The sequence below is a fragment of the Corella eumyota genome, chromosome 3 (genome assembly GCF_963082875.1).
Source record: "Corella eumyota chromosome 3, kaCorEumy4.1, whole genome shotgun sequence".
Lineage (NCBI taxonomy): Eukaryota > Metazoa > Chordata > Ascidiacea > Phlebobranchia > Corellidae > Corella > Corella eumyota.
In genome coordinates this window covers 9,376,859-9,448,947 of record NC_137492.1, presented here as the reverse complement: position 1 = coordinate 9,448,947, position 72,089 = coordinate 9,376,859, and the positions used below count along the sequence as shown (strand labels likewise).

The 72,089-nt window shown below is 28.7% G+C and overlaps 5 protein-coding genes across 7 annotated transcripts in view; 3 read left to right on the top strand and 2 right to left on the bottom strand.

Moving 5' to 3' along the window:
* Positions 1 to 7,146, bottom strand: part of LOC145745941 (carboxypeptidase B-like) — an 8,811-nt gene extending 1,665 nt beyond the window's left edge. The window contains exons 1-7 of the mRNA XM_082564122.1: positions 7,073 to 7,146; positions 6,905 to 6,980; positions 6,732 to 6,832; positions 6,293 to 6,413; positions 5,999 to 6,100; positions 4,803 to 4,914; positions 4,559 to 4,647 (exon numbers count right to left, since the gene is read on the bottom strand). Coding sequence (XP_082420248.1) covers positions 4,559 to 4,647; positions 4,803 to 4,914; positions 5,999 to 6,100; positions 6,293 to 6,413; positions 6,732 to 6,832; positions 6,905 to 6,980; positions 7,073 to 7,146 — 675 coding nt within the window. The remainder of the gene's footprint in view (positions 1 to 4,558; positions 4,648 to 4,802; positions 4,915 to 5,998; positions 6,101 to 6,292; positions 6,414 to 6,731; positions 6,833 to 6,904; positions 6,981 to 7,072) is intronic.
* Positions 7,147 to 45,085: 37,939 nt separating this feature from the next.
* Positions 45,086 to 45,430, top strand: LOC145745940 (protein FAM200C-like). The gene is made up of 2 exons (XM_082564121.1): positions 45,086 to 45,231; positions 45,295 to 45,430. The coding sequence occupies exons 1-2, from the start codon at positions 45,086 to 45,088 to the stop codon at positions 45,428 to 45,430; spliced, it is 282 nt and encodes a 93-aa protein (XP_082420247.1).
* A 386-nt stretch (positions 45,431 to 45,816) lies between these two features.
* Positions 45,817 to 46,302, top strand: LOC145745939 (protein FAM200C-like). The gene has a single exon (XM_082564119.1). It carries the CDS (start codon positions 45,817 to 45,819, stop codon positions 46,300 to 46,302), a length of 486 nt encoding a protein of 161 aa, XP_082420245.1.
* A 5,389-nt stretch (positions 46,303 to 51,691) lies between these two features.
* Positions 51,692 to 62,420, bottom strand: LOC145746298 (sodium- and chloride-dependent GABA transporter 3-like). Of its 3 annotated transcripts, XM_082564553.1 has the most exons (16): positions 62,138 to 62,420; positions 61,897 to 62,001; positions 60,510 to 60,633; positions 60,257 to 60,363; positions 57,968 to 58,098; positions 56,559 to 56,685; positions 55,036 to 55,201; positions 54,827 to 54,962; positions 54,593 to 54,727; positions 54,381 to 54,484; positions 53,891 to 54,015; positions 53,605 to 53,717; positions 53,154 to 53,291; positions 52,881 to 53,084; positions 52,334 to 52,501; positions 51,692 to 52,169 (listed from the first exon to the last, which is right to left on the bottom strand). In XM_082564553.1, exons 3-16 carry the CDS (start codon positions 60,605 to 60,607, stop codon positions 52,074 to 52,076), a joined length of 1,848 nt encoding a protein of 615 aa, XP_082420679.1. In that variant the 5' UTR covers positions 60,608 to 60,633; positions 61,897 to 62,001; positions 62,138 to 62,420; the 3' UTR covers positions 51,692 to 52,073. The 3 variants fall into 3 exon arrangements, with proteins under 3 accessions (XP_082420679.1, XP_082420677.1, XP_082420680.1); XM_082564551.1 differs by lacking the exons at positions 61,897 to 62,001; positions 62,138 to 62,420 and having other exon boundaries at positions 60,510 to 61,696; XM_082564554.1 differs by lacking the exons at positions 57,968 to 58,098; positions 60,257 to 60,363; positions 60,510 to 60,633; positions 61,897 to 62,001; positions 62,138 to 62,420 and adding an exon at positions 56,922 to 57,960 and having other exon boundaries at positions 51,694 to 52,169.
* Positions 62,421 to 64,407: 1,987 nt separating this feature from the next.
* On the top strand, positions 64,408 to 71,793 carry LOC145745793 (serine/threonine-protein phosphatase 2A 55 kDa regulatory subunit B delta isoform-like). The gene is made up of 10 exons (XM_082563954.1): positions 64,408 to 64,637; positions 65,632 to 65,721; positions 66,066 to 66,163; positions 66,627 to 66,792; positions 67,006 to 67,296; positions 68,534 to 68,698; positions 69,146 to 69,315; positions 69,414 to 69,505; positions 69,587 to 69,710; positions 70,562 to 71,793. The coding sequence occupies exons 1-10, from the start codon at positions 64,514 to 64,516 to the stop codon at positions 70,724 to 70,726; spliced, it is 1,485 nt and encodes a 494-aa protein (XP_082420080.1). The 5' UTR covers positions 64,408 to 64,513; the 3' UTR covers positions 70,727 to 71,793.
* Positions 71,794 to 72,089: the final 296 nt, after the last annotated feature.

Below are 72,089 nucleotides of genomic sequence, written 5' to 3'. Positions count from 1 at the left end.
AGTTTTTTTTTTCCAAATAAGGGCCAAAGCACATTTTTGTAAAATAATGAAAAACCTAATTTTTTAAAGTTTTTAATAATTTAATATGTAGTTTTTTAAAATAAATTTACTTATGCTGTAAATTTATCGAAATAAAAAGTTATGAAATTTTTTTTTGTGTGTAAGTAAACTACAAAACCACAATGGAGTTAGTGTACATTGTTGGTTTAAATAAAATTATGACGGGTTAACTTGTTATAATAAATAAAAATATACTTAAAATTTGTTTACTCTTAATTTTAGTATATTAATGTAACTTTTAATTGTTGTGTTTTTAGCAAATTATTAAAGAATCATTTTGATTAATGTTTTTAAAACTACATTGTTTTTCGACTACTTACTTTTTTCGAGCAGTGAACGTGCGCTTTTAACTTTTACTCAATTTTAACTTTTCTATATTTGATTTTTTCAGCTAGTAACGTAATGTGTTTTAGTTGACTTTGAAATATTTAGTTGACGTTAACCAAAACTTTTAAAATAAATATTTAATTTATTAAGATTTCAGTTTTAAACTAGATTTATTTGAAAAATAAAATGTGGTTCGAAATCGTTTGATTCTTTTTAATAAATATAATTTATTTAGTAGGTTCATTAATTAAATTATAAGTTTAAATATAAAACTTTTTTATAATTAAACTTAATTTTAACAAACGAGCACGCACTCATTGATATTGTAAGAGAAGAGTAAACTAAATTTGAAAACAAAATAACGATCTTAATTTTTTAGTAATCAAACGAGTATTAAAGTCAAATTAACAAAAAAAATGTAAATTTTTTACTCATTTTTAGGGTTTTTATGTAATGATATGCAAATGATAAGGTTTTTATGTAAATGATAAGGTTTTTATGTAATGATATGAAAGCGTTAAACTCCCACTGATCGAGTATTTTATAAACAAACAAAAAATAATTAACAATAATTAAAAAGAGTTAAATAATTTATTTTTTTTAATATTAATATCATATTACATCACTGACCAAAATTCTTTGGATTTTAATGAACAAACTCTTATTATTAATAATAAGTGATAAAAATAGGAGGTTTGGGACATAATATTATTATAAGCAACATACTAAAATTTCAAAACTTTTAATGTTATTTTGAACAAAAAAATGAATTAGTAAGAATAAAAATAACTATATTTATTTGATAAATAAAAAATGGTTCAAAATTATTTGATTATTTTTAAAATTAATTTTGATTGTGAATAAATTTATGTATAAATATTACTTAATTAAAAATATTACCTGAACTAATTAAAAAAGTATTTCGTATACCTTTTTGTAATTATTGGACTAAAAAATAAAATTTTTTTCATTATTTTGCGCTTTAATAACAATCCCTAATTTTTATTAAACAAACAAGCATTTAAATATAATAAACATACAAAAATTAATTTTTTAACTCGTTTTTATGTAACTCATATCACTTGACCAAGATTTAAAAAATTAACAACAACCTTTAAATTTTAATAAACAAACACCTATTAATTAGTAATTAGTAAGAAAAATTAAATTTTTAATTGATTTTTGAGTTAGTAATATCATGATATACAATTGACCAAGATTTAAAAAATTAATAACATTCTTTAAATTTTAATAAACAAACACCTATTAATTGGTAATTAGTGACAAATATTAAAATTTTAATTTATTTTTTGTTTGCTAATATCATGATATACAATTGACCAAGATTTGAAAAATTAAGAACAACCTTTAAATTTTAATAAACAAACAGCTATTAATTAGTAATTAGTGATAATTAAATATTGTAAATAGGAGGCCTGAAACGCATTATGATATTACACAACTACTAAAATTTTAGACTTTCAAACTTTAAGGAACAAAGGTTATCTTTTTTCAAAATAGGGACTAGTAAGAATAAAAAAAATAACTAGATTTATTTGATAAATAAAATATGGTTCGAAATCATTTAATTATTTTTAAAATTAATCTCTATTAATAAATAAATTTATGCATAAACATTACTTAATTAAAAATCCTAACTAAATTAATAAATCAAATGTTACGTATGTAATTGTTGGACTAAGGAAATTTCAGAACAAAACTAGATTTATTTGATAAATAAAATATGGTTCGAAATTATTTGATTATTTTTAACATTAAATTTTATAAATAAAAAATATATGCATAAACATTAACTAAGAATATTACATAACTTTGATTTTTAATTACCAAACCAGCATTTAATATAACAAACAAACAAGAGTTATTTTTTAATTATCTTCAAATTATAAATATAATAAGATATAACCGACCAAAATTTAAAAACTTAATATCAATCTTTAAATTTGAATAAACAAACACCCATTAATTAGTAATTAGTGATGAAAATTTTAATTTTAATTCATTTTTGAGTTAGTAATATCATAATATACACTTGACCAAGATTTAAAAAATTAACAACAACCTTTAAATTTTAATAAACAAACACCTATTAATTAGTAATTAGTAAGAAAAATTAAAATTTTAATTGATTTTTGAGTTAGTAATATCATGATATACAATTGACCAAGATTTAAAAAATTAATAACATTCTTTAAATTTTAATAAACAAACACCTATTAATCGGTAATTAGTGACAAATATTAAAATTTTAATTTATTTTTTGTTTGCTAATATCATGATATACAATTGACCAAGATTTGAAAAATTAAGAACAACCTTTAAATTTTAATAAACAAACAGCTATTAATTAGTAATTAGTGATAATTAAATATTGTAAATAGGAGGCCTGAAACGCATTATGATATTACACAACATACTAAAATTTTAGACTTTCAAACTTTAAGGAACAAAAGTTATCTTTTTTCAAAATTGGGACTAGTAAGAATAAAAAAAATAACTAGATTTATTTGATAAATAAAATATGGTTCGAAATCATTTAATTATTTTTAAAATTAATCTCTATTAATAAATAAATTTATGCATAAACATTACTTAATTAAGAATCCTAACTAAATTAATAAATCAAATGTTACGTATGTAATTGTTGGACTAAGGAAATTTCAGAACAAAACTAGATTTATTTGATAAATAAAATATGGTTCGAAATTATTTGATTATTTTTAACATAAAATTTTATAAATAAAAAATATATGCATAAACATTAACTAAGAATATTACATAACTTTGATTTTTAATTACCAAACCAGCATTTAATATAACAAACAAACAAGAGTTATTTTTTAATTATCTTCAAATTATAAATATAATAAGATATAACCGACCAAAATTTAAAAACTTAATATCAATCTTTAAATTTGAATAAACAAACACCCATTAATTAGTAATTAGTGATGAAAATTTTAATTTTAATTCATTTTTGAGTTAGTAATATCATGATATACAATTGACCAAGATTTAAAAAGTTAATAACAACCCTTAAATTTTAATAAACAAACACCCATTAATTAGTAATTAGTGATAAAATTTAAAAATTTTAATTCGTTTTTGAGTTACTAATATCATGATATACAATTGACCAAGATTTAAAAAGTTAATAACAACCTTTAAATTATAATAAATAAACACCTATTAATTAGTAATTAGTGATAAAAATTAAAATTTTAATTCATTTTTGAGTTACCAATATCATGATATACAATTGACCAAGATTTAAAAAATTAATAACAACCTTTAAATTTTAATAAATAAACACTTATTAATTAGTAATTAGTGATAATTAAATGTTGTAAATAGGAGAATGAAAACATAATCTAATAATAAACAACATACTAAAATTTCAGATTTTTAAATTCTAAGGAACTAAAGATATCTTATTTTTTTTTTATTAATTTTAATGTTTTTTTATTTTTTACTTTTTATATTCTGTATTTTATTATAACAAAAATGTTTTGCTATTAACCTTTAGATATATGTTAATAAACCACAACAGCAAAAAAAATACAAAAAATTATGTAATTTTTATTTCGATAAATTTACAGCATAAGTAAATTTATTTAAAAAAACTACATATTTAATTTTTAAAAACTTTAAAAAATTAGTTTTTTTAATATTTTACAAACAAACTAAATAAATACTAGTTATTTAAAAAAATAAATACCCATTAATAATGCAACCCAGCTCCCTTCCTTGCCGAAGGAAAGTTGACTTTTAGGAAAAAAAATTTGAAGCGTTGCGCTTCGTTTTTAGAAAAAAAAAAAGTTGAGTTTAAAAAAATATAAGTTTTTTTTAGTTGAGTTTAAAAAAATATAAGTTTTTAAAGAAAATATTTTTTTTTGTTTTTTTTTTCTTTTCTTAAAAAAAATTTTTTGAGGTTTTTGCATTTTGAGGAAAAAAAATAGAGTTTTACGTTTTCTTTATTTAAAAAAAAATTTGGGCTAGAGTTTTGCTAAAAATGTGCTTTGGCCTGATTTGCAGTAGGAAAAAATTACGGTTAGTTTTCTGAGAAAAGCCGCCAAATTGTTTTCAATCGGTACATGCCTTACTACTAATGATTTTAAAAAGGCTTTAAAATAGCACAAAATTATAGTACCTTAGACCATGTATATATGTAACCGTCTGGATTTGCAGACGGTATGATGTAAAAGTCAACAGCATTGACTATCGACGAGTACTTTTCGTCTTGCCTCATCAAATTTTGTACTATCTGTGTACAAATTTAAATGGTTTAAAAAATGACCATTTATTTTTTCTTATATTAAACAAGGCAATTTTTTTTCATTTTTATTTAATAATAAAAATTGTTATATGATTTGAAAAATATTTTTTTTGAAAACTTACATATTTTATCACATGGATGCATGTTGCAGGTCCTATCCACTCATCTGCGTGAATACCACAATCAATTGCAAAAGCTGGTTTCGTGGTTTTGCTTTGCCCCGAGCTTAGCTATCAATTACATAAAATAAAACGAATAATTATTTTTTTTAATATTTATCTATCCTCAATGTTGGAAAGTCGACTTCGCGACCTAAATGTAGAGTAACATCAATTACCCCGATCCAATCTTAAGATCCTTTTGACAGTTCGGGATATTAAAGAAAAAAAGAGACATAAAATCTAACCCAAGACCTAATATTAAAAATTATTGTATTTTGTTAGTAAAATTTTTTTCCAAAATTTTTCACTATTAGTGTGGTTTCTACAACGTGCAAGAAAATATATTTCCCTTTAGTACAAAGCATTGGGTTTGCTTTTTTGTAAGCACATAGTTAAACGTAAATATAGTTTTGTTAATGTTGATTATGTAAATTAAACGAAACGTTACGAAAGTTATCAATACCCGTTAAGGTTAAGATTTAATTAAAACAAACAAAAAAATGCTCCTTCAAAAAAAAATGTTAATTTTTTGGTTAATATTTCGACTATATGAACGTGAGTTAAAAAAAGTTATCAAACTGGCATAATGCCCAAATATCGGCGGCCAGATGGTAGTTATAATTTGGAAAATTGCCACGTTTAAACCCTATAAACATAATTTGGAAATTGCAACGTTTAAACCCGATAAACGGCCTTATAGAACATATATACCTATATTATTATAGTTTACTTGTAATAATATGCATTTACAAGGTTTTTAGGTTATTTACGGTTACATATATATATTTTTCGGATTTTGCTATTATCTAAATGCAATGAGTAAATAGTGTATAAAGGTAGCATTTGATGGGTGTAATGTGTACGTCTAAATAAATTTTGTAAATGATACATGTTTGCTTTTTATTGGTGTAGCAATAACAATGTGACCGTATTTTTTGTGGCACTAATATTTTTTGATTTTAAGCTTAGTAATCCACTCACGTTTGCAGCTTTAGTAAAATAGATGCTGTGTTTTTATACTGTATTACTAGTGCAGTGTACAGTTGGTATTTAACAATTATTGCGTTATATTTTTTATTCGTAATAGTAGAATGTCTTTGTAGAAATGATGCGACTTTTTTATTATTGGCAATGCTACAAAGAATTCAAATACCTTCACTCCGTAAAACGTTCTGTTTTCATAAGTCTTTCCCACTTCCTTTACCGTTGCTAAATGTGTATGATTTTTTGCAAATTCATGCAGCCATGTTGTTATCTATAACAGGGTCACAAGATAAGGTAATAATTAACTTGTTTAAATAGCCAGTGGGTAGATTTTTACAATACAGTTTGAATTTGTTTTGTTTTATTAGTAAAGGTTTTCAAGGCTGATAAGGAGTGGTCTTAATAATTAACTATAGTGCAATATTTCAGTATTTCTATTACATATTCTAAAAGCAAACACTACCTCATCAAATGTGTGGTATTTATTGTAGTTAAATGCTGCCGATGTATTTTGCGCTAATCTTGGAGAGCGTTCTGCGTCAATTGCCTTTTGCACATCGTCTATAAATATACTGTAGCGTATCCTGCACACCAATTTAAAATTAACATTCATTTTTTTGATAAACAAAATATTTAAAAAAGTCTTTTGAACTTAAATTTTAAACTGAATTTAAGTAAAAAAATAGTGATTACAATTATGTTATGTTAATGAACAATATGTTTTTCCATTTCGTTTTATATTACCTTAAAGTTAAAAGTTTTTTTTTACTTATTAAAAGAGAGTTTAAATAAGTCATATTCAAGTTATTTGTTATTGCCTGGCTCATGGTACAAAATAGTGCGGTGTTGCTCAATACTCAAATTTACTACTGTAACTCTATAAATAAATAACTTTAACTTACTTTGTCGTGGTTAACAGGCGTTTTACTGCCACCAACTTGTCTTTTGGTACTTGAACATCAATTATTTCATCTCTGCTAAAAGGACCTGACCAGAATTTCAGCTAAACAATCGTTTATTGTTTTGTTAAATTAATAATATGCGCGGAAAAGCAAATTGGTCAGTATATACTAACCTTAAAAAAATCACCAATTTCTTGAAGAATTTGGTTGACATTTTCATTCTTAGGTTTAATTCTTAACACTTGGTAACTGAAAAAAATTGTTGGTAAATAAAGCTTCAGAGAAACCACGAAATTTACTTACAAATAAATAAAAAAAATATGTGTAAAAAAGCTATTCACCCAGAATAGTCGACCTTAGTTGATGTAGAAAACACAACGAAAGTAAATAAACCCAGTATTCCTAACCACTTCATGTTTTTTTCGCGAAACAAAATAATTCCACTTATGATTAAAAAATATAACGTCTGCGCTTTTAATGCATGTCACGAGATGCTTATCAAACAATCATACTTACTTACAGGTTTAATTATTTACAGAACTTGTGATGAAGCTGATAAATTGTTATGTAACTGCAACAGGTTTAAAATTTAAATTAAACCAAGAGTTGCACAACCTTTTGCAAGGTAATGGGCATATATTAGGTTCATAAGCCAAAGTAATTAGACATTCATTTTGTTTATACTTATTTTTATTCACAACACAACATGTAGTAAAAAGTTAAACCAACTTTGATTGCAAATATTTGGTAATAAATAGGTAAACTGCATGTGAATCAATTATTTATTATAGGCATAATTGTAAACTAAATAAACGATTTCGGGCAAATAAAAACTGGTTATATGCATGTATTGTTATTCAATAAAAGTCTTGGCTATTTAATATTCAAAATAAACTTCACATCAGAGAGTATTTTAAACACATCAGATTTTTTATTTTTTTAGTTTAGGCCCTTTTTAAACGTAACAATTAACATGGACTTTTATATAAACACAACAAAACACCACGGCTTACCAAATACCCCCCCTCCCGCCAAAAAGATGTAAAAAAAATTGAATAAATATGTCCAAGTTTTTAAGTTTAGGTGCGTAAGATATATATCCAGTAGTTACGTTCAGTTTTTAACAATTTCAAACACCTTATTTAAATAAAACAGAAGATTAAAGTCATGACAAAACATTAACATTCACTAAAACTCGGTTCCTAAAGATACAAATGTTGTCAGTTGGCATTAAACTGACTAAACATAAACTAAAGATGTTTATAAAATATAGCTTTGGCCAGCACAAAAAGGAAACACGTGTATATGCCTACGTACAAAGGTGGAGACCAAACCGCTAACCCGTTAATCGTTAATTAAAGAAATTAACTTTTGCGTAAAAATTTAACTTTTAAGTTAACTTTAAAAATAATTATCGGACCTGTTAACTTTTGTTAAATTGTGCTTCCGTTAATATAGGTTTGTTATTTTAATTTTATAAATCTAAGTTAATAAATGTTTTATATCAGTGCTATTTCACAACATATAATAGGTTATAGTATTTAAAAAATATTTTCGCCTTTTATCAAATATAATATGCCACGTTCTTTTTAAATTTAAGTCGTAAGACATTGTTTTAAAATGTTATGGAGGACCAAAAACCGTTTATGGCAAGGTCTTACTGACTAAAAATACTAAATTCTATATATGCTTTCTTTTTTAATGTTTAAGTAACTGCTATTAAAATTTTCTGAATAAAATCCTATTATTTAATTTTAATTATTTTTTAAAACCTTTTATTTACATGACCCCTCCCACCCGAGTAGATAGCCATTAATTGCTTTGAAGCAAAAAAGGGTGGAGCCAGCGGGTTGGAAGATGTGCAACTGTCTGCTGGAGTTGTTTTGGGTGGTTGTTTTTGAACCAGCAGCGTGGTGTAGTGGTCAAAACACTTGCTTACACTACTTACGTCTCGTGTTCGATCCCGTTAACAGCACTTAATCAGCAACTAAATTGTCGGGCAGTTAGAACCTGTAATACCCAAAACTGCAACGAAACACTTTATTCTCTATGTCTAGAGCTAGGCCGTGTAGTTGCCCTTTTAGATCGAGGATAAACTTATATACAAAAAAAATTGTATCACCTATTTTTTTAAAGTATTATTGATTAAATAAAGATTTGGGTTAGGGTAGTATTTTAAAATATTAAAAATTTTACATTTTTTCCATTAAAGCTATAAGCGTCAATGCAATACCCCAGCAGAAGTAGTGCATCTTCCATACGCTTCAAAGTGGTTAATGAACCCACCTTTTTCCGCTTCGAAGCGATTAATGGCTAACTAATGGCCTGCTCCTTCAAGTATAGGCTTGATATTTTTATCGGGTAAGGGTTTGCGGTTGGGACGTGTTTAAGCTAGCGAACGTCGGGCTTAAAAGCAAATAGTGTGGCAATGGTGCAGCTCGAATCCAAAACTCTTTTGCTCGTAGTCCGACGCCATGACCGGTTCGCTACACTACCGGACATTTTTTTTATAACTTGTTGATTGTAAAAAAATGTCACGTACACACGTTTAACGTTACAATTTAGTTTCCCTTTAGGCGCGCTTTTTTATCGATTTTAAAACGTGATCTGGCCAATTTGCTTTTCCTTAAGCCCAGTTTGCAAATTTTTCTGTGCCAGTTTATATTAACAAAGTGGCTGACTGATTGTTGAGATGACCTCTTTAAAGTAGCGCCTTAATATTGTTTTTATTAATAAAGCATTTGCGTTTTAAAGGTAAAACTGACAGATGTTCGTTAATGATTCTTTTTAAATAACGTTATTTAAAACTGATTAAAAAAAACTCGTGTGTATTGTAGCTTATTTTGGATAAATTCACATAAGCTAACTTTTAATTTTATAAACGAACAGTTTTGATGTTGATTTGAAATGGAATTGTTATTTATTTGCTGACAAGCTTTGGCATATTTTTCCTCCCTATTTTAATAATAAGTTCCAATGCTTTTAACTATAAACTATAACTTGTTTATCAAATTCCATTTCCTCTTTTTATTAAGTGCTAATATTCGTTTTAAAAAACGGTTAGGCAATTTCGTTCTGCTGAACGGACGCCACCCAATAAACATGGATTTAGACATTACTTAAATTCAGAGTTTATTTCCGTAGGATTTAGCCAGAATTTTATATTCTCGTATACAACCAACAACTAAAGACAGTTCTAAAAATAAAAAATTAATAATTTGCTACAAATGTGGAGGTCTTAGGTGGGGGTCGTTCAGGGTCCTTGCGAATTCGTGGCAGCTTGCGGCAGACGGTGCGGAATCCGGAATCCGGGTATGTGTTCTGATCTAACGTACAAGCTCTAAAGAAATAATTAATTGTTTTCCATACAGTTTTATATATTGGCAGGTAAATCCTATAATAGTCTGAAGTCTATTTGTGGTCTTATATGCTTTTCCTTGACATTTTTGATCACGTCAAAAACAGCAAACGGGACCCTTATCCCCGTTTATGGCAAACAGGATTTTACTCTTTAATTGGAATGACTTTAAACTTTACAGCCGAGTTTCTTTATACTTTTATTGAAACTCACATCATCGGTAGTTCCTTTTTGTCAGAACACGCTTTAGCGATTGATTTCTCAAGAATCTTGCGAACTCCTTGACTCTCCACTTTCCAAACCGGTGGAAAAAGCTTTTGCTGGTTTGTGTCGAGCTAAGGTAACGCCAAACCCAGTTACAACGGTGCATTTTCTACGGGACAAAGATGGAAGATGGACCGACCACAGAAGAAAGCCCGTCTGAGAATTGTGTCACTATTGATTTATCTGAGGAACGAGAGGAGCTAGTGGATGAGACGTCATATTCTTCTCATATCTCAAATTCTTCTGATGCAATGGTTGCGCAAATTTCGTCAGAGGGCCCACGGGTAAATTCTTCGAACCCAAGTACCATACTTTCCGAATTAATGCAGACCAACGTTGCCGCAGTTTCACAGGGTGATATAATTTACCGAGCCCATTGTGAAGATGTAGAAGGTACGCTACTACATTCACTGAAATACAGGAACCTTTTTGCAACAAGACCGCTTATAGCTTATCGCAGATTTGCCAACGATACAACAAAATTTGGACAACTTCATGAAGAAAACCTCATTTTTGAGTGGGTTACATTACTTGAGAATTTTAAATATGGCCGTTCGTTTACTTTTAAAGTACTCGATAGTTTTGTAGTTTTTGAGAAATATTCGTTAATATCCTCTAAGGCCCACATCACAAAGTTGAGGCCGACACTTAACCATGTTTCTATTAAGAATTTCAGGATACACGACTACGTCACTGCTTCAACGATGTACCAAAATGACCAGCAATTCTCGTTCGGAGACATAAACAGTTTGGCCGGACAAGTTGCGAGATCATCCATAACGAACGAGAAGTTTGAACGACTTATGCGCGGGACCAGTAAATTCAACCAAAACATAGACATATGGACTATTTGTCTGAAAAGTTTAATAAGTTCTGGCTTTCTTGGAGCCATGTCTAAAATTACTAACCCGATATTTAACGTATTTTTCTTTATTAGTTATTGTTTATCCCAATTCTGGGGTTTATTTTTTACCTGGTACCTTTCAAGGTACCTCATTCATTATTGCAGAAACAGGTTGAACAAACCCAATCAAGGTCCGACAAACCAGAACGCGAAACCTGATCAACCACTTAATGGCACAGCTTAAAGACAAGAAACATAACAAGGGGAGGTTTTGAAATTATATTCTTATAAAAAAAATATATTAACATCGTTTTTAATCTTTTCCAAAATTACCAACATTTGTTAATATTGTATTTCGCCTATAAACAGATTAATCGTAATGTATCCTTATAGTGTAATACTGTTTCCATTTTTATTAGAAATACGTTATATTTAGCTACTCGTGTAACCTATATCAATGTGATGACGACAAACTTATAATTTATTTTGCTGATCCTTGAATTATTTTACAGTAAACATAATTCTCTTCTAAACGGATGGTAGTGTGGGAAAAGCACTTAGCATCGCAATCAATTACGCTGCAATGGCTTCCCTAGCCTCAAAACAGCTGTGGTGCTGGTTACCAAAGAACGGCAAGAAATGGCCAAAATCACCTGCATTGACAGCCGTGATGTAATTTCCGCCGCGAAACTGGGGGTATCAAAAGCAAAAAGATTTACAAACTTTATTAACACTATCAACTAGAACCAACCAAATATAAAGTACAAAAAAGAATACGTAAGAACCCCTTCTTAGGCAAAATGATAACTTTCGTTCTGTGAACCCAAATAACTGTGCAAACTCGCTGCCATCCTATGCGGTTAAAAGCCGTACAAATTTATTAGCAATAAGAGAATTACAGAGAAACAATATTTATATGTATTAGTTCCTTAAAGAGGTATGAAAACTAAGAAATACCTTTTTATTCAAGGACAGATCTAATTACCCATAAGGTAATTAGAATTACCAAATTTATTGCGTCAATATATTGAAATAGTTAAACATTGTATAGACCCTATGTATGTACATATCATCGCCCCAATTTTGAATTTAGGTTATATCTCAATAACATTTCCTGTTGTTGTTCAGTTTTTACTATATAGTAAAAACCTAAAAAAAACATTATCAATAGTGACATAGTTTTTCCATGTATGCGATTTTTGCTGAATATATTTTTTTTCTGAATCTTGTGATTATTAATTAATTTGATTTAGAATTACCATCCATTTTAAATTACAGTGAAACGTACAGCCATGTAATGTAGTTTTGTATTATTTAACCCAGTATATTATTTATTTTTGCATCGCAGAATAATTTAGTTTGTGTCTATTATGTACCATTTGATTAATATGTCGCTTTACGTGAAAGGAGTTGTGAGTGTGTTGTATTTTTGATAATTGTAATTGTGGAGAAAGGAGTTAGTGTATTTTATATGATAATGATGTTAGTTTAAAAATGATTTAGCGTAATGTTATATTGTAATATTATCGCCCCCATTTTTGTATATATATTGTTATTAATAAAGTATGTTAGCCAGAATTCTATTTGAATAAAGTTTTACCTAGGAATTTAGTTAAGTATTTTAATACATTGCTGGACCTTTCTGTCACCCTTCTGACCCAATTCCCTACAGATATTTTTGTAATGATATCTAGAACTTTTGTGCTTAAAAACTATTAAATTGATGTAAAATTAGGTAAACATAAGTAAACAAATTGATAATCAGAAATTAAACAATTGATGACCAGAAACAAAATAATATTTATATAAAAATAAGAGCACTTTTATTAAAATCTTTAAAATTAGTGAAATAAGATTTTTTATTTAAAAAATAATAAATAAACTACAATTGGGGGTAAAGAATAAAAAAAAACTTCTAACTGGGTCAGGTTTATCTTACGGGTAAATGGGGTACTTGAGTTTCCACAGTAAAAATTGTTTGGAGGAAATCTGAGCTGGGTAGTTTGACTGCGTTAAAATTCCTTAGTGTTTCTGTTAGTTTATTCTAAAACAAAATACTTCTAATAATGTGTCAAACAACGTTTTTCTTTATTTTATGTTAATCAAATTTTTTTACAATGTGTATTTTTTAAATAAACCAATAGACATTAATTTTATTTCCTTAAAATAATTTTACATTATGAACTCAAACTACCTCCACTGTTAATACAATTCCGTCACAATCGCTTAAAACTTTGTTTACTGTTTTAAGTTTTCCTTTCTTCCCCTGGTATTAGTGGTGTCAGTGTAGCCCCCAGTTGTGACAGGAAATAATGTTGTGGGTGGGGTCTTCGAGGCATGTTAAGAGTGGTGTTATATGTTTTTGGAAAGGAGGAATGGTGGTTCCAAGGTGGGTGTACAACAATTTTATTGGTAATTTATATAAAGTTGTCATATGAAATTTAATTATAACTCTTAGGGTGGCATTCACCAAACCGGATTAAACCTGGATTTAGCTTATTTAAGATTAAACTCGAATTGCGATTAAAATTGGTATTCACCAACCCCGATTAACTTAATCTAGATTAGGTTTAATTTGTTTTCGCTCAAATAGTTAATCCTGGTATTAGGTAGTTTAAGCTGTCAAAAATAGCTTCTTCCCAACAAATTGCTGTTTGCAAAAAAATTGCACCACCCATAAACCGTGTGGATCTTAATGGTGGACTACCGCATTACAGCTTTTCTATCTGTTGGCTTCATAGGCTGTAGGTACGAGTTAAATATAGCTCTCAAAAAATTATTAAGTTACACAGAAATAAAATAAACTATAGAAACACATGAGTTTATATAAGATATTTGAGACAAATTTAATATAATTCTTTAGATATATATACGTAAGTAACCAAAAATGAACTTAAGTTTACTAACCATCAGAATTAAATGGGAGCGTTAGAGAGTTAAAGATTCTTGGTCAAGAATCTTTGTGTAATCTTTAATTTTTTTGGCTGTTAAATGTTTAAACAATGAAAACAATGTTTTATTAAAAAAAAAAATTAGAATATATGTACCAGTTCCAATGGAAGAAGTTTTTTTTTAAATATTTAAATTATTTTCACCTTGCTCTTTCGTCAGATCCAATATGTTGTCATCCTCGTATTGGTTTGGAAGTGGGTCAATTTGAGAAGCTATTAAATCTACAAAAACAATAGTGAAAATTTTTAGAACCAAAATGTAAGTTAAGACTAAAATTTTGTTGTTAAAAATAATGAATAATTTACCTTTGAATTTTTATAGTGTTAAATCAGCATTTAAAATTGGTGATGGAAACCAACCGCAGTTTTAAATAGTTCACCCCGCTGCCTCGCGTGTGCTTTTTTCGCTTTCGCCTTATAATTTTTTTAAAACATTTTAAGTTGCTGGATAGACCTTGGTTCAGCAGTGGAGTAGCTGTTATTTCCCCGTTAAACTTCTTCTCATCTAGTGTATTTTGAGCTGCTGAACTCACATCTGTTTTTTTAAGGAATTTAAAAAGTGTTCTAAAAACAAATAAACAATGTTCGTACATACTTAAAATTTTCAGTGTTAAGTTTTTAACATAAAAAATAATTAATTCTACACAACTGGAGTGCTTATACTGTTTTATTTTTTATTTATTTATATTTAATCTATCTTCCGCATCGTCACCCTAAAACAAAAAAGTATGCATTTTGATCAAAATCAGGAAATAATATTAGCACCGTGCACTCTACCTTTAGCACTAAAATGTGAAAAAGAATAACCAAAATATAATTGTTTTGTGAGAACACAGTTAGATTTAGCAAAGACAAAAACGATTTTGTTATTGGTAAATATCCTGCTACTTTGACAAAAATGTTGACCCTTGGTGAAGACCGTTAATTAAAGAATTTAATAACAACTTTTAAAATAAAAAAATTACAGAGATGGGAAATTCAATTTAAAACATTTTACAACTTGTGTAAGCGTAGTTTATTGTTTTATTCAAAGCCTAATTTTGTTTATTGAAAGCCTAATTTAAATTTTTTTTTTAACTTAAGTTAACTTTTTTTGAAACATAATAACCATATCAAGTACGTCCAAAAGTATACTTGTGCTTTAAAAGTGATTTTTTAGTTGTAATATTTATAAACGTAATGTAAAAAAACATGTTGTTTTTATTCTTTCTAAATTGTTTTTTAGTAAGTTAAATTAAAGTAACCCTATAAGGTTTTATTATTTACAAAATTTTTAAACGCCTTGCAAACGTTAAAACATTTTGAACACCTTAACCACTTGAATATCCTAGCATACTTTTAAGTTCGTATAACTTTTACTATACTATAACAAAAATCAATAAGGTGAAAATTTTAATTTCTTAGTTTTGAGACCGTTGATTAAATACTTTTATGACTTGAGAAAAAACAGACAAAATGGAATTTTGATTTACAGAATTTCCCTTCATCTTTTAAATACTACATGCGTCAATATTGAATTTTAAACTTTTTTTTTTAAAAGTAAGGCAAAAAAACATACTTGCTAATTTATTCTTAAACACAATGCAATCACACAGTTTAATATTAACCAGTTCCTTAAAGGTCTATTAATCACATTATTTCCGTAATAATGCTTTTGTGAACTTAGTTTAAATCAAATTTTTGTAAATCTTAATAACTTACATTAACTTAAACAAAAACCTTTTAGTATTATGCTCACCCTATTAAGTATGTTCACAAGTTAACTATTTTTTAGAAAAAACAATCTTTTAATTAAAAAAAAAACGTATTGTTAAATAGTAAAACTGAATTGGGTTGCTTGTTTCTATGTTTTTGGCTTTAAAATTCGCATATAAGAAACAATTTCGATAAATTACAAACGTTTTACCCTTAAAATTGACTCAAAAAGTTAATACAAGTGCTTCCCCAGCAGTTCACCTAACAATATTATTTCGCTTGGGTCCGTACTGTAACTGAAACTAAAAATATATTTTTACAATTTAGTTTATTTACTATTCAAAAAAAGACCTGTATTTTTGTAAAAGATTCGACTTAGGCATTGTTGGAATTTACTGGTAAGCATGATACTTTGAAAAAAAACTCAAATAGGCGAATACTTTATTTCCATGGGCTTTGAGTTGTTGTTTAAAGAATTTTACGACTTTTTAAGTAAAAACATTTTTGCACATCTTTTCATCCAGAAAATGTAACCTTTTACTTTTGAAAAACTATGACCTTAACTTACCTTTGTACACCTTCACTTTCGATAAATACTTGGGTACACCTTAACTTCCAAAACTATCACCATAAGTTTTCTTTGCACACTTTTACTTCCAGTAAAATCTTACCTATACACTTCTTTATTTTTGGTTTTTAACTTTGTACACCTTTGGTAAGTACTTGTATTACACCCTTCCTTCCGGAAAACTATCACTTTAACTCACCTTTGCACACCTTCATTTTTTACTTTCACCTTTACTCTCGGAAGCCTCTATTGGTTGGTTCGATATCAGACATTCCTATTTATATATAATGAAATTTAGTGTACGTATAATGGATGTGGAGATATAATGAAGATATAATGGTGGAGATATAATGGAATGGGATTTAGTGGAGATATAATGGAATTTTTATATATTTAGCCCTTCAAAATAAAAAAACACTGCCATTTGAGGAATACGCGCGTAAATTATCGCAGGCAAATATTAGCTGAGAGTTGTGGAAGTAGTAATTGACAGGGTTTATACGCCCGTTTCCTCGTGCCCGTTTGATTACGCGCCCGTTTCGCTATCGAAATTACGCGCCCGTTTTTATTTCTCTAAAATTACGCACCCGTTTGGATGTCGAAGTTACGCGCCCGTTTTTTTAAATGACGAACCGGTTTGGTTGTGTCGAGGCTGTCAGAATTACGATACGCCCGTTTTCTCGTACTCGTTTGATTACGCGCCCGTTTCGCTATCGAAATTACGCACCCGTTTTATTTCTCTAAAATTACACACTCGTTTGGGTGTCGAAGTTACGCGCCCGTTTTTTTCTCTAAAATTACAGGCCCGTTTTTTTCTTTGCAAAGTTACAGGCTCGTTGGGTTGTGTCGAGGCTAATAAAAGGACAGTCTCGTTTTGGCTTTTTAATCTTTGATAAGATACATTTAGTTTTAATATCTTTATTATTTTTTTTATTATATAAAATAAATTTTATTTTAACAAAATATATTTGTTTATATAATTATGTTAAAGTATATAATATATTAAACAACTTATAATTAGCTATAAAATAAAACATGTTTTGTGTTGATATTTTTTTTATTTATTAATGAAAAGCATATGTACGAATAACTATTGTTTAATCCAAGCAGAAACTATGCGTAAAATTTTGTTATCATTTGAATCTAGATCATCGTAGAGAACATTTGTTATAGTTTGTAAAGATTTTCCTCTACTTTTTAAAATAACATAAAAACACAATAATGTCCACAAGTAATATTTAAAGGATGTTGCAAAGTTTTAGTATTGTAACTCCAGCCTAAACCATTATTAGTTAAAAATTTGATAAAGTCAACCAACATACAGTGGTGCAATACCCAAAAGTAGTAAGGGATGTACCGATTGAAAACAATTTGGCGGTTTTTCTCAGAAAACTAACCGCAGTTTTTTTTTCAAATAAGGTATGTTTCCATTGAGGAAAATTTAGCGGCTTTGTTCAGAAAACTAACGTAATTTTTTTTCTACTGCAAGCACATTTTTAGCAAAACTCTAGCCCAAAAATTTTTTTTAAAATAAAGAAAACCTAAAACTCTATTTTTTTTGAAAATGCAAAAACCTCAAAAATGTTTTTTAAGAAAAGAAAAAACTAAAAAATATTTTTTTTAAAACTTATATTTTTTTTTTTTAATTTTTTTCTTTAAAAGTCAACTTTCCGTCGGCAAGGTAGGGGGCTGGGTGGCATTATTATTGGGTATTTATTTTTAAAAAATAAATAGTGTTTATTTTGTTTGTAAAATATTAAAAAAAGTAATTTTTCGTTATTAATGGGTATTTATTTTTAAAAAATAAATAGTGTTTATTTTGTTTGTAAAATATTAAATAATCTAATTTTTTTAAGTTTTTAAAAAATTCATATGTAGTTTTTTAAAATAAATTCACTTATGCTGTAAATTTATCGAGATAAAAATTACATAAGTTTTAAAAAAAAGTAAAAAATATAATATAAAAAGTAAAAAATAAAAAAACATTAACATTAATAAAAATAAACTAGATTTATTTGATAAATAAAATATAGTTCGAAATAATTTAATTATTTTTAGAATTTTTATTAATAAATAAAGTCATGCATAAAATTACCCTAAAAAAATATTAACTGTCTTCAAGTAATTAAATATATACTTAACAAACAAAAATTAATTTTAAAAAAATTTAAAAAAAAAATTAATTCTTTAACCTAGTTTTAAGTTGTTGATATCACAATATACATTAGACAAAGTTTTAAAAACCTAAAATTGTTTTTTGATTTTTAATAAATAAACCAGCATTTAAATATCATAAACAAACAAAAAATATTTTTTAAATATGTATTTTAATTACTAATATTATGAAATACTTTAACCTACATTTTGAATGCTTAATATCAAACTTTAGTTTTTAATAAACAAACAAGAATTTAAATATAATAAACAAACAAAAATAAAATTTTTAATCCATTTTCGAGTTATTAATATTATGATAAATAACTGACAAAATTAGAAAACCTAATAACGATCCCTAAGTTTTAATAAACAAACACCCATTAATTACTAATTAATAATATTTAAATTATCGAAATAGGAGAATTGGAACACAATATGATAATAAATAACATACTAAAGTTTTAAAAATTTATTTACACAAAATCAAAAGTTATTCGATTTCAAAATTCGGATTAGTAAGAATAAAAATAACTAGATATATTTGATAAATAAAATATGGTTCGAAATTACTTAATTACTTTTAACATAAAATTTTATAAATAAAAAAATATATGTATAAACATTAACTAAAAATATTACATACCTTTGATTTTTAATAAACAAACCAGCATTTAAATATAACAAACAAACAAGAAATATTTTTAATTCATTTTCAAATTATAAATATTATAAGATATAACCGACCAAAATTTAAAAACCTAATAACAACCTTTAAATTTTAATAAACAAACACCTATTATTTAGTATTTAGTGACAAAAATAAAAATTTTAATTCATTTTTGAGTTACTAATATCATGATATACAATTGACCAAAATCTAAAAATTTAATAACAACCTTTAAATTTGAATAAACAAACACCTATTAATTAGTAATTAGTGATAAAAATTAAAATTTTAATTTATTTTTGAGTTACTAATATCATGATATACAATTGACCAAAATCTAAAAATTTAATAACAACCTTTAAATTTTAATAAATAAACACCTATTAATTAGTAATTAGTGATAATTAAATGTTGTAAATAGGAGAATGAAAACACAATCTGATAATAAACAACATAATAAAATTTCGCTTATAAGACACTGGAAAAGATTAATAATAATAATAATAATAATAATAATAATAATAATAACAATATCTTTCGAAATCTAAGATTTCGAACCATAATAAAAATAATAATAAGTATACGGACAATAACAATATGTTTCCAAATCTAAGATTTCGAACCATAATAATAAAAATACTGATAATTACAATATGTTTCGAAATCTAAGATTTCAAACCATAATAAATACGTGCTGTAGTTTTGGGTAAAAAAAGTTAACAAGTTAAAGTTTTTTTAATAATTAAACTGAAAATAGTATTAAAAAAAAATTTATTCAATTGTATATTGACATATTTTTTCTAAAAAATAGTTTGAACTTTCTAAGCTAAATTAAAAAAAAACTTAAAATATTTGTGTAGATAATGCATTTTGATAATAAAACAAAATATTGCAAAGTATATGTCAAAGTAAACTGCAAAACCAATGGAGTTATAGTGTACATTGTTTGTTTAAATAGAATTATGACAGGTTAACTTGTTATATTAACCGAAAACAACACAGCGTAAAATTAGTTTTAGCACTGTTATGATATATATTTTCATGTAGTTTTTTTTTCGAATATACATTTTTATAAACTAAATACATTTATTTAAAAATTGTTTACTCCTAATTTTATTATATAAAGCTAACTTTAAATTTTTATGTTTTTGGTAATTTGTCAAAGAATAATTTTGATAATTTTTTTTAAAACTACAGGATTTTCGAAAACTAACTTTTGAGTGGTGAACGTGCGCTGTAATTTCGTTCACAATTTATAAATTGAACAACATGAACAACACTTCAAATAGCATGCAGAATTTAAACCTTTACATTAAAATACTCGATTTTAACTTTTCTATATTTGATTTTTTTTAGCTAGTAACGTAATGTATTTTTATGTAAAGGTAGCTGTGGACGCACTTTAAAAAATTGCGCGAAAAATATTTAGTTGACGTTGACCAAAACTTTTAAAACAAATATTTAATTTATTAGGATTTCAGCTTTAAATTACATGAGTGCGTGTAAAGCCTACAAAAAACTTAAGAAGTTAATTACATGGGTGCGTGTAAAGCCTATCAAAAACTTAAAATCTGGCAAATACAAAACATATAAACTGTACATATTTTTTTTAAATTAAATGCTGAAACATATTAGGATAATAGTTTTTAATCGAATATTATTTGTGTGTTATCACGGCGCTAAAATAAATTGATATTACGTCGTTTTTAAACCGTACGTTAGGTTTTGTACACACTAAAAAAAGTCTAGTTTGAGATATAACGGAGGATCCTTTTTACTAAAATAAAACTATTAAAGAGAATTTTAAAATTAAAAGAAAAAACAACAAAACATATTTTTATTTATTGTAGACACACAACGACGATTTTTATTTATTTACTTAATTTTATATTCATTTTTTTATGTCAGCAATTAAATTTTATGTCGTAATATAGCCGAAAAATCAAGCAATGAAGGTCTTTATTTTTTAATTTACGAAAGTATTGCAAAGCGAACATTTTTGAACATTTGTTGAACAATTTTGGCAGCAAACCAAGTGACCACAGGGAACAAATAAAACGCTACTAGCCTCGCACTCTGCGGCGGTCGTTGAAGGTTAGGAAATTGACTTGCTACAGTTTCAACAAATTCTGGTCATTTTCTTTGCAACAAAAACTCGCATCTGAGAGCGTTTATAAAATATAAACGAAGTGGTATTAGAAACTTTTGTATTAAAAAAATTATTAAGCTCACTTTGGAAACCACTTAGCATGTTCAAACCATGGTTCATCATTTAGTTCCCAATTTCGTAAACCTCCATTGCAATACCAACATTTTACTCTATCGCGGTTACCTTAAAAAAATTCTACGTATATACACACACCGTTGTCCCGGAAAAGGACCAGGATTTGTTGAAACTGTAACAAGTCAATTTACCAACCTTCAACGACCGCCGCAGAGTGCACCAAGTTTTATGAATTTTAAGTAAATATAAAATAAATGCCTTTTTACATCCAGATTCAACAAGCTTTGAGTAATGTAGCTGGATTTTTATAACTGTAGGTTTTACAACAACGCAAAAATACTTTGCTTCATTTTTTCTTAAAACTGTAGTAAACAGTCTAAAACTTGTTAAATACGGTTTTAGTCCAACTCCAAACCTATAAAATAGCGAACAAGCAAATAACCACGAAGCTAAAATAGCAGAGCGCGAAAAAAAAAAGAATGGAAAAATAATAAAAAAAAATAAAAAAATATGTAAAGGGAAAAATAAAGGCCTTTATTACGACATAAAATTTAATTGCTGACATAAAAAATGAATATAAAATTAAGTAAATAAAAAATCGTGTGTCTACAATAAATAAAAATATGTTTTGTTGTTTTTTCTTTTAATTTTAAAATTCTCATTAATAGTTTTATTTTAGTAAAAAGGAACCTCCGTTATACCTCAAACTAGACTTTTTTTAGTGTGTACAAAACCTAACGTACGGTTTAAAAACGACATGATATCAATTTATTTTAGCGCCGTGATAACACACAAACCATATTCAATTAAAAACTATTATCCTAATATGTTTCAGCATTTAATTTTAAAATATGTGCAGTTTATATGTTTTGTATTTGCCAGATTTTAAGTTTTTGATAGGCTTTACACGCACTCATGTTATTAACTTTTTAAGTTTTTTGTAGGCTTTACACGTACCCATGTAATTTAAAGCTGAAATTCTAATAAACAGCGCACGTTCACTACTCAAAAGTCAGTTATCGAAAAACGCTGTAGTTTTAAAAAAGATTATCAAAATTATTCTTTGACAAATTACCAAAAACATAAAAATTTAAAGTTGGCTTTATATACTAAAATTAAGAGTAAACAAATTTTAAATAAATGTATTTAGTTTATAAAAATGTATATTTAAAAAAAAAAACTGTACATAAAAATATATATCATAACAGTGCTAAAACTAATTTTACCCTGTGTTGTTTTTGGTTAATATAACAAGTTAACCTGTCATGATTCTATTTGAACCAACAATGTACATTATAACTCCATTGGTTTTGCAGTTTACTTAGACATGTACTTCGCAATATTTTGTTTTATTATCAAAATGCATTATCTACACAAATATTTCAAGTTTTTTTTTAAATTTAGCTTAAAAAAATTCAAACTATTATTTAGAAAAAATATGTTAATTTACATTTGAATAATTTTTTTTTAGAGAAAATATGTTAATATACAATTGAATACATTTTTTTTAATACTATATTCAGTTAAATTATTAAAAAAACTTGTTAACTTTTTTTTACCCAAAACTACAGCACGTATTTATTAATTTTTATTAATGTTAATGTTTTTTTATTTTTTACTTTCTGTATTTTGCTATAACAAAAATGTTTTGCCATTAACCTTTAGGACCTTTAGGTATATGTTAATAAACCACAAAAGCAAATAAAAAACAAAAACTTATTTATTTTTTATTTCAATAAATTCTCAACATTAGTAAATTTATTTTAAAAATCTACATATTAAACTTTTAAAAACTTTAAAAAATTAGGTTATTTAATATTTTACAAACAAAATAAACACTATTTATTTTTTTTAAATAAATACCCAATAATAATGCCACCCAGCTCCCTTCCTTGCCGAAGAAAAGTTGACTTTTAAAAAAAAAAAAAATTGGGAATTGTTGCGCTTCGTTTTAAGAGAGAAAAAAGTATAAGTTTTTAGAGAAAAAAATTTTTTTAGTTGAGTTTAAAAAATATAAGTTTTTTAAAAAAAATATTTTTAGTTTTTTTCTTTTCTTAAAAAACATTTTCGAGGTTTTTTCATTTTGAGAAAAAAGAATAGAGTTTTAGGTTTTGCTAGAGTTTTGCTAAATATGTGCTTTGACCTGATTTGCAGTGGGAAAAAATTACGGTTAGTTTTCTGAACAAAGCCGCTAAATTTTTCTTAATCGGGAAATACTTTATTTAGAAAAAAAACTGCGGTTAGTTTTCTAATAAAAACCGCCAAATTGTTTTCAATCGGTACATTCCTTACTACTTTTGGGTATTGCACCACTGTATGTTGGTTGACTTTATCAAATTTTTAAATAATAATGGTTTAGACTATAGTTACAATACTAGAACTTTGCAACATCCTTTAAATATTACTTGTGGACATTATTGTGTTTTTTATGTTATTTTAAAAAGTAGAGGAAAATCTTTACAAACTATAACAAATGTTCTCTACGATGATCTAGATTCAAATAATAACAAAATTTTACGCATAGCTTCTTCTTGGATTAAACAATAGTTATTTGTAATTATGGTTGGAAAGCTTAGATTTCGAAACATATTGTTATTGTCAGTCTTTTTATTATGGTTCGAAATCTTAGATTTCGAAACATATTGTTATTGTCATTATTATTATTATTATTAATCTTTTCCAGTGTCTTATAAGCTGTAAATCTTGAGTTAACATAACTTTTGTTTGTGAACATTTACAGTTTTGAAATTTTAGTATGTTGTTTATTATCAGATTGTGTTTTCATTCTCTTATTTACAACATTTAATTATCACTAATTACTAATTAATAGGTGTTTATTTATTAAAATTTAAAGTTTGTTATTTGTTTTTTAAATCTTAACCATTTGTAAATCATGATATTGGTATCTCAAAAATGAATTAAAATTTTAATTTTTATCACTAATTACTAATTAATAGGTGTTTATTTAACAAAATTTAAAGATTGTTATTCATTTTTTAAATGTTGGCCATTTGTACTACATAATATTAGTAACTCAAAAATAAATTAAAATTTCAATTTTTTTCACTAACTACTAATTAATATGTGTTTATTTATTAAAATTTAAAGTTTGTTATTTATTTTTTAAATCTTGGCCATTTGTATATCATGATATTGGTAACTCAAAAATGAATTAAAATTTTTATTTTTATTACTAATTACTAATTAATAGGTGTTTATTTAATAAAATTTAAAGATTGTTATTTATTTTTTAAATGTTGGCCATTTGTATATCATAATATTAATAACTCGAAAATGAATTCAAATTTTAATTTTTTTCACCAATTACTAATTAATAGGTGTTTGTTTATTAAAATTTAAAGGTTGTTGTTAATTTTTTAAATCTTGGTCAATTGTATATCATAATATTAGTAACTCAAAAATAGAATTGTAATTTTTATCACTAACTACTAATTAATAAGTGTTTGTTTATTAAAATTCAAAGGTTGTTGTTAATTTTTAAAATTTTGTCAATTGTATATCATGATAAAAGTAACTCAAAAATAAATTAAAATTTTAATTTTTGTCACTAATCACTAATTAATAGGTGTTTGTTTATTCAAATTTAAAGATTGTTATTAGGTTTTTAAATTTTGGTCGGTTATATCTCATAATATTTATAATTCGAAAATAAATTAAAAAATAATTCTTGTTTGTTTGTTATATTTAAATTCTGGTTTGTTCATTAAATATTTGGTATGATGTATTAAGCATTAAATATTTTGTATGATGTATTTTATAATATAGGTTGTTGAAAAACATGTTTCAAAAATAACTTTTGTTTATTTATCATATTTAAATGCTTGTTTATTTAATAAAAATCAAAAATCAACTTTAGGAATTTAAAATTTACTATAATTTATATCTTAATATTACCGACTTAAAACTGGGTTAATTATTAGTTTTTGTTTGTATAATATATATAAATGCTTGTTTGTTTATTAAAAATTAAAGGTATGTATTATTCTTAGTTAATGTTTATGCACCTCTTTTTTTATTTAGAAAAATTTATGTTAAAAATATTCAAATAAATTTTAGTATGTTGTTTATTTTTATATCGTGTTTCAATCCTCCTATTTTGATAATATAAATATTACTAATTACTAATTAATAGGTGTTTGTTTATTAAAATTTAAGGATCGTTTTTAGAGTTGCAAAATTGGGTCAGTTATATTTCATAATATTAATACCTCAAAAATGGATTAAAAATTTAATTTTTGTTTGTTTATTATATTTAAATTCTTGTTTCTTTATTATAAATTGAAGTTTGATATTAAGCATTCAAAACTTAATTTAATGTATTTTATAATATTAGTAATTAATATACATATTTAAAAAATAATTTTTGTTTGTTTATTATATTTAAATTGTTTTTTTTTTATTAAAAATATTAAAAATCAATTTTAGGCATTCAAAACTTTTATATAAATTTATTTTATATAATAAAAAAATAATAAAGATATTAAAACTAAATATATCTTATTAAAGATTAAAAAAGCCAAAACGAGACTGTCATTTTATTAGCCTCGACACAACCGAACAAACCTGTAACATTGCAAAGGAAAAATGGGGCCCGTAATTTTAGAGAAAAAAAACGGGCTCGTAATTTCGATAGCGAAACGGGCGCGTAATCAAACGAGCACGAAAAAACGGGCGTATCGTAATTCTGACAGCCTCGAAACAACCAAACCGGTTCGTCATTTAAAAAAAAATGGACGCGAAATTTCGATAGCGAAACGGGCGCCTAATCGAACGGGCACGAAGAAACGGGAGTATAAAGTCCTGCCAATTACTACTTGCGGCGTGCGGAATTTGAGAAAATAGAGAGAAAAAAAACGGAAAATAAAGATATTTTTCGTTCATTTATTTTTCATTTTCTCATATTTAGGCAACCAGAATTGCATCTATAATACGACAAATAAAATCCCGGGCTATCCACTAGTACTACAAATGTTTAAATTAAGAGTGAATGCTTAACTGGATTACCTACCAAACAAAAACGTTAATTAAGCCGTAATTTTAAAAACGTTAATTAAGCCGTAATTGATAATTATTATTTCTGCTACTCGCCTGGGTGTATCAAGGTCACACTCACTGCAACGACGACGTAACAACCGACAGCGTGGTCTATTACTGGCAGCGTGGTTCAGTGGTAAGAACATTAGGCTTGAAATTAACCCATACAAAATCAGCGGACATATTTTACCGATAATTTACGGTACATAAATATGTTGTACCGATAATTTACAGTACATAAATATGTTCAGTGGTAAGAAAAAATTACAGTACATAAATATGTTGTAAACGTTTAATACGATAAAGATGTAGCCTATGTTAGTTTATAGATTATTTGTTTTTTCACCCGATTAGTTAGCCATTAATCGCTTCAAAGCAGAAAAAAGGTGGAGCCATTAACTGCATTCAAGCGGGTCGGAAGATGCGCTACTGTGAGTAGTACATTAACCCATTAAAGCGGTTAATGGATCTATCTTTTTTCCGCTTCGAATCGATTAATAGCTAACTAATAGCCTGGTTTTTTGATTGATTTTTGTCTAAAAAACTAATTTTAAAATGAATTAAAGATGAGCGCTTTTGGTTTGCAAATTTTTTTACTAAACTGCGAGTCCCCGGCTACAAAGTATATATGTATAATTCCATTAAAATATAATATTCTCTGATATTAAATTAAAAATTTGCAAAAAGTACAATCTAAAGGTATAAGTTTAAACTGGTTTTAACAATTAAGATATATCTTTGCATATAAAATGTTTCTTTGATGATTTATATCTTACAACTAAATTTATAGTGAATAAAATACCAGAAATTTTTGCTCTAGATTATTAGTTTTCAACATGTGAAAATTGATTTTAAAAAAAGTAATAAACTAAAGTTGAATTTGGTTCTAAATAATTAACTAATATTTGTATCTATAGGTAAATAATAAACTACAATTTGAAGCTAAGAGGTAAATAATCAACCATATTTTAAATCTAATGCTGTATATTAAATAAACATAAAATTTGATAAAATTTCTAATGTTGTTTAAAACGAAGTGACAATATATTTAAATAGTGGATCAAGTACAAAGGCGAGAAAAATACCTAAAAATCAATTTCTAAATATTAGTTCAAATTCAATTTTTCTTTTCTTTCGAAAATCTATGCATATTTTTTTGGTATTGCTTTTTTAATTTGCCCATTCGTAAAAATAATATTATATGAATATTAAATTAAACTTTTTCGTAATACCGGTATAAATAATAAAAATATATGTTTAGAATTAATGTTATGCTAACGCAAATTTTAACCTTAATAGCGCCCGTATTTCGCTTTTAATTTGATTTTTGAAATAGAAATTATCAAAAAAATAATAATCTAAAAACCAACGTATCTTAATCGAAAAAAACAAATTAAATTTTTTTGTATTGTAGTTTTTGCAAAATTTTTTATTTACATATTGATAAGATATGGTCTTATACTGACGATAAACACAGGAATTTTGTCTCTGACTCCCCACGATTTTTTGCAGGCCGAATCTTTTGGTTCTATTTGTTTAAACTTGAACAGATCATAAAAGATTTCAACGACATTTTTTAGCAAAAAACTATAATTGCCAACAAAACAAAAATAAAAAAATGCCTTGAATTCAAAATCAAGTTTTAGTTAAGCTACTAAGGTTCAAGGACTTATTATGCAACAGATGTTCGAAAGTATTACGACGCAAAGCAGAAATCTATAGAAATCGAAAAAAAATAAAGTGGTCGAAGAAATTTATTTTACACAATAATGATCATTTGTATGTTAGTAATCAAGCTTATATTGATATGCAAAATTTATCTGTTGTTCTTTGGATTTTAGCGCGCTTCTACACTAACGTGGCTTCTCTGAAAACATGACTTTCAACCATGATCATCGGAGCTACATATCAGTGATCAATGTTAAACCTTATAATAATGATAATGCACAAGAAACAACAGATATAATAGTATTGGCGAGTTGAAAACGCTCTTTTTCCACTCTTTGTTAAATTTTACGCTATGGCCAGCAATTTAGTCACCATATAGATGCTTAGATAAGGGAGATGTGTTTATGGATATGGCAAGTTGGCAGGTAGCAATAAATATGATGACTAAGATGACTTTAAATTTGCAGCGGAGCAGTTTATATTTCTAACACCACATAATATTAGTGCACTGCAAAAATCACCAGAAAATTAGTGCTTGGAAAATGGCTGATTCAAAAATACCCATTTAGACGGTGTTCTAAATTTTTTTTTTCATTATTATTGGGTATTTATTTTAAAAAAATAAATAGTGTTTATTTTGTTTGTAAAATATTAAATAACCTAATTTTTTAAAGTTTTTAAAAGTTTAATATGTAGTTATTTAAAATAAATTTACTAATGTTGTGAATATATTGAGATAAAAAATACATAAGTTTTTGTTTTTTATTTGCTTTTGTAGTTTATTAACATATACCTAAAGGTTAATGGCAAAACATTTTTGTTATAGCCAAATATAAAATACAAAAAGTAAAAAATAAAAAAAACATTAACATTAATAAAAATAAATAAATACGTGCTGTAGTTTTGAGTAAAAAAAAGTTAACAAGTTTTTTTAATAATTAAACTAAATATAGTATTAAAAAAAATTTATTCAATTGTATATTAACATATTTTCTCTAAAAAAAAATTATTCAAATGTAAATTAACATATTTTTTCTAAATAATAGTTTGAATTTTCTAAGCTAAATTAAAAAAAAAACTTAAAATATTTGTGTAGATAATAAATGCATTTTGATAATAAAACAAAATATTGCAAAGTACATGTCTAAGTAAACTGCAAAACCAATGGAGTTATAGTGTACATTGTTGGTTTAAATAGAATTATGACAGGTTAACTTGTTATATTAACCGAAAACAACACAGGGTAAAATTAGTTTTTAACACTGTTATGATATATATTTTTATGTACAGTTTTTATTTTCAAATATACATTTTTATAAACTAAATACATTTATTTAAAATTTGTTTACTATTAATTTTATTATATAAAGCTAACTTTAAATTTTTCAAAGAATAATTTTGATAATTTTTTTTAAAACTACAGCGTTTTTCGATAACTGACTTTTGAGTAGTGAACGTGCGCTTTTTATTAGAATTTCAGCTTTAAATTACATGGGTACGTGTAAAGCCTACAAAAAACTTAAAAAGTTAATAACATGGGTGCGTGTAAAGCTTATCAAAAACTTAAAATCTGGCAATTACAAAACATATAAACTGCACATATTTTAAAACTAAATGCTGAAACATATTAGGATAATAGTTTTTAATTGAATATGATTTGTGTGTTATCACGGCGCTGAAATAAATTTATACTACGTCGTTTTTAAACCGTACATTAGGTTTTGTACACACTAAAAAAAGTCTAGTTTGAGATATAACGGAAGTTCCTTTTTACTAAAATAAAACTATTAATAAGAATTTTAAAATTAAAAGAAAAAACAACAAAACATACTTTTATTTATTGTAGACGCACAACGACGATTTTTTTATTTACTTAATTTTATATTCATTTTTTATGTCAGCAATTAAATTTTATGTCGTAATATAGCCGAAAAATCAAGCAATGAAGGCCTTTATTTTTTCATTTACAAAAGTATTGCAAAGCGAACATTTTTGAACATTTGTTGAACAATTTTGGCAGCAAACCAAGTGACTGTAGGGTAAAAATAAAATGCCTCATCATGACAATTTCGACAAAGCCTAGATCTTCCGAGACTTTGCAATTCCTGAAATACATTCCATATTGGGTTAACGTGTGGTTTAATCTCGCAAAGTGTAGTTTCAGTTTCAAGCGAGCTTGACACTGGGATCTTTAGCAAGTTATCCAACATTTCGCTAAAGTTCTCGAACGGTAGTGCGCTGGTCTTACAACCCCTTTTAAATAAACAAATTAGATTTTCGAAGTAAATTTGTTATATAAAATAACACAAACGGTTATATAATCTTTGAAGAATTTTTTGCATACTTTTGTAACACTTTTTGAATGTGCATATCGTTAAAACCCATAGACCTTGCTTTTTCAATCAAATGTGGTTTTGTTGCAAAGAAAAGGACCAGGATTTGTTGAAACTGTAGCAAGTCAATTTCCTAACCTTCAACGACCGCCGCAGAGTGCACCAAGTTTTATGAATTTTAAGTATATTTTTGCATACTTTTGTAACACTTTTTGAATGTGCATATCGTTAAAACCCATAGACCTTGCTTTTTCAATCAAATGTGGTTTTTGTTGCAAAGAAAAGGACCAGGATTTGTTGAAACTGTAGCAAGTCAATTTCCTAACCTTCAACGACCGCCGCAGAGTGCACCAAGTTTTATGAATTTTAAGTAAATATAAAATAAATGCTTTTTTACATCCAGATTCAACAAGCTTTGAGTAATGTAGCTGGATTTTAATAACTGTAGGTTTTACAACAACGCAAAAATACTTTGCGTCATTTTTTCTTTAAACTGTAGTAAACAGTCTAAAACTTGTTAAATACGGTTTTAGTCCAACTCCAAACCTAATAAATAACGAACAAGCAAATAACCACGAAGCTAAAATAGCAGAGCGCGAAAAAAAACGATAACAGCGACATTCAAACACCACATTTGATTGAAAAAGCAAGGTCTATGGGTTTTAACGATATGCACATTCAAAAAGTGTTACAAAAGTATGCAAAAAATTCGCAAAAACTGGATTTTAAAACATATTAGGATAATAGTTTTTAATTGAATATGATTTGTGTGTTATCACGGCGCTGAAATAAATTTATACTACGTCGTTTTTAAACCGTACATTAGGTTTTGTACACACTAAAAAAAGTCTAGTTTGAGATATAACGGAAGTTCCTTTTTACTAAAATAAAACTATTAATAAGAATTTTAAAATTAAAAGAAAAAACAACAAAACATACTTTTATTTATTGTAGACGCACAACGACGATTTTTTTATTTACTTAATTTTATATTCATTTTTTATGTCAGCAATTAAATTTTATGTCGTAATATAGCCGAAAAATCAAGCAATGAAGGCCTTTATTTTTTCATTTACAAAAGTATTGCAAAGCAAACATTTTTGAACATTTGTTGAACAATTTTGGCAGCAAACCAAGTGACTGTAGGGTAAAAATAAAATGCCTCATCATGACAATTTCGACAAAGCCTAGATCTTCCGAGACTTTGCAATTCCTGAAATACATTCCATATTGGGTTAACGTGTGGTTTAATCTCGCAAAGTGTAGTTTCAGTTTCAAGCGAGCTTGACACTGGGATCTTTAGCAAGTTATCCAACATTTCGCTAAAGTTCTCGAATGGTAGTCCGCTGGTCTTACAACCCCTTTTAAATAAACAAATTAGATTTTCGAAGTAAATTTGTTATATAAAATAACACAAACGGTTATATAATCTTTGAAGAATTTTTTGCATACTTTTGTAACACTTTTTGAATGTGCATATCGTTAAAACCCATAGACCTTGCTTTTTCAATCAAATGTGGTGTTTGAATGTCGCTGTTATCGTTTTTTTTCGCGCTCTGCTATTTTAGCTTCGTGGTTATTTGCTTGTTCGTTATTTATTAGGTTTGGAGTTGGACTAAAACCGTATTTAACAAGTTTTAGACTGTTTACTACAGTTTAAAGAAAAAATGACGCAAAGTATTTTTGCGTTGTTGTAAAACCTACAGTTATTAAAATCCAGCTACATTACTCAAAGCTTGTTGAATCTGGATGTAAAAAAGCATTTATTTTATATTTACTTAAAATTCATAAAACTTGGTGCACTCTGCGGCGGTCGTTGAAGGTTAGGAAATTGACTTGCTACAGTTTCAACAAATCCTGGTCCTTTTCTTTGCAACAAAAACTTGCATCTGAGAGCGTTTATAAAATATAAACGAAGTGGTATTAGAAACTTTTGTATTAAAAAAATTATTAAGCTCACATTGGAAACCACTTAGCATGTTCAAACCATGGTTCATCATTTAGTTCCCAATTTCGTAAACCTCCATTGCAATACCAAAGTTTTACTCTATCGCGGTTACCTTTAAAAAAATTCTACGTAAAGAAATTCTTACATTGTATTTAATTAAACTCATGTTTAAAAATTTACTTTTGTTCTTGTTAAAATACCAACCCAGGTAAAAAAGTCCGGCTTCAGAAAACTGCTGAGGTAGGCTTTTCGTTCTTTCCTTAGGCCAATTTTTAGACTCCACAAACGTTTGCAATCTGTCAAAAACAAATCTCATGTGTGGATCTCGAGGTCGCAAGCAAGGAAACAGACGTTCTAACTCAGCTTTAGTATTTTTATTAATTATGGAATTTGATCTTTGCGTAGGTTTTGTGTCTGTAAAAGCGTGCAATTAATTGGTAATTTGTGATTTATAAAATCACTGGTTGTGTCATGTTTTTGGCCTTTTAGTTGCGGATGCTAATGTTGATAGTCCTATCTAGATACTTTTCTTTTACGCTTTTCACTTTTCTTTTACGCTTTGCAGTCGCTATCATTCCATTCTCATGACGCTGGTCGTCGCCTATGCACCAGTCCTCAACGCACCGCGCACAACTCAAAAAATTAAACTTTTGATAAAATGAATCTTGAATATGTAAAAAAATTGAAAACGCACAAACATATTATTCACACTTTCATTTTCCATTCCCTCAAATTCCTCGCCCTTATAAGCTGTAAATTTTGAGTTTTACTAATAAATAGGTGTTTATTTATTAAAAATTTAAAAACTCAAAAATAAATTAAAATTTAAAATTTTATCACTCATTACTAATTAATAGGTATTTATTTATTAAAATTAAAAGATTGTTATTTTTTTTTTAAATCTTGGCCATTGGTATATCATGATCATAGTAACTCAAAAATGAAATAAAATTTTAATTTTTATCACCAATTACTAATTAATAGATGTTTATTTATTAAAATTTAAAGATTGTTATTATTTTTTAAAATCTTGGTATATTGTATATCCCGATAGCAGTAACTTAAAAATAGATAGAAAATTCAATTTATGTTTGTTTATTATGTCAAAATTATTGTTTATTTATTTAAAATTAAAGTACGACATTAGGTATTCAAAATTTAATATAATGTATTTTATAATATAGGTAGTTAAAAAACATATTAGAAAAATAATTTTCGTTTATTTATTATATTTAAATGCTTGCTTATTTAATAAAAATCAAAAATCAGTTTTAGGAATTTAAAATTTACTATAATTTATATCCTAATATTACCAACTCTAAACTGGGTTAAATATTAGTTTTTGTTTGTATAATATATATAAATGCTTGTTTGTTTATTAAAAATTAAAGATATGTAAGATTCTTAGTTAATATTTATGCATATCTTTTTTTATTTATAAAAATTTATGTTAAAAATAATCAAATAATTTCGAACCATATTTTATTTGTTAAATAAATGTAGTATTAAAAATTATTGTTAACTGTCGGGTGTGTTAATAATAAGCAGTTGTAAAGGCGTCAAATCAATGCCTAATTGGGTGTAGATAACGTGACAACTGCCTTTTCAATGTATTCACCACTTAACGTTTTAATAAAAACGTCGGGTAGATTTTCAAAACTTTCAGTAACTGTTTCCCGTGGCTTAATTTTACCCTAAAAAAAAGCAAATTATAAAATTAAAAATATATAATACCAAAATACAAACAAAATATTTAAAACTCTTTAATCCATTCTGCCATTTGCTTGATTTCAGCTGGAACTTCGTCATGCTAACGACTTAATATAACAAAACCTTCAATTTTTAATTGCTTCCCCACTATAGATCCCTGTATAATGGGAGCTGAAACAAGAGGTGTTACTTTTTTTATTGTATTATTACTTTATAACAATTTTAAATAATAGTAAACCTATTTCACAATTTAAATACGCTTAAAGAATCTTTTAAAAAATCGTTTTTAAGCACGGCACATTTTTATCCAATTGTTCTGATGTTTTATTTTAGGCAGAACTTATCCCACAACAAGCCACTCGGCCAAACAAATTCATTTTGTGCAGAACACAAGAATATTCCACCAACCTTTGCCATTATTCCACCAACCTTTGTTATTAAAAAAAAACAAGGGTAAAACATCCAACATACAAATGTGTTTAATCATTGAACGACTAAACCTACATTATCAAAAAAACAGTCAATCTCATCTGGAGCAATTCGTTTTAAAGCATCGGTCCACGACGTCTCAATCTTGTAGTTAAACGCATCATCAAACCCGATCGATTTTACCCAAGCAACTTTCTCATCTTATTCACATGAACCGATTACCCGACAGCCCTAAACAAAAAGATACAGTAAAGAAATTAAAAAAATTGCTTATAGATGATTGTAATTGTAATTTAAATTTACCAAAATTTTGGCGATTTGTCCAACTAAGCTCCCGACCGCGCCCGCACATGGTCACCATTACGGCCTCCCCCTTTTTCGGGTGACAGATTTTTTGTAAACCAAGGTAAGCGGTCATACTAAAAATAAAACGTTCAAGTTTTTTATATACACCTAGAACTTGCAAAATTGCTCATGTAATAAAATTACCGTTAAATGTCATTGTTCTTACCCAGGCATGCCCGACGCACCAACGTACAACGATGCTAGAAGATCACCTTTAACTTGATCAAATCTGCTTCAAACAACTTGGGGAACAGTTTCATCAAGCTTGCAAACTGTTTTCCAAACTCCTTGTGTACAAAACAGACTTTCCTTTGGATATTTTAAGTTTTTACTCTCTAGTACCCTAAGGACAAAAAATAGGCAACGTTAAACCTAACAAATTTATTTAGATGTTTAGAATTTATTTTATTACCCTGCTGCTTGAAAACCGATCATCACCGTTTTTGGTAATACGCGAAATGCTCTACAATAGACAGAAAATAATTTATTTGTTAGAAAAATAAATTTATTTAATTTTATATTTTTCAAAGGCAAATGCTATGTCTCTATATTATAGAAACAACAAAAACGTAAACAACTTAACTAAAACATTAGGTTAAATAGGTTGACAACAAATTAAAAACCAAAAAAGACCAATTGTATTACTATAATACCTCTTAAAGCATTACATATTAATTTTTTAATTTGTTGATGTTATAATAAATTATTACAATTGAGCGAAAAGTTAACATACACAAGACAAAACTTGCTGCACTTCGTACCTGTTAAAAGAATCTGGACTGATTACCAAGGCTTTCTTCCTCGACGATTTTAAAGTCGGATAATTTTGGCATTCCATGAAATTTATTTGCTTTCACGTAATGACGAAATTTTATTATGTTAATGTTAAATTTTTAACAACAATTTAAAAAACAAGTTTCTTAAAACGCGAAAAAAAACTCACGTAATCGAACAGGCAAAATCGTTTGTTTGTTTTTGCCTGCTTATTGTTGCAAAATGTAGCTTAAATAAGAATTTAAATTTAGCTGAAGTGATTATATAGACTAAATACGTGACCTTTAAAGTAGCATCATCAGGATTACTCGTAAGAATAAAAATAACTAGATTTATTTGATAAATAAAATATGGTTCGAAATCAATTGATCATTTTTAAAATTAATTCTTATTAATAAATAAAATTATGCATAAACATTACTTAATTATGAATATTAACTAAATTAATAAATCTAATATTACGTAGTTAATTATTAGACTAAAAACGTATTAAATTATTGGATTAAGGAAATTTCAGAACAAAATTATTTTAAAACGTTCAAAATATCAATCTTGAATTTTTTAAATATCAATCTTGAATTTTAAGTAATTTAATATATTTAACAAACAAAAATTATTTTTTTAACCCAGTTTTAAATTGTTGATATCAGAATATACATTACACAAAGTTTTGAATGCCTAAAATCAATATTTGATTTTTAATAAATAAACAGCCATTTAAATATAATAAACAAACGAAAATTATTTTTTAAATATGTTTTTAATTTACTAATATTATAAAATACACTATATTAAATATTGAGTGTTTAATATCAAACTTTAATTTTTAATAAACAAACAAGCATATAAATATAATAAACAACTAAAATTAAATATTTAATCCATTTTTGAGTTATTAATATTATGATATATAACTGACCAAAAAGAACAAAAGTTATTTTAACTCAAAATTTACGGCTTATAAGACACTGGAAAAGATTAATCTGAAGAATAATAATAATACTGACAATAACAATATGTTTTGAAATCTAAGATTTCGAATCATAATAACTAGATTTATTTGATAAATAAAATATGTTTCGAAATAATTTGATTATGTTTAGCATAAATTTTAATAAAGGAAAAAAGATATGCGTAAACATTTACTAAGACTATTACATTGGAAAGTGGTAGCAACAGTATTGGGGGGTAGCGACATCATTGGGGGTAACATTATTATAGAGGGGTAGCAACATTAACAGAAAGTGGTAGCAAAATTATTGGGATGCAGGGGGATAGCAACATCACCGGAAAGTGGTAGCAACAGCGTTGGGGGGTAGCGACATCATTGGGGGTAATAACATTATTATGGAGGGGCCTTACCAGAAGGTGGTAACAACATTTACAGGGGGTAGCGACATCATTGGAAAGTGGGAGAAAAATTATCGGGAGGGTAACAACATCATCGGGAGGCAACAACATTATCAAAAGGTAGAAGCAACATCATTAGAGGTAGCAACAATATCGTGTTGGAGCAACATAACCATAAGGTAGTAACAACATTTTTGGGGGGTAGCGACATCATGAGGGGGCAACAACATCATAAGAAAGTGGAAAAAAAATTATCGGGGGTAGCAACATCATCGGAAAGTTGTAGCAACAGTCTTTAGGGGTAGAACCATTATTGGGGGGTAGCGCGTCATTTGTGGTAACAACATTATCAGGAAGAAGTAGCAACATCATTGGAAAGTGAAAGAAAAATTATCGGGAAGGTAACAACATTATCGGGGGTAGCAACACAATCGGAAACTGGTAGCAACATCATAGTAAGCAACATTATCAAATATTTATTTTATTAGAGAGTATCATTATCATGGAGAGTGACATCATCAGAGAGTGACATCCTATCTTTTTCGATTTCTCATCAGATCCTCAAGGTGTTTCTCCTTTCTTTATCAGATCCTCTAGATGTTCCTCAATTCCTCAATAGATGAGATCGTCATCTGAAACCTAAAAAGAAAGCTGAAAAGCAGTTATCTATGTCTAACTAAAAAAAATTTAGTTAACAATTTTACCTTGTCGTTCAGAAGGCTATATGTTATATATCTTTCTCGATTTCTCATCAGATCCCCCAGATGTTCCTTCATTCTTCATCAAATCATCATTAGATCCTCCAGATCTTCCTTTGTTCCTCATCAGATCCTCCAGGTTCATAAGATCGTCATCTAAAACCTTAAAAAAAAAGTTGGAAACCAGTTATCAATTCTAATTACAAAAAATTTAGTTAACATATTACCCTGTCGTTCAGAAGACTATATGTTACCTATCTTTCTCGATTCAAAGGGTGACATCATCAGATGGTGACATCATCAAAGAGTGACATCACTGGAGAGTGACATCATCAAAGAGTGACATCACTGGAGAGTGACATTATCAAAGTGTAATCTAACCCGCAACACTAGATTGCATTAAGCACAATGTAGACAAAGTGACCTCGGAAAAATTGAAAAGAATTTAATGTTATTTGGTACAATTGTTTAATTTAATTAAAAATATATAAAATTAAATATTTAATTATATTTATTTATTGCATAAATACCATGAAAAAAGGAATAATATTGAAAAATAATTAAGAAAAATTATTAAAATAAACAAACTAAATTAATATTAATTAAATATTTGATCAAATAAACAAATTAAGCATATGTTAGTAGATGTTTTACCACACAAACATTAATGAAAAAGTAAAATTAAAATATATTTAAAATTATAAAAAAATATAAAAAAAAATCACAATAAAAATATTTTACCTTGTCTTTTGGAAGCCTATATGTTACCTATGTTCCTACAAAAAAATTTAGTTAACACATTTACCTTGTCGTTCAGAAGACTATATGTTACCTATCTTTCTCAATTTCTCATCAGATCATTCATTCTTCGTCAGATCATGATCAAATCTTCCAGATGTTCTTCTATTGATCACCAGATCCTCCAGGTTCACGAGATCGTCATCTAAAACCATAAAAAAAGCTGAAAAGCGGTTATCTATGTTTAATTAAATAAAAAATTTAGTTAACACATTTACCTTGTCAGTCAGAAGACTACATGTTACCTATCTTTCTTGATTCCTCATCAGATCCTCCAGGTGTTCTTTCATTCTTCATTAAATTATCATCAGATCCTTAAGAAGTTTTTTTATTTTTCATCAGATCCTCCGGGTTTACAAGATCACCATCTGAAACCTTAAAAAAAAGCTGAAAAGCAGTTATCTATGTCTAATTAAAAAAATAATTTAGTTAACACATTTACCTTGTCGTTCAGAAGACTATATGTTACCTATCTTTTTCGATTCCTCATCATATCATCTATTTTTCGTCAGATCATCATCAGATCCTTCAGATGTTCTTCTATTGATCACCAGATCCTCCAGGTTCACAAGATCGTTATCTGAAACCGTAAAAAGAAAGCGAAAAAGCAGTTTTCTATGTCTAATTAAAAGAAAAGTTTGGTTAAAACATTTACCTTGTCGTTCAGAAGACTACATGTTACCTATCAAGGAGTGTCTCTATATTGGGGAGTGTCTCTTCTTCAGGGAATATCTCTATATTGGGGAGTGTCTTTACATCAGTAAGTGTCTCTATTTCTATATCATCCAAATTTCTTTTTAAAAGAACAAATGTTAAAAAATTTATTCATTTAACTACACCTTTTTACTCTTTCACATAAGCATTAGATAAATTTAATAAATGTTTATGCAGATGATAACCAGAAATTAAAATCAAGAAACAAAAATTAACATTTACGTTTTAAATACAAATTCCAAGTTGTCGTTCACTTCAATAATTGAGTTCAATTGAGTAATAGAATAATATGAAGGTTTTTTAAAAGAAATGGCCTCAGGCAATCCTTTAACCACTAAGCTTTTGTTTTCATTAATCTCACCATAAGGGGTTCTAACAGTCCTTTGGCTGCCAATACCAAAACCCAACACAAGAAAAATATTTAAAACAAAAAAGACAGTTTTACACAAACCTAAAATGTATGTATAAAATTATCTAGTATTAAGTTAAAAAAATTTAAGAGGAAATAACTTTAGCAATAATCCTAACTTACTATATTTTTTATTGAAAATTCTCTGTACCTCTTTTCTTTTTTTCGATAATCTTTGAGATTCATCAGGAGCGGGTGGATGTTCTATAAAATATTTATTTCTTGTGTCAGTTATTTTTTTTACAACTTTCCTAATACCTATAAATAAAAATTAGCCTTATCATTACATTAAAACAATAGGCTATGTTAGTAACTGTGTAACACAAATGACCCTGGCATAAAAGAAAACGATGGAGGTTTGTTTGATTTTTGTAGAAGTTAATGTCATTGGTTCCACCAAAAATTTTTTTAAAGTAAAATGTGTAGGAAAGCGCTTAGCATCTCCATCAATTCTAATGCCAAGGCTTTCCTAGCCTCAAACCAGACTTGATGCCGATTCACACCGAACGACGAGAAAACCGTATGACCTGTTGGCGGCCTTGTACAATAAAATACAGCGTTGGCCACTGGGGTACCAAAAACAGAACATTATTAACCAGAATCAACTAATATTGATTCAACAAACAAAAGAAATACGTAAGAAACCCCTTTTCACAGGCGCAATAATAACTTTCGTTCGGCGAACCGAAACAATGCAAACTCGCTGGTATCCCGTGCGGTTTAAACACCGTACAAAAGACTTATTAATATGAAAAAACTCATAGAGACTGTATTTATGTATATTTATTTATATACAGGTTATAAAGAGTACAAACAAATTAACCCCTTTATTCAAGGACAAGTCTAACGCCCATAAGGCAGTTGGACGCTCTAAATTTATTTGTTATTATATTGAACATGGTCCAATTGTGTATTTTTCGCGTGCCCATGTAAAAATTGTCGCTATTTGTTATGTAGAACCAATGTGAACTGTGTTTAACTTCCTGTTCAGTTGGACTGTATTATTGTATAAATTTAAAGAATTTGGGTTAATAGTGTAACCCCTTGGATATACAAAATGTGAATTGACAGTTGTCGGTTTTGTGTGTTTTTTCCCGCGCGATTTTATTTCTGACAGTTAGTATATTTTTTTGGTGCCTAAAACACACACCTATTTTTCCTTTGCCAAGTTTTATATTTAGAATTAGATAACAGTTTAATACCATTATAAAGAATGTAAGACGTTTTTGTGTGTGTAATGTACTCGTAATTATGTTATTCGTTTTGTAGTGTGTACGTGTAATACCGTTTTTGTATATGTGTAATGTAACTTTCGGGATAATTATGTGATGAACGTGCTTGATTAATAAATAGATGTTGTCTGTAGATTCGGTTTGTTATTTTTGACCATTTCTAACGGGTCTTAAACCCTATTTTAGACATTAGAGACTTATACTTCATACATTACTGCCATTATATTTGGATTAGAGCACCCTTAGGAGTCAATACTTTTTATGATTAGATTTTTCTTGACCTCAGTCCCTGCAGATATGGTAAGTTCCCGACAGTGATTAAAATTAAATATACGGTTTGTAGGGCCCGTTTAATTGTGATAACGCAACCCTTCGATTTGTGGGTCTGTTTACCTTAGTTTTCGTTTTTGTGTAATCGCATTTAGAGTAGATGGGAGTTCAGTTTTAAGCAGAGCAGTGCAGAGAGTTTTATTTTTGTTTGTACAGTTATACTATTTTAATTTTTATTGTGTTCGTACTTAATTTGCGCGTGTTTGTGTTTTTCTTATTCTTCTTTAGCTGAGATACGTAATACCAGTCATTTCACATTTCAACATAAGCATCATTTAGTTATAGAAACTAGGACCACTTAATTTTTCCCGGCACTGACACCAGTTTTTTAAACCTATGCCCCGGCTACCCGATACTCCACACAGACATTTTACGTTCCATTTTGCCTTCCCTTATTTTTAATGATGTGAATTTATGGTTTAAAGTGATACACAGGCTTTTGTAGAAGCAAGAATTGTAGATCAAGAGACAAAGTACGCAATGGTTGTACAAAGTCTTGATCGGACTGTTTAAGATAAGATTGCTTGTATCTTGCATTGTAAGGATGACCTTACGCTTTTTCAACGAGCAACGCAATGCTGTTTGACGTATTGCTTAACAAACTCGGCGATAGAAAGCCGTCTATGCTTTTATATCAAACGATGAAGTGTGTGAACTTCACACGAGTCTCATCCGGCACCTTTTCTTTCAAAAGTTGCCGCCTTAGCTTACTCTTATTCTCGAGCAACGAGACAACATATGTCGCTTGAGACACTCGCGAACACCGCGGATAGTCTGATTCCCACAGTGAGAAAATTAAGTGATCCCGGGCCCGGGACGATAAGTCATATGGGCCCTGAAAATAGTCAGGCGCTGTAAAACGAATTATCAGGCGAGAAAATCGCTAGTTTAACCCAAGAGGTGTGGCAAATAGTGCCTCGAAATACTAATGGCTTGGTACAGTCACGCTCTCTTAGTTACCGCGGGCAAAACGCCCAGAGAAATGCTGGTACGCCTAAAGTAGCAGCCCGGCCTTTACCTCAAAGGCGACCCAACAGTTCAACGCTTACAGTTATACCCCACCACAACGCTTATAGTTATACCCCACCCTGTAGGTACCTATCAAAAAACTTTCGAGATCCCATGACTCGCAAGTGAGCCATGGGGCCATAAAATCAGCCTTACCTCCCCAAGATGTAAACCATATTAATAACACCCTTTTTTATGTGTTCGATTTTAATTTTTATCGTTACTTTCTCACTGACTCCGGCTCCAATCACAATTTAATTCCTAAACCCTTTGGGCGACAGAACTCTTTCATCCGATATCTTTCAGCAGCAAACGGGAGCCCCATCCCCGTTTATGGAAAACAAGATTTGACTTTGGTATGACTGTAAATTTTACAGCCGAGTTGCTTTATACTTCTATAGACGCTCACATTATAGGTAGCTACTTTTTGTTCGAACACTCTTTAGCTATAGACCTTCGTAATAAACGATTAACTCATACTCTTTTGCAACAATCTTGCGAACTCTTTAACTCTTTACTTTCCAACCCAGGGCGGAAAGCCCTTGCTGGTCAGAAACGAGTTAAAGCTGTATCGAAGTTTAAAGCTGTATCCTTTGTCACCATTGATTCATTTGAGGAATGCGAGGAGCCAGCGGATGAGACGTCATCTTTTTCTCACATCTCAAATTCCTCTCATGCTATAGTATCGCAATCTTTATCAGGGGATCCACGGGTAAATTCTTCGATACCAAGGACCGACAACGTATGTGAAAACGCGGATTCGTTTCAAACCACACGTCTCCCTGCAAACAATCCTAAGAAAACCCTCCCAAATCCAATAAGAAGTCTACGGATTCAAACCAGCCCACAGTTCGTCCCGTCTCATTCAAATTCGACAGACATTTCCTATCCAGAAATTAACGTTTATTTGAGGAAAATCGTAGACGATTTTCCTTGTCTATTGCAAAAAGAGTTTCGTAAAGGTTATTTATCGCACAATTTTTCGCATAAGATTGACACAGGAACATCGTCACCTGTGAATTGTAAAGCCCGCAGGCTTTCCCCAGAGAACTATAAAATAGTTGAGAAACAGCTCAACGAAATGCTCGACCAGGGCATTATAAGACTACCGTGTTCTGATTATTCAAGTCCTTTACATTTAGTAGAGAAGAAGGACAGAACACTTAGACTAGTATGTGATTACCGAGCTTTAAATCGTGTAACCAAAAGAGACTCATTTATAATGCCTAACATATACGATTGATTTTGCGGCTGAATTGGCAGGCATGACCAGTTTTTTGTTCGATTTAACTAATGCCTACTATAACCTAGCCGTACACCCAGATGATATACCTAAGGCATGTATGCGAACGTATGTAGCGACTTTTGAGTATTTAGTGTTACCCTTTCTATTGTGTAACAAACAGTGCTGCTACTTTTGTAAAACTTATGTTTTATGTATTAAAAATGTGTTTGTGTGTATGTATGACATTTAGATCAAAGCCATCTGAGTTTTCCCAAACCAGGCAATCAAAATAGGACAACTGCACAAAGACAACTCCATTTTTATGTCGGTAACATTATTTAAAAATTTTAAGTATGAGAGTGTAGTAATTAATGTTAAACGATTTTACAATATCGTGCTTATTATTTGGTAACTTAAAGTAATGATCACAAAATGGAAGGAAGCGCACCAAAAGGCTACATAAATAAGGAAAAAGGCAAAACGCACCGATACGCGTGCGCAATAAAACACACAAGCTTCGATAATAATAATAATTACGCCACATACCCCCCCCCCCCAAAAAAAATAACAATAACAGTAAAATCAAATAAAACTGTTTGTATTAAATCTTCTTGGGTCCACCACGACCAATATGTTTTGTTACTTGGATCGGCTGTGTGGGATCCGCGTGCACCGGTTTCCACTGGAAACTATTTGTTTGTTGGCACCCATTTCTAATTCAAAAGTTTTTGGGCCACGTTTTAAAACCAAATAGGGTCCTTGGTATGGTGCGGTAAGCGGCGGTCGATGTGAATCCTTACGAACGAAAACATATTTGCAAGTTTTTAAACTGGGGGGGGAATTTGTTTTCAGAATAGCGTGGCGCAACATCGGCTGAGGAATAAAATTATTTACTTTTTCTTTTAAATACTTTAGGGTCGTTTTTGCATCATTTAAATTTGGTTCATGCTTTATTAAATCCCCAGGAACGGAAAGTGGAGTGCCATAAACCAACTCGGCGGACGATTCTGGGTTTCAGGATATCTAACCAATGGAGCGTGAACATGCCTTTGTATCTTGGATTTTTGGCAAGATAAACACTGCCTTGTCCATATTCCCACGTCTTTATTAAGCCCATTCCAAACAAACTTTGAGCTTATTAACTTCCGCGTTGTTCGTATAGAATCTATACGAACAACGCGGAAGTTAAGGTTCTTAACCTGTGTTCGATCGAACCCCGGGGGTTCGGCGAGGCAGTCTCAGGGGTTCGGCGAAGGTAACACAACACCTAAGTATATTTATAAACACAAGTAGTTTAACAGATTTAACCGGAATTTCATTTAACTAATATTTTAACAGTTTTATACGCAAAAAGTTTATGAAAGATGGAAAACTGTATTTTTCTTTATTTTATTAAATCAAAACTAAAGAATAGTCTGTACTACATGTCATCATAAGAAAATTGCAGGTGTACGTTTATGTCCGTTTAGTTCACCACACTTGTATAATACATTGACATCAGCAATAGGCTATTTGCGCTGCAGGCAATACGGTGCGCCCAGTAGTCGACTTGTGACTGTCGTGAGCGTATGTAATTTGTAAATTTTTTATAGTTAAAACTATGTCAAGCAAAAAAAGGAAGTGGTCGGACGAATACGTACAGTATGGTTTCACATGCATTACGGATTTTGATGAAAGTCAGCGTTCTCAGTGTATGATTTGCAATGCCAAGTTGAGGAATTATAGCGTAGCACCGGCAAAACTAAGGTAACCTTTTATAAAGCTGCATAGAGATGGTAAACACAAGAACACAACACTTGCTGAATTCAGGGTGAAGAGAGCTAGATTTGACGACAAAGGTACTTTGCCTGTCCTTGGCTTTGCACCCATTGACAAACCGGTTTTAACAGCATCATACGAAGTTGCGTACCTTATTGCAAAGCAGGGTGCCACACACTATTGGTAAAACATTGATAAAGCCAGCTGCGTTGAAGATGGCAAATATCATGCTGGGTAAAGCCGCTGAAAAAAAGTTGTCCCAAATTCCCCTTTCAAATGACACCATCAGCAGCAGAATTGATGACATGAGCCGTGACATTTTGGCTCAAGTCGTTGCAGATTTGATTTCAAGCCCAGCAAAATTCGCCCTCCAACTCGACAAGAGCACCGATGTCTCCAGTCTAACCCAGCTTGTTGTGTTTGTGCGTTATGTAAAAGACGACATCATAAAAGAAGACTTTTTGTTCTGTAAACCTCTCACAAGAACAACTTAGGCAGCCGACGTGAAGAAACTTGTGGATAATTTTTTCAGAGACAACAATCTTTCTTGGAATATGATTTGGAGCTCCAGCAATGCTGGGACGAAAATCTGGTTTTGGTGCGCTGATGAAAGCCAATGTATCACACATTATTGTTACACACTGTGTTCTGCACAGACATGCATTGGCAGCGAAGACCTTGCCTCCAAAACTGGCAGAAGTATTAAAAATTGTAGTGGAATGTGTGAACTATGTGCGAAATAGTGCTTTAAAGCATCGCAGTTTTAAAGAGTTGTGTGATGAAATGGGCTCTGAATTTGAGGTAATTTTGTACCATTGTAATGTTCGGTGGTTATCCCGGGGAAAGGTGCAAAATCGTTTTTTTGCTTTGCGTGTTCAATTAGCCACGTTTTTGCAAGAGCACCAACATTGTCATGCAGATTTCTTAACAAATTTTAAGTTCATTCTCATTTTGGCATACATGGCCGATATCTTTGGTGCTCTCAATCATCTTAATCAACAAATGCAGGGCGGTGGGGTCAACATCATCGAAGCTGAAGAAAACCTGAAGGCTTTTTAAAAAAAGCTACCGTTATGGAAACGACGAACAGAAAATGATAACTTTGCAAACTTTTCTTTGCTGGATGACTGTATAAGTAAGGCCGAGGACGTTCCCAGTATTGGAGACATTTCTGTACCCGGAGACGTAAAACAAGCTATTACCATGCACTTAAATGAGCTTGCAAAGTCTTTTGACGGATACTTCCCCACCAAAGAGTCATATCCAGCATGGGTAAGACAGCCGTTCACGTTTAGTATTGCGACAGCAGATGTCAATGATGAATACCTCGACGAAATCATTGAACTGCAGCAAAGTCAGGTTCAACTGCAATTCTTCAGAATATCAACACTCTCGACGTGTTGATGTCATAAAATTAAAGCGTACCCTCTTATTGCTAAGAAAGCTTTCGAAATACATGTACCGTTTGTTACAACATATCTTTGCGAGCATTCCTTTTCAAGGATGGTAGACATAAAAACAAAGAAAAGAAACATGCTTTGTTGTGAAAATGATATGAGAGTGGCACTTGCCAAGATTAAGCCTCGGATTTCTAAAATTGTCTCTCAAAGGCAACAGCAAAAGTTACATTGATTTGCAATACATATCATAATGTTTTTGCGTGAGATTTACATTTTGTTGATTTTGTTCTTTAAATACAGTGGTTCTGTGTTCAAATGATGCATAGTTTATATTGTGCGGTAATACAATATTTCGTATGTTTTGAATTTGAAATTTTGCTGGTATATTTAGGTGTAACATTATTTTATTTATTCATAATATTTCCAACGATAAAGGGTTCGATGACTGTAAATAAGACTTTTGCGGGGTTCAGTAACTTTGAAAAGATTAAGAACCACAAGTATAGATGGATGCGAAAGGTCGTGAATAATATCAAAAGATTTTTCACGCCACTTTAGAGGAACAGTAGGGCGAGGCTTGCCGGTCGAAACGTCGCAAGGTATTGAAAAATCTTGTTTTTCAAATGTGACGTCGGCTACTTTAAGCTTCGTGTCGGCTGATCGATAACTTTGTACTTCTGGATCTAATTGGTCCGCAGCAAAAAGTTTATATTCCATATTGATGGTTTGATTGACGTTGAATATATTGGCCCGTGACAAAGCATCTGCTACAATATTACTTTTTCCACTAATGTGTTAGATGTCTGTAGAATATTCGGATATTGCAGATAAATGGCGCTGTTGTCGACTGGACCAGGGATCATAAGCTTTTGAAAAGGAAAAAATAAGAGGTTTATGATCTGTATAAATTGTAAAAATTCTGCCTTGAAGAAAATAACGAAAATGACGCACCGCCAGATAAATTGCCAACAGTTCTCGGTCAAATGTACTATATTTTTCCTCCGCCAGCCTCAAGTGTTTACTAAAAAATGCGAGGGGTTTCCAATCGCCGTCGATAAATTGCTGTAAAACAGCACCTACTGCTTTTTGTGAAGCGTCCACAGTTAAAACAGTTTTAGCATTGGCTTGGGGATGATATAACATGGCACAATGCGCAAGAGAAGCCTTTGCTTGGTCAAACGCAGACTGTAACTGTGGATCCCAATTCAACCTTGACGAGCAGCATTTGGACGGAAATAAAAGTTGATCATACCGGCAAACTCTTGAAGACCTTTAATAGTGTTTGGTGGTTGCAAATTTAGGATAGTTTTTACTTTGTCTGGTAAAGGAATAATTCCATTCTGGCTCACTTGATGCCCCAAAAAATTAATTTGGGTCTTGCCAAATTGACATTTTTTAACTTTTTTTAACAAATTGACATTTCATAACAATTAAACCGTGACATGAAAGTTGTTTGAAAAGTTCTTGAAAATGCTTAAGGTGTTCAGTTTGCGATCTGATGGCCACTAATATATCGTCCAGATAAACGAAAACGAATTTTAAGTGTTGGAAAATACTATCCATAAGTCTTTGAAAGGCTTGAGCTGCGTTTTTCAAACCGAAAGGCATTCTTTTAAATTCAAAAAGTCCAAATGGCGTGATGACGGACGATAATTGCCACACGGGCGCCAACCTCCTGTAGCTTTAGGAACTAAATGGAGGGGGGTGACCAAGGACTTGATGACCGTTGAATAATTCCTAACTTCAGCATTTTAGAAAACTCATGTTTTGCAATTTCTTATTTTTCTGGCGACAATCGTCGCGCTTGAGCATGCACTGGAGGGCCAGTTGTTGGGATATAATGCTGGAATTTATGTTTGATAGTACCTTCATTAAAACGTGGTGTCGTTATATCAGGAAAATCTTTCATCAACTTGTCATATGATGGAGTTATTTATGAGAAAGTTGGTTTTGAAATATTATAAAGCTTCCGGCCTTTTAAATTTACAACCAAGGAATGTTCGCGAATAAAGTCAGCACCTAATAATGATCTCATGACATCAGCAATAACAAATTTCCATGCAAATGTGCCAGTAGGTAAGTGGACACGAATGATTTTTGAACCATAAGTTTGTATTTTTCCACCATTAGCATCAATAAGAGGCTTTTCTTTGTTTCTTTTGTAGCGTTTAAATCTTGTTGGTGGAATAACACTTATTTCGGCCCCAGAGTCAACTAAGAATTTTATTTTAGATATTTTGTCTTCCAGGAAAAACAGGTTACTATGCTTGCCGGTTGCTGCTACAGACAACAACCGGCTTTCTAGTTTTCCGAATATTGACATGGTGGGATACATTTCTTAGCATTTTTGCCAAATCGACGATGGTAAAAACAAAAAAACTTTTTTAGAATCGGTTTTAGATACCGCATAAGAAGAAAAAGAAGAGGCGCTTTTTGTTAGCAAGATTGCATCTGCACGTTGCGCAAGTTTACTCATGTCTCCAAAGTTACTGTCGGCTAAAACCACACGCACATCTTCAGGTAGAAGCTGCAAAAATATATGTTAAAGGGAAACAAGATTTGTGATTCCCTAAGAGAGCCAACATTTCGTCCATTAATTCAGAAGGTTTGCGATCCCCCAAAGTAGGCATGTTTAAAATTCTCGACGCCCTTTCTTGTGGAGAAAGGCTAAATGTTCCGAGAAGACGCTGTTTGAGAGCGTCATACTTTCCAGTGGTTGGCGGATCTTCCAGGAAATCAATAAGACGAAGTGCGGTGTTCTGGTCTAATGCAGACACAACGTATAAATATTTTGTTTGGTCGGTAATAATATTTCGCAATTCAAACTGTGCTTCAGCTTGTTGAAATCAAATTCGAGGATGGGACGACCAAAAGTTTGATAACTTACCAATGTAGTAATTAATGTTAAACGATTTTACAATATCGTGCTTCTTATCTGGTAACTTAAAGTAATGATCACAAAATGGAAGAAAGCGCCACAAGAGATTATTTCTTTTCGTTAAAGTACTTGATTGGTTTGTAGTTTTTTTATAATTATTTGTTAGTATCCGCTAAGGCCCACATCACTAAGATGAGGCCGACACTTAACCACATTGTTTAAAAGAATTTGAGATTGCACAACTACGCCACGGCTTCAACATTGTACGATAACGACCAAGAGTTCGCCCTCGGAGACATAAACAGTTCGGCAGAAGTAATATCGAGACCAACTATAACGGACAGTTTTGAATTATTTGATGGCCCATTAAGTTTATGTTTTTCTTAGAACATTGTCTTTGATCCCTAACCCCATAGTTTATACTTCACCTTTTATTAACTACTGATTATCCAAGTTCTAGGACCTAGTTTAACCATGTACTCTTCGAGGTACTACTTTACTACTTTTAGAACCACATTACAGAGGCGGGCTCAACGTTAAACAAACAGAGGCGAGAACCAACCACTAGATGACCCAGCTCAAAATGAGGAGACATTTGTTCAACAAACAAAAGAAATACGTAAGAAACCCCTTTTCACAGGCGCAATAATAACTTTCGTTCGGCGAACCGAAACAGTGCAAACTCGCTGCTATCCCGTGCGGTTTAAACACCGTACAAACGACTTATTAATATAAAAAAACTCATAGAGACTGTATTTATGTATATTTAAATATATACAGGTTATAAAGGGTACAAACAAATTAACCCCTTTATTCAAGGACAAGTCTAACGCCCATAAGGCAGTTGGACGCTCTAAATTTATTCGTTATATTGAACATGGTCCAATTGTGTATTTTTTGCGTGCCCTTGTAAAACTTGTCGCTATTTGTTATGTAGAGCCAGTGTAAACTGTGTTTTAAATTCCTGTTCAGTTGGACTGTATTATTTTATAAATTTAAAGAATATGGGTTAATAGTGTAACCCCTTGGATATACAAAATGTGACTTGACAGTTGTCGGTTTTGTGTGTTTTTTCCCGCGCGATTTTATTTCTGACAGTTAGTATATTTTTTGGTGCCTAAAACGGATGCCATCAATAAGATCATAAACGGATTTAGATATTTTAGGAATAAAATTTTATTTACAGTAATTAGATTAAACCAGTAAAAAAATCATTACAAGAATAGTATCACTTCAGAATTGAACAACTAACGTATTTATATCAACTCAAATGAATAAAAACTTTGACAGTATAGCATCACAGTAGTAACTGCATCCATAGTAAAAATAATATTAAACTTATTTAAATAAAAACTGCTATAAGATTCTCCTATCAGACTTATCTCAAGTTGGCCGTAAAATCACAACCGACGGAATAAGATTGCAACCGACGGAATGAGATCACATTTGACGGAATAAGATCGCAACCGACAGAATAAGATCACAATCGACGGAATAAGATCGCAACTAAGGGAATAAGATCATAATCGACGAAATAAGATCGCAACTAAGGGAATAAGATCACAATCGACGGAATAAGATCGCAACTAAGGGAATAAGATCACAATCGACGGAATAATATCACAATCGATGGAATAAGATCTAAACCGACGTATAAGATCGCAACCGACGGAATAAGATCGCAACCGACAGAATAAGATCACAAACGACGAATAAAAGAATGTAGTCGATATACGAAAGACGTTTTTGTGTGTGTAATGTACTCGTAATTATGTTATTCGTTATGTATGTAACCTAGAAATCAGATTTTGTAGTGTGTACGTGTAATACCGTTTTTGTATATGTGTAATGTAACTTTCGGGATAATTATGTGATGAACGTGCTTGATTAATAAATAGATGTTGTCTGTAGATTCGGTTTGTTATTTTTGACCATTTCTAACGGGTCTTAAACCCTATTTTAGACATTAGACTTCATACATTACTGCTATTATATTTGGATTAGAGCACCCTGAGGAGTCAATACTTTTTATGATTAGATTTTTCTTCACCTCAGTCCCTACAAAGGTAATAAATCAACGTTGTATAAAAACATTATTTTGCTATAAATCGAAATAATATGTAGTCAAAATAAACACTAAATTTTAGAGCGTACTATTTGATATTTATTTGAAATTCAGATTTTCTAATAAATAAAAAAATTTTCGTGACTTTCATTATTTCCTTTTTTAAAAAAAAAGTTAAAACACAAATAACATTAACCAATTTTTTTAAATATATGTATTTGTACATTTACAGCCAACGCAATAACATGTTAAAAAAATAACATGTTATAATTTACACGGCGGATCATTTGTACAAAACAAGTTAAACAAAATTATACAATTGATGCTTTATTAGGAATTTTTTTTTTTAATTTTTAAAACTGCTACATAAATCACTACAAACTTAAAATTAGTAACCAAAGCAACTCGATTAAAACAAACTAATATTCTATAAGAATAAAAAACAGCTTAGAGGCTTTGTTAACAAAGCAAAAAATTAATTGATGTTTTAAATCATAGAAATTTTTTCAGGCAATTCTGACATATTTTCTTTACTGGAGATTTGTCGTTGAAGTGCTTTGGGGGTAAGATTTTTTTTCAATCTCTACATTATAAAACAATTATTTACTTAGTATAATAAACAACAAGTATAAAGTTCTTTTAAACAGTAAGTATATTTAATAAAAAGTACAAAACAGGTAAAATTTGTTATATTTTAAAATATAATTTTTAATCATGTTTTTACCAATTATTTAAAATCCTATTTACCTCATAAAATGATCCACTTGTTCTAAAAAATTCTAAGCTAAAGAAAAAGGGAACACACATCATAGATGCTAATGACATGATCCATCCAATACAATTTGCCCATTTCGGGTAAACATAATCAACTAATTCTAATGGGGTGTAGGTTGCACAGTAAAACACAAAGATGAACTGAATAAATGCATTATATATAAAAAAAAATAGTCAAATGAATTTTAGCAAAAAGTAACGTATTTCTTGGTGTACTTTTGGTATATTTAGAATTTTTTGTCAAAGTTTTTTTAGCTTAAACGATACAAAAGAATCTACAGCATGGTATATTAGTTAGAATACTTGGACTTAACACATAGGACCATGCGTTTAACTCCCACTGTAACCATGTCCTAGCACCCTTGAGTTATATCCAAAACTGCTATAAAACTAGGTCAAGTCAACAAATTTTACTCTATGTTTTATTAGTGAAGCCAGCCTTCCCACTTATATAATAATACATAAAAATAAAGGTAATTTTACTGACAAATAAAGCTTAAAAACAGTTATAAATAATTACCATGCATACTAACGGAGCAAAATATTTATAACAAAGCTTGAAGTAAGAATGCGGGTAGTATCCAATCATGGACTTTACATCTTCATAAAATCTATCCACGCCATAAACCCAACCAATCACCAGCGATTGAAAGAACGTCATCCATAGTAGAGCAATTCCACTAGCAGCATACATGTTAAATAGTTCAAATACAAAGATCCCACCCTATTAAACATTTTTAATTTTATTATAATGTAAAAAACACATTTTGCATTGTTTTGTTATTTAACCTACATCTGTTAACAAGGGAAGCCCACAAATAATAAAAAAGATACACAAAGCTCCAGTTAATTTTTCTCTTCCATATTTTTTTCTAACTAATCGAGGAAACAGATCAATTATGGTTGTCACCGTACCTTCAACACCAGAAAACTAAAAGACATAGGAAAAAGAGGGTAAGTTAATATTACTTTGTGGCTATAAAATAAAAACTAAAAGCTAAAAAATAGCAATATACAAAAAAACAATGTTCAGAGTTTTGTTGTTGTTGTTAATTTAAATCTACTAATTTATATTTAAAAAAATGCAAAAACCTAGAGTTTGTAAAAATAGTTATGTAGTAAGTTCATGGAGTAAGTATATATATATTAAAAAATATCAAAACTTTTTTTATATTGTTTGGCTTATAAGGTAAGTTGTAGAATAGGTAAACAGAATATGTAAAAAAAGTAAAATGATCAAAAACCTGAGTGTCAACTCCAACCATAAACAAAGTTACAAAAAACAATATAGACCAAAGTCTAGGAAGGGGAAGAAGTGATAAACCAACTGGGTATACAAGAAAAGCAAGTCCTGGACCTAAATAAAAACAATTGTTGTACACTGTAAATTAGAGTAAAAAGAGTTGTTAGACGTCAAAAGAAAACCGATATGTTAATATAAAAAAGAGTGATTAAGCCTAAATTAGAGAAAATATAAATAACATTTTATAATCAAGAAAAATATCAGCTTGAAAAAAATCTAAAAATTACCCGAGGTAGCGACCTCCTTGATATCTTTAGCTTGCACATATGACATGTGCCCTAATATAGAAAATATCACAATAGAGGCAAATATGGAAGTCAAACTACATGTAGTAGCTAAAATTATGGACTGTCTGCAAAAATAATTAGGTACAGACACTAAAATATAAGGTAATAACAGCGAGTTACAATATGCCCGACATATAGCTGATATACTGATATATAACAACCCCAATGCATCTAACGTATAACTTGTAATTAAGCAAACTTATTATTTAACACATAAATGATGTAATGATGTAATAGTTAAATCAAGAAAAAAATGTTTATTTAACACATAACAAGTTTGCATATAACCAGGTTATACAGAAAAATTAATATTTACTAAGACTTTATGTAAGTTAAATACTCAAACTTTGTTACAAATTTAATGTACGATAGGCAATTAAAAAATATTAAATTTATGAATTAAAAATGGGATTTATAAAACTATATTTACTTGTAACAGTTGTTATTGAACTTGTTATAACTTCCAAATGCAACAAGAACAGTAAAGCATATACCATAGGAGTAAAAAATCTGGCCCCCAGCTTGCACCCAAACCTAAAATTTAATAATATTTCTGTTATACATAAAAAAATAAAACAAAAATATTTATCAATCAATTATTGATAAATCACAATAATTTTAAAATAAAAACAAACAACATACACCAGACTCCAAAAGTTTAGAAAAGTCGGGGTCAAGAAAATATGTTATTCCTGATAAAGCTCCTTCTAATGTTAACCCACGAACAAATAGAATAAACAACATCACATAGGGTAGAGTAGCAGTTACATAGACAACCTTGGGGTGAATATATAAAGTATGGTTATCATATTTATTATTTAATATACAAAATAATGCAATTTCATTTGAACTAATTTAGGTCAAATGATTACGTACTTTTCCACTAGACCTTGTACCTTTAAAAATACAACCATAAATGACAACCCAAGACACCAAAAAACAACCAACAATTGGCCAATTGGTAATTGTTCCAATATTTTCTAGTCCAGAAGTTTTTCTTAGAACGTAATATCTACAACAAAATTAAATTTGAATGACAAAAAAATTGTTCATATAAAGGCAAAAAAAAATTATTATTTGCTTACTTCCAAAATTCTTCAGCTGAGGTAGAAATTGTTTGTGACATGTTATTCAAGTTTATCGGTAATGAAACTGTGGTAACACCTTTATGTGAAGTAAGATTTGTAACATAATTTGTGGATTGACTTTTAGTAAATGTAGTTACGCAATCATCAGTGTTCCACCAGTTATCTTTACAAAGGATTTTAAATTAAACTAGAAATCATTTGATTATTTTTAAAACTAATTTCTATTAATAAATAAAATTATGCATAAACATTACTTAATTATGAATATTAACTAAATTATTAAGTCTAATATTACGTATTTATTTATTAGACTAAATATTAAAATATTGGATTAGAAAAATTTTCAGAACAAAATTATTTTAAAAGTTCTAAAATATCAATCTTTAAATTTTTAATCAACAAACAAGTAATTAAATATACTTAACAAAAATTAATTTTTCAACCCAGTTTCAAGATGTTGATATCAGAATATACATTAGACAAAGTTTTAAATGCCTAAAATTAATTTTTGATTTTCATTAAATAAACAAGCAATTAAATATAAGAAACAAACAAAAATTATTTTTTAAATATGTTTTTAATTACTAATATTATAAAATACATTATACTAAATTTTAAACGCTTAATATCAAACTTTAATTTTTAATAAACAAACAAGCATTTAAATATAATAAACAAACAAATATTAAGTTTTTAATTCATTTTTGAGTAAATAATATTACGATATATAACTGACCAAAATTTAACAACATAATAACAATCCCTAAATTTTAATAAACAAACACCTATTAATTAGTAATTAGTGATATTTAAATTATCAAAATAGGAGGATTGGAACACAATATGATAATAAACAACATACAGAATTGCAAATGTTCTAGAATGAAAGTTATTTTAACTCAAAATTTACAGCTTATAAAACACTGAAAAAAATTAATCTGAATAATAATATTGACAATGACAATATGTTTCGAAATCTAAGACTTTAAACCATAATAAAAATTCTGACAATAACAATATGTTTCAAAATCTAAGATTTCGAACCACAATAAAAAATTGTGCCATTTCAAAAATGAAATATTTATGTATGTGTTAAAAAATATTTGTATGTGTTAAAAAACATTGCAAATATTTATGTATGTGTTAAAAACATTGCTAACAGTTTTAATTATAAATAGGAAATTTCCTTTTCCCTACAACACATCCCACTTGAAAATACTGTGTGACTTGAAGAAGTGACGTGTTAATTTTAAAGTATTATGTTACAATGGAAATTTTTTTCGTCTTAATGGAAAATTTTATGGACCAGTAAATTTTGATTATACTAAATAAAAAGTTAACTCCTAGAATTAAAAAAATTTTACCAAAAAAAATTTTTTTTTTTCAGTGGTCATCCCCTTTTATAAAAAGGTAAAACAATATTATGATACCAATTTTATTTACATTTTTAAAATGTTGCTAAACAAAAGTTAAATGAAATACAAATAATAAATCATTATGTTATACATTTATAGTCTTACCACATGAAGTCCAAGGTAAAGGTCCAGGCAAACAAGAATGCACTAGATAAAGAACCGACCATGCCATAACAAGAATGTAGTAGATATTACACATAAAATTGATAACTGAACATCCATACCCAATTCCCTTCACAATAAAAGTAGTTTAATAATCTATTTAAATTAATGTTTTATCCTGTGAATAAAATAATAAGAAAACCAGAAGTGTAATAAAAAACCCATACTTTCTATGTTTATTAAAAAGTTTGTTTTATAAACAGTTCCTAGTATAAGTAATTTTAATAGAAAGTATGTGGTACTTTATTATTTACATTTCAAGTTTTTTTATGGTTTTAAAGTTCAATAATATTTTTAGACCTTTACCGCACATACAGCTTGTCAAGATTATAATGGCGATGAAATTGAACTTAGGAAATTAAGGTGTTTAACTAAAAATCTAGTTCTGTGAATTATCTGACTAGTAGAACGTTGACTTTAGATTCTGCAAAAAATAAAACACCTTCATGATGAGAATAAATATACCCGAACATATGCAGCATCTTCCAGCATTAACTACTAATAGTCAGATTATTAAACACCATATAGAAGAAATAAAAGTAGATAAATTTGAAGAAGAAAAATTAAGATTTTACAAAGCTAGACATTCTAGGACTAGAGGGTTCCCCCCTTAGTTTGTTAATGTACCATCAGTTTCACTTTTTAAGCTCCCACCAGAAAAAATTACTATTACTTTATGAAAACTGGAAATATGGATTTCAAAACAACACAAAATCCTAAAACCACAACTACAAATTTTACATAAACTTGACTTAATTGTCCTCCCTATTAATTTAACGCATACGCATAGTTTTATGTTGGGGATTTACAAAAACAAATTATGGCAACTTAATTCCAACATAAATTCACATTATAACCAATCTAATAAAACTAATACCTATTTTTTAGCTAATATAAAATATAAAAATTACAACTTTTTATGTTTTAACTCATTCTAAAGTAATAGTTTTATATTAACTAATCCACCAACGAAAAAGTTATTTTAAAGTTAACCTACGTTAAACAACTGGATATAAAATTTTATTAAATTTTAAACCACACTTTTCTAACAGGAACACATTGTAACAAACACTCATCATAAACAGAAAATTAAACAGAAAATAAGCTTACCGAAAAACAATTAATAATCTAAAGTATTTTAACACAACTGTTACAATTATATTGATTAAGAAAAAGAAGAAAAAATACCAACTAAACGAAATAAGATAATGGAAAAAAGAAAACTCATTAAGTTTTGAAAAAAAGCAGCTTTTTTTCAACAAATGGAAAAAGGCTTAAGCCCATATACTGGCGTAAAGTAATTGAAGATGGTAATTCGGTATATTCTTGTAGCATTTAAATAAAACTCAAACCTTCATAGAGGGAACAATTCGCCAGATGTTGACAGCACTTTGTTGCGTAAATTGGCCCATTGCGATTTCGAGAAAAAAAAGTGGAATACCAGCACAGATAGCAACAGTAAAGTAAGGAATCAGAAACGCGCCTGTTGAAACAAAGTAATATCTATAACTTTTTTTAAATTAAATTAATAAACATTTGTAATATGCCTGTCGTTGTGATTTTATCTAAAGACTGCAAACCGTTCATATCTATTGTGATTCACTCAGGCATATTAGTAACCAAAATATATCCAAATAAAATCCATTCCTGCGATTGTCTTTTTTTAAATTTTTTTTTAAATGATATTTTTAATTATATAGTTATCTACTTTTTGCGGTGATTTTGTTTGCAAAAGCTTTCAATCAATTCAAATCTGCATTACAAATATGTATTAACAAATGTTTAGATTTATTAGTTTAATGCCTATCCCACACGCCTAAGGTTGAATATTCATTAACGCCGTACTCGGAAAAAATAGTGTGGCGTTGGTACAGCTTTAAGAAGAACTTAACAGAAAAATAAAGCCAGCTAATATTTTTTTTTGAACTGTACTAAGTTTAAAACTAAAATTAAAAATATTTTGTGCCTGTAATAAGCTTGATTCGGTGTTTTGAACTTCGACGGCAAACCCTTTATGACGTCACCGGTTTGTACGGGAATTTGTTAGCTATACGTTATGATGCTGTTATAAGCTGTTTTAAGATCGTACCAGTTTTTTAGTTAAACTATTATAAAAACGTTTATAAGCTTCCCCAAGGATAGTTCTACATTGCACAAGTTAGAAAACTTGTTCTATTGTCAGACTGCCGAACGCAAACTTTGTGATATCCACGTTTAGCTGTTAAAAGAAATACGTATATGCCACCGTGTGTTTGTATGTATGAAATATGATGAAACAGGCAAAATTATTTGTTGATTTTCACAAAATTCGCTTATCATTAGAAATGCAACTTTTAGTATATTTCTATTGAGGCAAACTACATTGAACAAAGGGTTTTTAAAAAAACAATGCCCCGTATAAATGCGAGTCTCTTATCAGCTGGCAGTGTTCTCTTATTCAGTTGACAGTATTTTTAAATTACACATAAACAGATATGCTCAGTTTCTTGTAAAACAACACTACTCCCATCACTGTCATTAGTAATTTCAGCCTCCCTAACTGGTTCAAAAGCAAAGGGTTGTAATTGTGCACCAGGAACAATTCTAGTCTTTAACATCATTCGGTTTTTAGCAATAGACATAACTATGGTTTACAGTTTATCTTAAAAGGCTTTTAAAAATTATTCTAAAGGTTTAAATTTTTAATAAAAGGCGTTTGCATTTTTGCGACTTGACTTTTTTTTCTTTCATACAATAATATCAATTTTAAGCGTGTAGTAACAGAATATAAATTACCAAATATCATAGCGTTGTTTTACTAACATAATTTTTTTGTACTGCTACATGATAAGTCGAGTCAGCTACATGATAAGTCGACTAAAACAGTAGTACTGCTACATGATAAGTCGACTAAAACAGTAGAATGTAAACTCTTGCAACATACCTAAAAACTCTATTTTTGCCTATCTAAACGAATAAAAACACTTGTGCAATGTGGAACTATTCTTGGAAAAGCTTATAAACGTTTTTATAATAGTTTAACTTTTATAGAAAACTCAGCTAATGACCGCATCATAACGTATAGCTAACAAATTCGCGTACAACCCGCTCATAAAGGCATTGCCGTCGAAGTTCAAAACATCGAATCAGGCTTATTATAGCCCCAAAAATATTTTTAACTAAAGTTTTAATCTCAGTACAGTACAAAAAACATATTAGCTTGCTTTATTTTTCCTTTGAGTTCCTTTTGACGTAAATTTGTAACACTTAAAAAAATATTTTACTACATCACTTAAAAAAATCGATTACTAGATGTAGGGTTTTTACGTGTGTTTTTTTTACTTTTAGTAGCTTGCTTTTTGTACAGAAATTTATTTAACCTTTCATTACTTACATGTTGCTTTCTTTATTATATTCATTTTATTATTAAGTATTTTAAACTGCAGTTAATTAATTAATCAAGTTATCATTCAATCGCTTGTATCATAAAAAAGATGCAATTAAAAACAAATATCTCCCCGCGCACTAAATCTTGCATTTTGTTTCTTTTTAAATACCCATTGGACAATTTTATAGTCTCTTATTTGCTTTAGTAAGATAAGAAGATAATTTTCCTATATATATCATTAATTAAAAAAAAAAAAAAAAACTTTTAAGCCTACCGCCGCCGTTTTTGTAACAAAGGTAAGGGAATCTCCAAACATTTCCAAGACCAACCGAATAACCAATCATTGCCAGTATAAACTCTTGCTTTTTTGACCAATTTTCTCTAATTAAAATACAGTAAAAAATTAATTTAACATATGAACCGAACTATTTTTGAAGTCAACAATAAATTTTTTTAATTAAGAAAAAATCCTAATGATTTGTTTTGCGAATCCAGTTTTTTACTGTACAATTTAATATTTTACGTACCTTTTAGATTCGCTGTCCGAACTGGCCGTCATTGAATCGGAACCGCTTTCGATAATGCATTGCGTTTCTTGTGATTTGGTTGGTAAACTAGCAGCCATTTTTAATGATTTTAATTTTAAACTATCTATTCGTACAAAATAAAATGTTGGTAAAAATTAATGCGATTTTTGCTTTAAACTCCATTTTTTAACTTGGATTTTTCTATTACTTTACTCAAAAATTTTGTAAATTGCATCTAAATTAGTATTTCGTAGGATATATTAATACTGATAGAAAGAACACTGTTTTTGCAACTCTTTGTTTTAGTTTAGAGCACAACACGAAATAAATACCCGCACACACGTGTTTATTTAAACAGGGCATGAACGGTAAAGCATGCGGTATGTTAAACGTTTTTAATATATTTACACGGTGCGAATTGGAAGGGGTGAACTTAAAACATGATAAGATTAGTTCATGTTTAAATATAACCACAACATTGTTTCGCCAACAACAAACTTATGTCGAATTATGAAACACATAACAAACGTAAAAAATAATACCAAAAACATAAGCCGGAATATAGACGATCCTGTTCTCTACTAAATTTAGGGAAAATGTAATCAACCTAAAAGTGATAATCGGTATTTTTTTGTTGGAAAAAAGTTGGAAAAATTAAATTAAGTAAATTTAATAAGATAGGCCACACGATTTAGTTCGATTTAAAAAAAGAATTCATGTTTTATATAAAATGGTAGAGTTTTGCTAAATAATATGCTCTGCTTTGTTCTGCTTTTATACCCAAGGGAAATATTATATTGATTTTAAAAGAAATTTTATAGTTATCCACTAAACGTTATTTAAAAAAATAGCAAGTTCAGACTAATACAAGCAAGGATCGTTTTTTAAATACAAGTTGCGTTTTGTTATATCTTATATATTCAATTATACTCTAAATTAACAAAGCAGTAATATATTAAACATGATATAAATAATTTGATTAAATATAAATAAGGTAGTAATTTGCAAATAAGCCAAACAAAACAAAAATCCATAATATAAAATTTTAATAAAATTTTTTGTAAGATAATTTAATTTAAAGGACATTTTAATAAAACTAATAAATACCGCAATAACTAACCGTCATAAACATCTTACTATATTCTGGATACATAAATGACAAATCTATTTTTTCCTCACAACAAATTTATTTTACAAAATGTTTAAAATTAGAAAGCATTGTTATTCTTTTATATATATATTTATATATATATATATATATATAAACATTTTTAACAACTAAATTCATGTAAAAAATAAAGCTTATTTTTTATAATTTATGCAATTACTATTTAATATATACTTTACCATCTTTTATATATATTTAAGTTAAAATATAATAACTTACTTTGGTTTTTGTCACGCTGGCGTAATGGCAGCGGGTAGGAAGTGTTTAAAACTGATATGTAGGCGTATTTTGCAGCAACATTTTAAGCATAGTATAAAGATAGAACTAAAATGCAAAAAATTCTCGTTTCAGCATACTACGACTCAAATATCATATTAAAAGTTATAGTAAAAATTTAAAATCTGTTAATTGAATTACTTATTTAAACTAAATTAGAAAATAATTAGGAAACGCGTATCACTTTTATTACGCAATGGAGATGGGGTTTAGGTTGCTCAGGCAGTCAGGCTTATTATTTCCATTTTTTCGCTTCTCTTTATTAAAATTTTAAATATTCCAAAAAATCATAATCTGGACGGTAAAACTGAATAAACTATTAATTTTCTTTTTTGTTCTAAATCTATTTAATATTTTACATTAAAAATTTGGTAGTACACCATATAATTTACCCAATAACCTAACCTAGGCCAAAAAACACATCAACAAACAAAGCAGCAATAACGTAACTTCCTTAATACCCAATCTTTAGAAATACGATTGTAAATGAAAGCGCCAACCGTTGGTCTTTTTTCTGTTTTTCTTTTTTCTGCTCTTTTACCATTGCTTTATTTACCTAAATTCTCTCCACTTCGTTTTTTTGCCGTAAAAATAAGAGAAAGGGGCCCACGGAAAACGAGTGGCTACATATTAAAAAAGGCAATCAGCCTTTAGAGAATCTCCGACAAATAATTTTCATGTGATTGCTTACATTAATTAGAATGACAACACGGACTAGTAAATTTTCGCACAATTGCAAATAAAAGCGCCAACTGTTAGGGTTTTCCTTTGTTTTTCTTTCTTTTGCTCATTTACCACGTGTTTTTTATATATTTCTCTCTACTTCGTTTCTTTAGCGTAAAAATAAGAGAAAGAGCTCACGGGAAACGAAAGGCTATGAATCAAAAAAAGCTATAAGCTTTTGGAAAATTTTATTCAAATAAGTTTTTACGTTAATGCTTACTCTAGTTGGAATGACAGCACGGACCAGTAACTTTCACATAGTCTTTTTTACATTTGATATTAAACACGCAAAGTAATATACGTATTGATTTTCAAATGGGCTGTTCGCCTACATATCAAACAAAAATATATATTTTTAAAAAACACCTAATTGTAAGCTACTAAAAGTAAAATAAGATGAAAGAGCTATAATTTATCACGGTTTAATTAAAAAAATCTCATCTATAACCTTAACAATTTATGTTTTTAATTCGTATTTAAAATATGTGAAAACGTTAAATATTTAGTTATAAGATTATACCTAATAAAAATTGTACATTTATTTACCATCGTTAAACTAAGATACACTAAATGAATAGAAATTACAACCTTAACAACCACGTACTACTTTACAATCTTTGACAAAAAACCACTTAACTGTATTTTCATTGTTGCTTTCCTTCAGAATTTTTATTATGGCTTCTGGAGTTTTTTACTTTTAGTTCTAACATGTCGGCCAAAGCATGTAATAACTGCTCAACAAAGTAATTCTCTTGTTTCCTAGATTTGATGTGCAAATTATTTAATATTTGCCTTAAATTTTAAATATAAAAATTGTGTATGTATTTTATTTTACTAAACCACAATTATAATTGACAGGGTTAGTAATTGCATTTTAGCTCTCAATATTTAAATCCCTGAATTTTTTAAGACTCTTAAAAGTTAAAAAAAAGGTCTGTTGTAAAAATATATATGAATACGTGTGCGTTTCCATGACTTAATTTTTTTTGTATTTGGTAGAAATATCGGTTAGAATGGCATTGCGCGCTTATAAAGATTTTGTCTTTTACTTAATACGCAGATGTAAAATTTTTATCTTGAACCAGATTTTTTTATAATGAAAACTTAAACTGTGTTAAAATTGTTGTTAGGAAGCTGCCCTTACAAAATAACCATATATAATTTTCTTTTTTGCCCAAAATCTAGTTTTTTTCACGTTAAACTTAAAAAAACTAATTAAAAAGCCAGTTAATTTTGGTTCTGTTTCAATTTTTTAATGAATTTTTTATTATATTAATTTTAGATAACAAGTCTTTGTATTTTTTTAATAGGAAAAAGTGTGTTTGTTGTAACGTGTTGAACGCTGACCAAAGGGCAAACGTAGTGGCATTGGGTGGGCTCGAGCTCCAAACCTTTCGGGTAGCATCTCTTTGTCAGATAAATAGAAAACTAACACGTTTTTATTTAAATATAACTGTATTATGTGACATGTTGTTAAAATAATAAACCTTTGCTATTTCTGTTTTTTTTTTATGCGAGGTTGAACTTACATATTTAATATTTTTTAAGTAGACTGGTATTGAATTGTAAATTTTTTTGGTATTTTTTATTTTTTTTTGGGTGACTTTATACATGATAGATTAAAAATATTTTATAAAAAATGACATCGATATAAAAATTGGTTCAAGTAACAGGATACCAGTAAATTATTAATAATTAGGTGTTGCCGCGGACAAAATTTAGGAAATTAGCGAAAAAATGAAGCTTTTGAAGCTTTTGTGAAACTTTCTTCTTGATCAAGATTGCCCAAGTCGCCATAAAGTTTATGTGAAAGGTGTGAATAGTTCAGTTCATCATCATGGCTGGTATGCAATCTTTAGTTCAATGTTATTCTTCTAAAATATTAACACCCCTTTTTAGTTGGACTGGTAGTAATAATATCTCAACTGACGCTTCTTTTGTAGACAAACAAATAAATTCAGGTAATGTTTACAATAGTATGAAAGCAATTGGTTTTAATTTCATCCATTCGACGTTGTTTACCACTATGCGGGGTTAGTTAATTTTAACATTTACATAGTTTTGGTCTGACTGTCAGTTTGTTGGTATATCCGTGATCCAATTTTAAGTTAGATTAACCAATATTTTTTTTTTTGTTTATATCTTTATCCTCGATGTGGGAAAGTCGAATGCGCAACTTAAACATAGAGTAACATCAGTTACTCGACCCAGTCTTGAGTTGCCTGTGGCAGTTTGGGAAGACCTTGATTCAACTCCCTCGACTTCAAGTTCTTGTTTAATAGTTTTTTTTTATTAATATTATAGTTAAAACACTTGGTTTGACTTTATGAAGTTTTTGGTTTGTGTTGTAGCACCCTTAAAATAAACACTTTAAACTTATGCCATGCCCAAAAAAATCGTCAGGTTAAATTTTAGGAAACATAATCAATTTCAACCGAATAAATCAACTTGAGCCTGAGTTGGGTTAACTGATATTACCTTGTATGTTGACTTTTTTACTTTAAAAATATAGATATAAAAACTTAAAAGTGCTACATTAGAAAGTTTTGCAATTTTGTAAGTGATGTATGTACCACATTAGTATGGTTGGCACTGAATCACAAAATGCCTTTAGGACCTCTAAAAAATGTCTGTTGAATTTACAATTTAGTTTTCCAAAAATATTGAAGATAACAAACACCAAGGGGGGGTAGAAAGTACTAAGTTAGCGTAGTAGGTTGAAACAAGCTAGTACTTTATTTTTTAGGTAATCACAAACAGGGCTTTCCTTACTTCAGTTTCATTAAATTAATTTTTTTTTAAGTTGTATAACTTGAAAAGTAAGTAAAATTATTTCAAGTTAAAACCATTTTTGTGTACAGTGACACCAACTTAATCAATTTTTGAGTAACAAAAATTTGCCAATATAGGACTTTTTTTGTGTGAAAATAATTTTGTGTAATTTTTTTTAAATAGTTGTTGGTGGCAGTATGGCTAATTTAAATGATGAACTTCATTGGTATTTTTCTCAAGTCAAAGGAACCATAGATGATGATGTTTCAGAACGTGAGAATTTAAGACTTTTGTTTTTTTTAACTAAAAGGCTATTAAAAATTTGAAAATCTACGATTAAATTTATTAAGTTTTTATTTTAACTATGACTAAATACTTTTATTATGACATAAAAATTTTAATTTGTCATTAGATTAAAAAGTATGGCAATATAGTATTACATTTTGTTAAATAACCCGTTTCAAAACAAATTTATATTAAATAAACAAAAGAAGGCTATTAAGTATGTTTTATTACTTATAGATGTTATTTGAATATAAAAATTTAGTTGTTAAAATATTTAGTTTAAAAATTTATTTTTCCTAAAAAGAACTCCTAAAATTTGACTATTTTTGTAGCTGATATAATTTCGACTGTGGAGTTTAATCATGACGGTGAGTTACTCGCAACTGGTGATAAAGGAGGAAGGGTTGTTATTTTTCAACGAGAATTTCAAGTAAGTTATGCAAATTGTTTAATTTGTATATATACATTTTTTGTTATATTTTTTAAACCTATTGTGAAATTGTTTTGTATGTAAAATAATAGCTTTTAACCCATATTTTTTTCTAAACTTTTTTAAGTCAACAATTGAATGATAATTTTAGTTAAATATATGTAAGAAAATTTCCAAAATTTGTATATATATATATTATGTAAAAAATGTTTTTTAAATCTTTTGAACCAACATTGTTTATTTTTGTATTGCTGTTAAAATCATATTTTTGGACAACGAAATGTGCAGCATTTAAATAACAAATATGTATACCGTATTTAGTGTACTGCCTATATACTAAATAATACATTTTTGATTTGTTTTGTCAACTTTTTATCTGTGGAACCATTTTATATTTTATGTGTATTCAGGTCAAATTTTGCTGTAAATAAACAACACCAAAAACTTTTGTTTAATATTTTAGAACAAATCAAATGAATCACGTAGTAGTGATTACAATGTTTACAGCACATTTCAAAGCCATGAACCTGAGTTCGATTATCTAAAAAGTTTAGAAATAGAAGAAAAAATTAACAAAATACGATGGCTTAGTCGACGAAACCAAGCACATTTCTTGCTTTCAACAAATGGTAAACAAATTAGAACAAATTTGTTTGGAAGTTATTTTTTTGAAATATGGACACATAAAGTGCCAGTGTAAAAAAGCACTATTTTCGTAAAACAAATATTATTAGGCTAAAGTTTGAGATTTGGTTAAATATGTAATAGTTTACAATGTGTTGTTTAATAAAATATTTAAATTTTGTTATTCTACACAATATTTTTATATTTCAACTTTTTAGATAAAACTGTTAAACTGTGGAAAGTATCAGAGCGCGAAAGACAAGCCGTGGGGTTTAATTTTCGTGATGATGATGGTCAGCCTCGTGGTATTGTACGTCCTCATCAACTTGTTGTACCGCATTATGAACCAATGGAGTTAATGATCGAAGCCTCTCCCAAAAAAGTTTTTGCCAATGCTCACATGTATCACATCAACTCAATATCAGTAAACAGTGATGATGAAACTTATTTGTCGGCTGATGATTTGCGCATTAATTTATGGAACTTGGAAATTACGGATCGAAGTTTTAGTAAGTTTATTCTTAAATTTGTATATTTATTTGCTTATTACAACAGTCTTGGTTGTTAAAAATGATTAAGGTGTCAACTAATGTTAACTTTTTTTTTGTTTAAGCAATGATACTTTGGTTTTAAATTAAAGTGTTTTTTATTCTGTTGTTTCATTATATTTAATTAGGCCATTATTTATTATAATTTTTTTTTTTTTTTTGTGTATATATCCTTATCCTCGATGTGGAAAAGTCGAATGCGCGACTTAAACATAGAGTAACATCAGTTACTCCCACCCAGTCTCGAGTTGCCTGTGGCAGTTTGGGATATTATAGATTATAATTACCCGATAATTAAACTGCTGATTAAGTGCTGGCTTAGCTTCATAACATTTATAGCGCCTTACTCAAGGGCGCTACAGTATGAGATCAGTGGGAATTGAACCCACCACCTCATGTGTGGTGTAGCAAGTGTTCTTACCACTACACCACGCTGCCGGTCAATAATATTTTTTTGAGTTTTGCAATTTGGGAACTGTTGTCTAGTTTATGTTGGTTAGGCTCTCCAACTAAATTGTAATTTAATTTTGCTTGTTATTAAAGGCAAATTCCTTTATATTTAAAAAAAGGTGCGTAGGCGCATAAAAGGTATTTTAACTATACCCATTTAAATCTTGAATTAAAACAGAATAAAACCATTTAAAAAAACAGAAAAATTGTTGAGCTATTTTTGAAATCAATTAATATAACATAAAATATATATTATACACTAGATTTTAAAATGAAGAATAATAATAAATGCTAATTAGCTCAAAATATTAAAAATTAAATATATACTTTGGACTTTTGTATTTTGTATAATTATATTTTTTTTAATACCACAACAATTAATTTGTGCATTATCTTTTACATACAAATTACATATTTTAAGAAAATATCTTAAATCCTAAAAATATAATTTGACGATAGTATAATTAGGTGCCAGTTAAACCATTTACAATTGTTGTTGTGAAATAACTTAACTGAAAAATTTTATTAAAATACTGACTGTCTATATTTATGCAAATGCTTTTTTGGATGCGACACTGGTTAATACCTGTTAATACCTTTTTTTGCAATACTTGCCTAAATGGGGAAATAGTTTAAAAATTACAGGTTAAGAATATATATATAAGTTATTTTTTATTATTATATATATTTTTGGAATTGTATTCTTTGATTTAGCAGTGATTTATTTACCATCATTTTTTGCATTTAGATATTGTTGACATTAAACCTGAAAATATGGAAAACTTAACTGAGGTTATCACAGCAGCAGAATATCATCCTCAAGAGTGTCACACATTTGTGTATAGCAGTAGTAAAGGAACAATTAGGTTATGTGATATGAGGGAGGCTGCCTTATGTGACCAACATGCTAAAAGTAAATTTGTATTCATTGCACAATATATATATATTTTTTTGTATATATATCTTTACCATCGATGTGGGAAAGTCAAATGCGCGACTTAAACATAGAGTAACATCTGTTACTCCGACCCAGTCTCGAGTTGCCTGTGGCAATTTGGGATTTTATAGATTATAATTGCCTGATAACTATGCTGCTGATTAAGTGCTGGCTCAGCAGGAGTTTGTCCCGTTTATAGCGGGTTCACCTTACTCTAGGATGCTACAGCATGAGATTAGTGGGGATTGAACCTACGACCTCATGTGTGGTGTAGCAAGTGTTTTTACCACTACACCACGCTGCCGGTGGTGTATTTATAAATAAGAATTGAATTTATTTATAATCTTTTCATAATACTTCTTATAAACAAATTGTTTTTTTCTAAAAATATTGTTAATAACAACTTATTACCATTTACTTTAGTATTTGAGGAACCAGAAGACCCAAACAGTAGGTCATTCTTCTCGGAGATTATTTCCTCGATCAGTGATGTTAAGTTCAGCCACAGTGGTAGATATATGATCACTCGGGATTATCTTTCCATTAAAGTATGGGACCTACACATGGAATCTAAGCCTGTAGAAACCTTTCAGGTTAATTTTTAATATATATATAACAAAGGATTTAACTTTTTTTTATATAAGAAAGGATTTAAATTTTTAATTTTGGCTTTGCTGAAAACCATGTTTAGGTGCATGAGTACCTTAGAAGTAAGTTGTGTTCCTTGTATGAAAACGACTGCATTTTTGACAAGTTTGAATGTTGCTGGAATGGATCTGATAGGTGGGTTTTTAAAATAGCTGAAAAATTAAAATTTACTTTTATAAATTTTTTTTTAAATTAACCATTTACAACTTTACCCAGTGCAATTATGACTGGCTCTTACAATAACTTTTTCCGAATTTTTGATTGTAACACGAAAAAGGATGTAACTTTGGAAGCCTCACGAGAAAACAGTAGATCAAGAGCCCTACTTAAACCTAAAAAGGTATTTTACACTTGATTTACATTTTTTTTGTTTAAATAAACAACCGAGCATATGTTTTAAATTTTTGCATAATTATCCATTATTTGTTATTCTATACGCAAATAGGCATGTAAAATCATACCACTAAATTAAAATACTACATATATTTGTTTTTTAGAATTAGTTTTGGTTTCTTGTAATTGTAATAACCCTTTTAAACTCAGATTTATTATAAGTACCATTATTAATATAAACACCAAAAAATTAAAAGGCTATTAATATCACTGTGTGAAAGGATAACTGATGAAAAGTCTAACATATTTATATCCAATTGAATAGACAAAGACATTAAGAGCACCACAGTATTTATTGTTTTTACACTTGAATGTTTTTAAAACTAGCTGGAAGATTAATTTTATTAAAACGATATCAAGTTTGGTGGGATCTTAATGCATTAATTTTTATCTTATTCTGTCGATTTAAATCTTGATCCATTGGTTTTAAATGGCCATATTTTGGTTTTGATTTCATTATGTTGCTAGATCTTTTCCAATGAGTTTATGAATTTTAAACTTATTTTGCCATATTTTTTGTATCTGTTTTTCCAATACGGTAATTGTCATTTAAACATATATTGGTTAAATTAACATAATTGAAAGATTATTAAGTTAGTTGAATGCTTTAATTATTAGTCCAAGCAAATCTTATTCGAAAGAAAATTTTAGTTCAGTTGTTTGATCCTAAAATTAGTCTGTTCTTATAGTCTGTATGTTTTAATTATTTTAGTAAACTTCATTACTTACCAACTATTTTAACAAACAATTTTGTACAAATTAAGAAGAAAATAATTTAAGTGATTTGTATTTATTTAGATTAGTCAAGGTTCAAAAAGAAAGAAGGATGAAGTAAGTGTCGACAATTTAGATTTTAATCGAAAAATCTTGCACACAGCCTGGCATCCAAAGGATCGTATCATTGCTGTTGCTGCAACCAACAATCTGTATATTTTTGACAGCAATGCCTCCTTTTCTCGATGATTAGTTGTATCTTTAACACTTTGGAAGCTGTTAATAATATGTTTAGTGATAATTGAAACTTGGCTATAATCCAAAAAATATACACTTTGTAGCAAAAACCAAATGCAGTTTTTGCGTAGTTTGGTTAAAAATTTACTTATGAATATTAACCACTTAAAATGGCCTGTTTAAACAAAAGCTGTTTTAATTGGATTAGCATTAACAGTACAATTATACATAAATAAAAAAGCAAAAGTTGCTATAACTTTAATTTAAAATTGTTATACTGTGAACATTGGTACTTAAAAAAATATCCAGTTAATTTTAAAAAATAATTTAATTTTGTTGCTGTTGGTGAACTAAAAAAGAGGAACTTTCATCACAAAAAATGCCCTAATGTTGCTGAAATAAAAACGTAGTTAGGTTCAGGAACTAAGATTTTTAATCGCATGCAATTCAACATTTTGCAAGTGTTGGAAGTAGTATTAATACTAGCGCACCCTTAAAAAAACAAGGTTTAAGTTTTGACTATAAAAGGCAGTCGTTTTCTTAATTTATAAAAAAGTATTATTTTGATTTGCCATAGTTATGGAAAAATTATTTAAATTTGTTTTTTTAAACCTACATTAACAATCGTTTTTTGTTTTAAAAAGTTTCATTTTTGGTTAAAACATTGCCAATATTTTATTTAGATAATTTCAGTGTTTGTTTGCTTGTTATAATCCCTAAAGTATATTCCTAATTATTATTTTCGTTGCTTTCTTTGTACCATTTTTTGTACCATTTTTTGGTAAGAACTAAAACTTTAGGGTGTAAATTCTACCTCTAAACCTAAACATTTGGTATTTATTCAAATTATCATTATTAAAGTAAAAATCGTTAAAAGTTCTCTTACAACTGTAATTGTTTGCCGCTTACAATTCGATGACTGCCACTGTAACGTTTAAAATTAAATTATTATTAATTAATTTAATAGTTTATTTTCTGCTACTAGCTTCTAACCTGAACAAAACTTAGCAACCTTCAATTGTTTATATTAATTGTGCTGCCATTGTACTGGTTTCAATAAATGTATTATTTTGGGATTATTTTTGTTTTAATTTTTTTGTATTTGCTTGTCGTTGATGTTGGGGGAATTTCTTAAAACATTTGGAAGACTGGTTTACCTTGTAACATTTTACTAAATCTTGTAGACCTTTTGTGCCAAATACTTTAAGTAAACTGATACTTACATACTATTATCTAGCTCACCACCGGTCATCACAAGATGATTAATACATAATTGATCAGTCAATAATCTTGAATAAAATTTTTGTTAAAAACTTGCTCATGCCTCGCTAAAACAGCGATGTTAAACTGATTTTATGTAATTTTGTAAATGTTA

Bases quoted from the DNA above. Each gene is read 5' to 3' on its own strand.
- LOC145745939 (XM_082564119.1), top strand. From the start codon at position 45,817: ATGCTGGGACGAAAATCTGGTTTTGGTGCGCTGATGAAAGCCAATGTA.
- LOC145745940 (XM_082564121.1), top strand. From the start codon at position 45,086: ATGTCAAGCAAAAAAAGGAAGTGGTCGGACGAATACGTACAGTATGGT. The intron at 45,232-45,294 runs GTAACCTTTTAT...TGCTGAATTCAG, and splicing joins GTAGCACCGGCAAAACTAAG to GGTGAAGAGAGCTAGATTTG.
- LOC145745793 (XM_082563954.1), top strand. From the start codon at position 64,514: ATGGCTGGTATGCAATCTTTAGTTCAATGTTATTCTTCTAAAATATTA. The intron at 65,722-66,065 runs GTGAGAATTTAA...CTATTTTTGTAG, and splicing joins AGATGATGATGTTTCAGAAC to CTGATATAATTTCGACTGTG. The intron at 66,793-67,005 runs GTAAACAAATTA...TCAACTTTTTAG, and splicing joins TTTCTTGCTTTCAACAAATG to ATAAAACTGTTAAACTGTGG.
- LOC145746298 (XM_082564553.1), bottom strand. From the start codon at position 60,607: ATGGCTGCTAGTTTACCAACCAAATCACAAGAAACGCAATGCATTATC. The intron at 54,728-54,826 runs GTACGTAATCAT...ATTCACCCCAAG, and splicing joins GTACAAGGTCTAGTGGAAAA to GTTGTCTATGTAACTGCTAC. The intron at 53,718-53,890 runs GTAATTTTTAGA...GTTTTTATTTAG, and splicing joins CAAGGAGGTCGCTACCTCGG to GTCCAGGACTTGCTTTTCTT.